This window comes from Sorex fumeus, unplaced genomic scaffold, assembly GCF_029834395.1.
Source record: "Sorex fumeus unplaced genomic scaffold, SorFum_2.1 ptg000069l, whole genome shotgun sequence".
In the NCBI taxonomy this organism is placed as follows: Eukaryota; Metazoa; Chordata; class Mammalia; order Eulipotyphla; family Soricidae; genus Sorex; species Sorex fumeus.
Genome location: NW_026606126.1, coordinates 2,517,756 through 2,586,100, shown reverse-complemented (window position 1 = coordinate 2,586,100; position 68,345 = coordinate 2,517,756).

Here is a 68,345-nt window from a genome sequence, read left to right as displayed (position 1 = left end):
ACGCGGGCAAAGGGCCGTGCCGCGCGCCGGGGCCACCGCGCGCCGGGGCTGCCGCACATCGGGGACGCCGTGCGCCCCGCCCGGCCCTCGGCCCCGCTCTTGGGCGCTGCCAACCCCGCGGCTTAGCTCCACGGCACCCAAGGGCTGGGAGAAGGGGCCAAGCGCCCGGGCCGCCCTGCGCCTTGCCCGGACCTCGGTCCCACTCTGTGCCGCTGCCGACCCCGGGGCTTAGCTTCCCAGCACCCGTCAGCGTAGGGCCGGGACGCGCGTCCGGGCCGGCCGCGCCCGCCACGGCCCTCGGACCCGCTCCGGGCAGCTGCCGACTGCGGGGTTTAACTCCGCGGCACCCACGGGCCAAGGGCTGGTCCATGTTCCCGGGCCTTCCCATGCCCGGCACAGCCCTCGGCCCCGCTCTGGGCCGCTGCCGACCCCGGGTCTTAGCTCCGTGGTACCCGCCGGCGGAGGGCCAGGCCGCGAGCCCGGGCTGCCCCACACCCAGCTCGACCCTCGTCCCCACTCTGGGCCGCTGCCGAACCTGGGGCTTAGCTCTGCGGCACCCGCCGGTGGAGAGCCGCGCCAAGCGTCCTGGCTTACCTCCCGGCACCCCCTGGCGGAGGGCTGGGCCGCGGGCCCGGGCCGGCCCGCTCCCAGCCCGGCCCTCGTCCCTGCTCTGGGACGCTGCTGACCCCAGGGCTTAGCTCTGCGGCACCCGCCGGTGGAGAGTCGCGCCGAGCGCCCTGGCTGCCCCACGCCTGGCCTGGCCCTCGGCCCCGCTCCGGGAGTCTGCCGACCCTGGGGCTTATCTCCGCGGCACACGCCAGCAGAGGGTTTGTCATCGCGCCTGGGCTGGCCGCACCCGTCACAGCCCTCGGCCCCGCTCCGTGTCGCTGCCGACCCCGGGGCTTAGCTTCATGGCACTCGCGGGCCAAGGGTCGGGTCTCGCGCCTGCACCGCCCCGCGCCCGACACGGCCCTAGGCCCCACTCCGGGACGCTACCGACCCCGGGGCTTAGCTCCGCGGCACCCCCCGGCGGAGGGCTGGGCCGCGCGCCCGGGCCGCCCCGCGACCAGCCCGGGCCTCGGACCCGTTCCGGTCCGCTGCTGACCCCGGGGCTTAGCTCCGCGGCACCCGCCGGCGGAGGACCGGGCCGCGCGCCCGGGCTTCCCCGTGCACTGCCCGGCTCTCGGCCCCACTACGGGCCGCTGCCGACCCTGGGGCTTGGCTCCGCAGCACCCGCTGGCGGAGGACCCTGCCGTGCGACTGGGCCACCCCGCCCCCGGCCCGGTCCTCGGCCCCGCTCCGGGCCGCTGCAGACTGTGGGACTTAGCTCCACGGCACCCGCCAGCGGAGGACAGGGCCACATGCCCGACAGCCCCGATCCCGTCCCGACCATCGGCCACGCTCCGGGCTGCTGCTGACCCTGGGGCTTAGCTCCATGGCACCCGTCGGCGGAGGCACAGGCCGTGCGCCAGGGCCGCCCCGCGCCGGCCTGGCCCTCGGCCCCGCTCCAGGACGGTGCCAAACCCGGGGCTTATCCCTGCTTCACCCACCGGCGGAGTACCGGGACGCGCGCCCAGGCCGGCCGCGCCCAGCACGGCCCTCGGCACGGCTCCGGGCAGCTGCCGACCGCCAGGCTTAGATCCGCGGCACCCGCGGGCCGAGGGCCGGGCAGCGCATCGGGGCCGTCCCACACCCGGCACGGCCCTCGGCCCCGCTCCGGGCTGCTGCCGAACCCGAGTCTTATCCCCGCTGCACCCGCTGGCCAAGGGCCGGGCCGCACACCAGGGCCGCACCGCACCCGGGGCTTAGCTCCGCGGCACACTCCGTCAGAGGACCGGGCCACGTGCCCGAGCCGCCCCGCTCCCGTCGGTACCCTCGGCCACGCTCCGGGCAGCTGCCGACCACGGGGCTTAGCTCCGCGGCACCCATGGGCTGAGGCCCGGGCAGCGCGCCCGGGCTGTCCCGTGACGGGCACGTCCCTCGGACCAGCTCTGGGCTGCTGCTGACCCCGGGGCTTAGCTCCGCTGCACCAGCGGGCATAGGGCGGGGCCGCGCGCCCTGGCCGCACCGTGCTCGTACCGACACTCGGCCGCTCTCCAGACCACTGCCAACCCCGGGACTTAGCTCCACGGCACACTCCGGCGGAGGACCGGGACACGTGTCCTGGCCGCCCCGCTCCCGTCCTGACCCTCGGCCGCGCTCCGGGCCGCTGCCGATCCCGGGGCTTAGCTCCGCGGCACACACCGGCGGAGGGCCGGGCCGCGCACCTGAGCCTCCCCACTCCCGTCCCGACCCTCTGCCACTATCTAGGTTGCTGCCGACCCCGGGGCTTAGCTTGGCGGCACCCGTCGGCAGAGGGCCAGGCCTCGCGACTGGGCCACCCCGCGCCCAGCCTGGCCCTTGGCCCGGCTCCGGGCCGCTGCCGAACCCGAGTCTTATCCCCGCTGCACCCGCTGGCCAAGGGCCGGGCCGCGCACCAGGGTGGCACCGCACCCGGCTCGGCCCTCGGCCCTGCTCCGGGTGGCTGCCGACCCCAGGGCTTATCTCTGCGGCATCCTCCGGCGCAGGGCCTGGCCACGCACCCGGGCCGCCCAGCGCCCTGCCCGGCCCTCGGACGCGCTCCGGGCCGCTGACGACCCCAGTACTTAGCTACGCGGCACCCGTGGGCCGAGGGCCAGGCAGCGCCCCCGGGCCGTCCCGCGATGGGCAAGTCCCTCGGCCCCGCTCTGGGCCGCTGCTGACCCCGGGGCTTAGCTCCGCGGCATCTCCCGGCCGAGTGTCGGGCTGCATGCCCGAGCCTCCCCGCTCCCGTCCCGACCCTCAGCTTCTTTTCGGGCCGCTGGTGACCCCGGGGCTAAGCTCCGCGGCACCTGCCAGCGGAGGACCGGGCCACGTGTCCCGGCTGCCCAGCTCCCGTCGGGACCCTCGGCCGTGCTCCGGGCCGCTGCTGACCCTGGGGCTTAGCTCCCCGGCACCCACAGTCCAAGGGCCGGGTCATGAGCCTGGGACGCACTGGGCCCGGCCCGGTCCTCGGCCCCGCTCTGGGTCGCTGCCGACCCTTGGGCTTAGCTCCGCGGCACCCGCGGGCCGAAATCCGGGCCGTGTGCCCGGGCTGCCCCTTGCCCGTACCGACACTCGGCCGCTCTCTAGACCGCTGCCGACCCCGGGGCTTAGATCCGCCGCACCCGCGGGACGAAGGCCGTCCGCGTGCCTGGGCCAACCAGCGCCTGGCCTGGCCCCCGTCCCCGCTCCAGGCAGCTGCTGACCCCCGGGCTTAGCTCCGCGGCACCCGCGTGCCGAAGGCCGGGACGCGTGCCCGGGCCACCCTGCGCCCGTACCGACACTCGGCCGCACTCCAGACTGCTGCCAACCCCAGGGCTTAGCTCCACGGCACACTCCGGCAGAGGACCGGGCCACGTGCCCGGGCCGCCCCGCTCCCCTCGGTACCCTCGGCCGCGCTCCGGGCCGCTTCCAAACCGGGGTCTTAGCTTCGCGGCGCCAACTCTGGGCAGCTGCTGACCGCGGGGCTTATCTCCGCGGCACCCGCGGGCCGAGGGCCGGGCCGCGCGACGCGGCCGCCCCGCGCCTGGCACGGCCCTTGGATCCACTCTGGGCCGCTACCGACCCCGGGGCTTATTTCCGCGGCACGCACCGGCGGAGGTCCAGACCGCGCGCCCTGGCCGCCCCGCGCCCGCCCCAGCCCACGGCCCACTCCAGGCTGCTTCCAACCCCAGGACTTAGCTCCGCGGCACCTGCGGGCCTAGGGCCGGGCCGCACGCACTGGCCGCACCGCGCCTGTACCGACACTCGGCCGCTCTCCATACCACTTCCGACCCCGGGGCTTAGCTCCACGGCACACTCTGGCGGAGGACCGGGCCACGTGCCCGGGCCGTCCCGTTCCCGTCTGTACCCTCGGCCGCGCTCCGGGCAGGTGCCGACCACCGGACTTAGCTCCACAGCACCCGCGGGCCGAGGGCCGGGCAGCGCGCCCGGGTCGTCCCGCGCCCGACACGGCCCTAGGCCCCACTCCGGGACGCTACCGACCCCGGGGCTTAGCTCCGCGGCACCCCCCGGCGGAGGGCTGGGCCGCGCGCCCGGGCCGCCCCGCGACCAGCCCGGGCCTCGGACCCGTTCCGGTCCGCTGCTGACCCCGGGGCTTAGCTCCGCGGCACCCGCCGGCGGAGGACCGGGCCGCGCGCCCGGGCTTCCCCGTGCACTGCCCGGCTCTCGGCCCCACTACGGGCCGCTGCCGACCCTGGGGCTTGGCTCCGCAGCACCCGCTGGCGGAGGACCCTGCCGTGCGACTGGGCCACCCCGCCCCCGGCCCGGTCCTCGGCCCCGCTCCGGGCCGCTGCAGACTGTGGGACTTAGCTCCACGGCACCCGCCAGCGGAGGACAGGGCCACATGCCCGACAGCCCCGATCCCGTCCCGACCATCGGCCACGCTCCGGGCTGCTGCTGACCCTGGGGCTTAGCTCCATGGCACCCGTCGGCGGAGGCACAGGCCGTGCGCCAGGGCCGCCCCGCGCCGGCCTGGCCCTCGGCCCCGCTCCAGGACGGTGCCAAACCCGGGGCTTATCCCTGCTTCACCCACCGGCGGAGTACCGGGACGCGCGCCCAGGCCGGCCGCGCCCAGCACGGCCCTCGGCACGGCTCCGGGCAGCTGCCGACCGCCAGGCTTAGATCCGCGGCACCCGCGGGCCGAGGGCCGGGCAGCGCATCGGGGCCGTCCCACACCCGGCACGGCCCTCGGCCCCGCTCCGGGCTGCTGCCGAACCCGAGTCTTATCCCCGCTGCACCCGCTGGCCAAGGGCCGGGCCGCACACCAGGGCCGCACCGCACCCGGGGCTTAGCTCCGCGGCACACTCCGTCAGAGGACCGGGCCACGTGCCCGAGCCGCCCCGCTCCCGTCGGTACCCTCGGCCACGCTCCGGGCAGCTGCCGACCACGGGGCTTAGCTCCGCGGCACCCATGGGCTGAGGCCCGGGCAGCGCGCCCGGGCTGTCCCGTGACGGGCACGTCCCTCGGACCAGCTCTGGGCTGCTGCTGACCCCGGGGCTTAGCTCCGCTGCACCAGCGGGCATAGGGCGGGGCCGCGCGCCCTGGCCGCACCGTGCTCGTACCGACACTCGGCCGCTCTCCAGACCACTGCCGACCCCGGGACTTAGCTCCACGGCACACTCCGGCGGAGGACCGGGACACGTGTCCTGGCCGCCCCGCTCCCGTCCTGACCCTCGGCCGCGCTCCGGGCCGCTGCCGATCCCGGGGCTTAGCTCCGCGGCACACACCGGCGGAGGGCCGGGCCGCGCACCTGAGCCTCCCCACTCCCGTCCCGACCCTCTGCCGCTATCTAGGTTGCTGCCGACCCCGGGGCTTAGCTTGGCGGCACCCGTCGGCAGAGGGCCAGGCCTCGCGACTGGGCCACCCCGCGCCCAGCCTGGCCCTTGGCCCGGCTCCGGGCCGCTGCCGAACCCGAGTCTTATCCCCGCTGCACCCGCTGGCCAAGGGCCGGGCCGCGCACCAGGGTGGCACCGCACCCGGCTCGGCCCTCGGCCCTGCTCCGGGTGGCTGCCGACCCCAGGGCTTATCTCTGCGGCATCCTCCGGCGCAGGGCCTGGCCACGCACCCGGGCCGCCCAGCGCCCTGCCCGGCCCTCGGACGCGCTCCGGGCCGCTGACGACCCCAGTACTTAGCTACGCGGCACCCGTGGGCCGAGGGCCAGGCAGCGCCCCCGGGCCGTCCCGCGATGGGCAAGTCCCTCGGCCCCGCTCTGGGCCGCTGCTGACCCCGGGGCTTAGCTCCGCGGCATCTCCCGGCCGAGTGTCGGGCTGCATGCCCGAGCCTCCCCGCTCCCGTCCCGACCCTCAGCTTCTTTTCGGGCCGCTGGTGACCCCGGGGCTAAGCTCCGCGGCACCTGCCAGCGGAGGACCGGGCCACGTGTCCCGGCTGCCCAGCTCCCGTCGGGACCCTCGGCCGTGCTCCGGGCCGCTGCTGACCCTGGGGCTTAGCTCCCCGGCACCCACAGTCCAAGGGCCGGGTCATGAGCCTGGGACGCACTGGGCCCGGCCCGGTCCTCGGCCCCGCTCTGGGTCGCTGCCGACCCTTGGGCTTAGCTCCGCGGCACCCGCGGGCCGAAATCCGGGCCGTGTGCCCGGGCTGCCCCTTGCCCGTACCGACACTCGGCCGCTCTCTAGACCGCTGCCGACCCCGGGGCTTAGATCCGCCGCACCCGCGGGACGAAGGCCGTCCGCGTGCCTGGGCCAACCAGCGCCTGGCCTGGCCCCCGTCCCCGCTCCAGGCAGCTGCTGACCCCCGGGCTTAGCTCCGCGGCACCCGCGTGCCGAAGGCCGGGACGCGTGCCCGGGCCACCCTGCGCCCGTACCGACACTCGGCCGCACTCCAGACTGCTGCCAACCCCAGGGCTTAGCTCCACGGCACACTCCGGCAGAGGACCGGGCCACGTGCCCGGGCCGCCCCGCTCCCCTCGGTACCCTCGGCCGCGCTCCGGGCCGCTTCCAAACCGGGGTCTTAGCTTCGCGGCGCCAACTCTGGGCAGCTGCTGACCGCGGGGCTTATCTCCGCGGCACCCGCGGGCCGAGGGCCGGGCCGCGCGACGCGGCCGCCCCGCGCCTGGCACGGCCCTTGGATCCACTCTGGGCCGCTACCGACCCCGGGGCTTATTTCCGCGGCACGCACCGGCGGAGGTCCAGACCGCGCGCCCTGGCCGCCCCGCGCCCGCCCCAGCCCACGGCCCACTCCAGGCTGCTTCCAACCCCAGGACTTAGCTCCGCGGCACCTGCGGGCCTAGGGCCGGGCCGCACGCACTGGCCGCACCGCGCCTGTACCGACACTCGGCCGCTCTCCATACCACTTCCGACCCCGGGGCTTAGCTCCACGGCACACTCTGGCGGAGGACCGGGCCACGTGCCCGGGCCGTCCCGTTCCCGTCTGTACCCTCGGCCGCGCTCCGGGCAGGTGCCGACCACCGGACTTAGCTCCACAGCACCCGCGGGCCGAGGGCCGGGCAGCGCGCCCGGGTCGTCCCGCGCCGGGCACGTCCCTCGGCCCCGCTCCGGGCCGCTGCTGACCCCGGGGCTTAGCTCCGCGGCACCCACGGGAATAGGGCGGGGCCGCTCGCCCTGGCCGCACCGCGTCCGTACCAACACTCGGCCGCTCTCCAGACCACAGCCGACCCCGGGGCTTAGCTCCACAGCACACTCCGGCGGAGGACCGGGACACGTGTCACGGCTGCCCCGCTCCCGTCCCGACCCTCGGCCGCGCTCCGGGCCGCTGCCGACCCCGGGGCTTAGCTCTGCGGCACCCGCGGGACTAGGGCGGGGTTGCGTGCCCGGGCCGCACCGCGCCTGGCCAGGCCCTCGGCCCCGCTCTGGGCCGCTGCCGACCCTGGGGCTAAGCTCCGCGGCACCTGCCAGCGGAGGACCGGGCCACGTGTCCCGGCTGCCCAGCTCCGGGCCGCTGCTGACCCTGGGACTTAGCTCCCCGTCACCCGCGGTCCAAGGGCGGGGCCATGTACCCGGGACGCACTGCGCCCAGCCCGGTCCTCGGCGCCGCTCCAGGCCGCTGCCGACCCCTGGGCTTAGCTCCGCGGCACCCGCGGACCGAAATCCGGGCCGCATGCATGGGCCGCCCCTTGCCCGTACCGACACTCGGCCGCTCTCTAGACCACTGCCGAACCCGGGGCTTAGCTCCGCGGCACCCGCGGGACGAAGGCCGTCCGCGTGCCTGGGCCAACCAGCGCCCGGCCTGGCCCTCGTCCCCGCTCCAGGCCACTGCTGACCCACGGGCTTAGCTCCGCGGCACCCGCGTGCCGAAGGCCTGGACGCGTGCCCGGGCCACCCCGCTCCCGTACCGACACTCGGCCGCACTCCAGACTGCTGCCAACCCCAGGGCTTAGCTCCACGGCACACTCCGGTGGAGGACCGGGCCAAGTGCCCGGGCCACCCCGCTCCCCTCGGTACCCTCGGCCGCGCTCCGGGCCACTTCCAAACCCGGGTCTTAGCTCCGCGGCGCCAGCTCTGGGCAGCTGCTGACCGCGGGGCTTAGCTCCGTGGCACCCGCAGGACGAGGGCCGGGCCGCGCGACGGGGCCGCCCCGCGCCTGGTACGGCCCTTGGATCCACTCTGGGCCGCTACCGACCCCGGGGCTTATTTTCGCGGCACGCGCCAGCGGAGGTCCGGAACGCACACCCGGGGTGCCCCGCGCCCGCCCCGGCCCACGGCCCGCTCCGGGCCGCTGCCAACCCCAGGGCTTAGCTCCGCGGCACCCTAGGGCCGGGCCGCACGCACTGGCCGCACCGCGCCTGTACCGACACTCGGCCGCTCTCTATACCACTTCCGACCCCGGGGCTTAGCTCCACGGCACACTCTGGCGGAGGACCGGGCCACGTGCCCCGGCCGCCCCGCTCCCATCGGTACCCTCAGCCGCGCTCCGGGCAGGTGCCGACCACCGGGCTTAGCTCCCCGGCACCCGCGGGCCGAGGGCCGGGCAGCGCGCCCGGGTCGTCCCGCGCCGGGCACGTCCCTCAGCCCCACTCCGGGCCGCTGCTGACCCCGGGGCTTAGCTCCGCGGCACCCGCGGGCATAGGGCGGGGCCACTCGCCCTGGCCGCACTGCGCCCGTACCGACACTCGGCCGCTCTCCAGACCACTGCCGACCCCGGGGCTTAGCTCCACGGCACATTCCGGCGGAGGACCGGGACACGTGTCACGGCCGCCCCGCTCCCGTCCCGACCCTAGTCCGCGCTCCAGGCCGCTGCCGACACCGGGGCTTAGCTTTGCGGCACCCGTCGGCGGAGGGCCAGGCCTCGCGACTGGGCCACCCCGCGCCCAGCCCGGCCCTTGGCCCCGCTCCGGGCCACTGCTGACCCCGGGGCTTAGCTCCGCGTCACCCTCCGGCGCAGGGCCTGGCCACGCACCCGGGCCGCCCTGCGCCCTGCCTGGCCCTCGGCCCCGCTCCGGGCCGCTGACGACCCCGGGACTTAGCTCCGCGGCACCCGCGGGCCGAGGGCCGGGCAGCGCGCCCGGGTCGTCCCGCGCCGGACACGTACCTCGGCCCTGCTCCGGGCCGCTGCTGACCCGGGGGCTTAGCTCCGCGGCACCCGCGGGCATAGGGCGGGGCCACTCGCCCTGGCCGCACCGCGCCCGTACCGACACTCGGCCGCTCTCCATACCACTGCCGACCCCGGGGCTTAGCTCCACGGCACACTCCGGCGGAGGACCGGGACACGTGTCACGGCCGCCCCGCTCCCGTCCAAACCCTCGGCCGCGCTCCCGGCCGCTGCCGACCCCGGGGCTTAGCTTTGCGGCACCCGTCGGCGGAGGGCCAGGCCTCGTGACTGGACCACCCCGCGCCCAGCCCGGCCCTTGGCCCAGCTCCGGGCCGCTGCTGAACCCGGGGATTATCCCCGCTGCACCTGCTGGCCAAGGGTTGGGCTGCGCGCCTGGGCCGCACCACACTCGGCCCGGCCCTCGGCCCCGCATCGGGTGGCTTCCGACCCCGGGACTTAGCTCCGCGGCACCCTCCGGCGCAGGGCCTGGCCACGCACCCGGGCCGCCCTGCGCCCTGCCTGGCCCTCGGGCCTGCTCCGGGCCGCTGACGACCCCGGGACTTAGCTACGCGGCACCCGCCGGCGGACGACCGGGACGCGCGCCCAGGCCGGCCGCGCCCTGCCCGGCCATCGACCGCTCTCCAGACCGCTGCCAACCCCGGGGCTTATCTCCGCGGCACCAGCTGCCAAAGGCTGGGACACGTGCCCGGACCGCCGAGCTCCCGTACCGACACTCGGCCGCACTCCAGACCGCTGCCAACCGCAGTGCTTAGCTCCACGGCACACACCGGCGGAGGACCGGGCCACGTGCCTTGGCCGCCCCACTCCCGTCGGTACCCTCGGCCGCGCTCCGGGCCGCTTCCAACCCCAGGTCTTAGCTCCGCGGCACCAGCTTCGGTGAGCTGCTGACTGCGGGGCTTAGCTCCGAGGCACCCGCGGGCCGACGGCCGGGCCGCGCGCCGGGGCCGCCCCGCGCCCAACCCAGCCCTGGCCCTGCTCCAGGACGCTGCCGACCCCGGGGCTTAGCTCCGTGGCGCCAGCCGGCGGAGGGCAGGTCCGCGTGCCCGGGCCGGCCGCGCCTGTCTAGGCCTTCGTCCAAGCTCGGGGCAGCTGCCGACCGCGGGGCTTAGCACCGCGGCAACCGAAGGCCAAGGGCCGGGCCGCGTGCCCGAGCCGCCCCGCTCCCGTCCCGACCCTTGGCTTCTTTTCGGGCCACTGCCGACCCCGGGGCTTAGCTCTGTGGCACATGCGAGCTGAGCGCCGAGCCGCAGGCCGGGGCCACACCGCGCCGGGCCCGGCCCTGGCCACGTTGCAGGCCACTGCCGACCCCGGGGCTTAGCTCCGCGGCGCGTGGAGGGCAGGTCCTTGCTCCCGGGCCTTCCGCGCCCGGAACGGCCTTCGGCCCAGCTCCGGGCAGCTGCCAACCTCGGGGCTAAGCACCGCGGCACCCGCGGGACGATGCCCGAGACGCGTGCCCGTGCCGCCCGCGCCCGGGTCGGCCCTTGGACCCGCTCTGGCCCGCTACCGACCTTGGGGCTTAGCTCCGCGGCACGCGACAGCGGAGGGAAGGGCCGCGCGCCCGGGCCGTCCCATGCGCGGAACGTCCCTCGGCCCCGTTCCGGGCCGCTGCCGACCCCGGGGCTTAGCTCCGCGGCACCCCCGGTCAGAGCGTCGGGCCGCGCGCCCGAATGCCCCGCTCCCGTCCCGACCCTCGGCCGCATTCTGGGCCGCTGCAGAACCTGGCGCTTAGCTCTGTGGCACCCTTCGGGGGAGGGCCAGGCCTTGCGACCGGGCCACCCCGTGCCCGGTCCGGCCCTCGGCCCTGCTCCGGGCCGCTGCCGATCCCGGGGCTTTTCCCCGCGGCACCCGCTCTCCGAGGGCCGGGTCGCGCGCCCGGGCCGCACCGCGCCCTACCTGGCCTCGGCCCCACTCCAGGTGGCTGCCAACACCGGGGCTTAGCTCCGTGGAATCCTGCGGCGCATGGCCTGTCCACCCGCCCGGGCGCCCAGCACCCTGCTCGGCCCTCGACCCCGCTCCGTGCCGCTGCCGAACCCAGGGCTTAGCTCCATGGCACACGCGAGCCGAGGGCCGGGCCGCGCGCCGGGGCCGCCCTGCACCTGGCCAGGCCACGCCTCGGGGAAGCCCTGCGCCCGGCCCAGCCCTGGCCCCGCTCCGAGCCGCTGCCGACCCCGGGGCTTAGCTCTGCGGCACACGCGAGCTGAGCGACGAGCCGCGCGCCAGGGCCACCCCGCGCTAGGCCCGTCCGTGGCCACGTTGCAGGCCGCTGCCGACCCTGGGGCTTAGCTCCACGGCGCTAGCCGGTGGAGGGCAGGTCCTTGCTCCCGGGCCTTCCGCGCCCGGCACGACCTTCGGCCCAGCTCCGGGCAGCTGCCGACCGTGGGTCTAAGCACCGCGGCACCCGTGGGACGATGCCTGAGCCGCGTGCCCGGGCCGCCCGCGCCGGGCTCGGCCCTTGGACCCGCTCCAGGCCGCTACCGACCCCGGGGCTTAGCTTCACGGCACGCGACAGCGGAGCGACGGGCCGCGCTCCCGGGCCGTCCCGCGCCCAGAACGTCCCTCGGCCCCACTCCGGGCCGCTGCCGATCCCGTGGCTTAGCTCCGCGGCACCCCCTGGCCGAGCGTCGGGCCGCGCGATCGAAGCGCCCCGCTCCCGTCCCGACCCTCGGCTGCATTCTGGGCCGCTGCAGACCCTGGCGCTTAGCTCTGCGGCACCCGTCGGGGGAGGGCCAGGCCTTGCGACCAGGCCACCCCGTGCCCGGTCCGGCCCTCGGCCCTGCTCCGGGCCGCTGCCGAACCCGGGGCTTTTCCCCGCGGCAACCGCTCTCCGAGGGCCGGGCCGCGCGCCCGGGCCGCACCACGCCCTACCCGGCCTCGGCCCCGCTCCACGTGGCTGCCGACACCGGGGCTTAACTCCACGGAATCCTGCGGTGCACTGCCTGGCCACACGCCCGGGCCGCTCAGAGCCCTGCCCGGCCAGCGACCCCGCTCCGTGCCGCTGCGGAACCCAGGGCTTAGCTCTGCGGCACACAGGAGCCGAGGGACGGGCCGCGCGCTGGGGCCGCCCTGTGCCTGGCCAGGCCACGCGCCGGGGAAGACCCGCACCTGGCCCGGCCCTGGCCCCGCTCCGGGCCGCTGCCGACCCTGGGGCTTAGCTCCTCGGCACACAACGGCGGAGGGCCGGGCCGAGCGCCAGGACCGACCCGTGCCCGGCTCGACCCTTGGTCCCACTCTGGGCCGCTGCTGACCCCGGGGATAAGCTACGCGGCACAAGCCGTTGGAGGGCAGATCCGCGCGCCCGGGCCGGCCGCGCCCGGCACGGCCTTCGGCCCAGCTCCGGGCAGCTGCCGAAAGCGGGTCTCAGTTCCGCGGTACCCGTGGGCTGAGGGCCAAGCCGCGTGCCCAGGCCGCCCGAGCCCGGCACGGCCGACGGCCTGCTCCGGGCCGCTGCCGACCCCAGGGCTTAGCTCCGCGGAACCCGCGGGCCTAGGGCGGGGCCGCAGAGCCTGGAATGCACCGCGCCCGGCCAGGCCCTCGGCCCCGCTCCGGGCCACTGCCGACCCCAGGGCTTTGCTCCGCCGGCACCTGCCGGCGGAGGACCGGGCCACGTGTCCCGGCTGCCCCACTCCCGTTGGGACCCTCGGCCGCGCACTGGGCCGCTGCTGACACTGGGTCTTAGATCCGTGGCACCCGCGGACCGAGGTCGGGGCCAAGCGCCCGGGCCGCACCGGGCCCGGCCCGGCCCTTGGCCCCGCTCCGGGCCACTGCCGACCCGGGGCTTAGCTCCGCAGTACCCGCGGGCCGAAAGCCGGGCCTCGTGCCCGGGCCGCCCCTTGCCCGTACCGAAATTCGGCCGCTCTCTAGACCGCTGCCGACCCCGGGGCTTAGCTCCTCGGCACCCACCGGCCGAGGGCCAGGCCGCGCATCCGGGCTGCCCTGCGCCCGTAACGACACTCGGCCACTCTCCAGACCGCTGCCGACCTCGGAGCTTAGCTCCGCGGCACCCGTGGGACGAAGGCCGGGACGCGTGCCTGGGCCAACCAGCGCGCGGCCCGGCCCTCAGCCCCGCCCCGGGCCGCTGCTGACCCCGGGGCTTAGCTCCGCGGCACCAGCGTGCCGAAGGCCGGGAAGCGTGCGAGGGGCGCCCCGCGCCCATACCGACACTCGGCCGCACTCCAGACCGCTGCCAACCCCAGGGCTTAGCTCCACAGCACACTCCGGCGGAGGACCGGGCCACGTACCCTGGCCGCCCCGCTCCCCTCGGTACCCTCGGCCGCGCTCCAGGCCGCTTCCAACCCCGGATCTTAGCGCCGTGGCACCAGCTCCGGGCAGCTGCTGACCGCGGGGCTTAGCTCCGCGGCACCCGCGGGCCAAGGGCCGGACCGCGCGCCAGGGCCGCCTGCGCGCGGCCCGGCCCTGGCCCCGCTCCAGGATGCTGCCGACACCGGGGCTTAGCTCCGCGGCGCCAGCCGGCGGAGGTCAGGTCCGCGCGCCCGGGCCGGCCACACCTGTGAAGGCCTTCTTCCCAGCTCCGGGCAGCTGACGACCACGGGGCTTAGCAGCGCGGCAACCGAAGGCCAAGGGCCGGGCCGCGCGCCCGGGCTGCCCCGCGCCGGGCACTGCCCTTGGATCCACACCGGGCCGCTACCGACCCCGGGGCTTATCTCCGCGGCACGCGCCGGCGGAGGTCCGCGCCGCGTGCCCGGGCCGCCCCGCGCCCGCCCCGGCCCACGGCCCGCTCCGGGCCGCTGCCAACCCCGGGGCTTAGCTCCGCGGCACACGTGAGCCTAGGGCTGGGCCGCGCGCCGGGGCCACCCTGCGCCTGGCCAGGCCGCGCGCCAGGGTAGCCCAGCGCCTGGCCCGGCCCTGGCCCCGCTCCGGGCCGCTGCTGACTTTGGGGCTTAGCTCCTTGGCACACAACGGCGGAGGGCCGGGCCGAGCGCCAGGACCGACCCGTGCCCGGCTCGGCTCTCGTCCCCACTCTGGGCCGCTGCTGACCCCGGGGATAAGCTACGCGGTGCAAGCCGGCGGAGGGCAGATCCGCGCGCCCGGGCCACCCCGCGCCTGACCCTGCCCTGGCCACGCTCCAGGCCGATGCCGACCCCGGGGCTTAGCTCCGCGGCGCCAACCGGTGGAGGGCAGGTCCGTGCTCCCGGGCCTTCCGCGCCCGGCACGGCATTCGATCCAGCTCCGGGCAGCTGCCGACCGCGGTGCTAAGCTCCGCGGCACCCGCGGGCCGAGGGCCAAGCCGTGTGCCCGGGCCGCCCGCGCCCGGCTCAGCCCTTGGACCCGCTCCGGGCCACTACCGACCCCGGGGCTTAGCTCCGCGGCACCCGCGGGCCTAGGGCGGGGCCGCGCGCCCTGGAGGCACCGCGCCCGTTCCGAAACTCGGCCGCTCTCCAGACCACTGCCGACCCCGGGGCTTAGCTCCATGGCACCCGCCGGCGGAGGACCGGGATGCGCGCCCAGGCCGGCCGCGGCCAGCACGGCCCTCGGCACCGCTCCAGGCCGCTGACGATCCCGGGGCTTATCTCCGCGGCATACGCAGGCCGAGGGCCGGGCCGCGCACCGGAGCGGCCCCGCGCCTGTCCAGGCCTCGCGCCGCGTCCACCCTGCGCCGGGCCCGGCCCTGGCCCCGCTCCTGGCCGCTGGCAACAACGGGGCTTAGCTCCGCGGCACCCGCCGGTGGAGTACCGGGACGCGCGCCCAGGCCGGCCGCGCCCAGCTCGGCCCTCGGCACCGCTCCAGGCAGCTGCCGAACCCCGGGCTTAGATCCGCGTCACCCGCGGGCTGAGGACGGAGCCGCATGCCCGGGCCGCCCTCACCCGGCTTGGCCCTTGGACCCGCTCCGGGCCACTACCGACCCTGGGGCTTAGCTCTGCGGCACCTGCCAGCGGAGGACCGGGCCACGTGTCCTGGCTGCACCGCTCCCGTCGGGACCCTCGGCCGCGCTCCGGGCCGCTGCTGACCCTGGGGCTTAGCTCCGCGGCACCCGCGGTGCAAGGGCGGGGCCACGCGCCCGGGATGCACCGGGCCCTGCCCGGTCCTCAGCCCCGCTCCGTGCCGCTGCCGACCCCGGGGCTTAGCTCTGTGGCACCCGCGTGCCGAAAGCCGGGCCGCATGCCCAGGCCGCCCCTTGCCCGTAACGACACTCAGCCGCTCTCTAGACTGCTGCCGACCCCGGGGCTTAGCTCCGCCGCACCCGCTGGCCGAGGGCCAGGCCGCGCGTCCGGGCCGCTCCGCGCCCGTAACAACACTCGGCCGCTCTCCAGACCGCTGCCGACCCCGGAGCTTAGCTCCAAGGCACCCGCGGGATAAAGGCCGCGCCGCGTGCCTGGGCCAACCAGCGCCCGGCCCGGCCCTCGTCACCGCTCCGGGCCGCTGCTGACCCCGGGGCTTAGCTCCACGGCACCAGCGTGCCGAAGGCCGGAACGCGTGCCCGGGCCGCCCCGCCCCCTTACCGCCACTCGGCCGCACTCCAGGCCGCTGCCAAGCCCAGGGTTTAGCTCGACGGCACACTCCAGCGGAGGAACGGGCCACGTGCCCTGGCCGCCCCGCGGTACCCTCGGCCGTGCTCCGGGCCGCTTCCAACCCCGGCTCTTAGCTCCGAGGCACCAGCTCCGGGCAGCTGCTGACCGCGGGACTTATCTCCGCCGAATGCGCCGGCGGAGGTCCGGGCCGCACACCCGGGAGGCCCCACGCCCTCCCCGGCCCACGGCCCGCTCCGGTCCGCTGCCAACCCCAGGGCTTAGCTCCGTGGCACCCGCGGGCCTAGGGCCGCGCACCCTGGCCGCACCGTGCCCGTACCGACACTTGGCCGTTCTCCATACCACTGCCGACCCCGGGGCTTAGCTCCACGGCACACTCCGGCGGAGGACCGGGCCACGTGCCCGGGCCGCCCCGCTCCCGTCGGTACCCTCGACCGCGCTCCGGGCAGCTGCCGACCACCAGGCTTAGCTCCGCGGCACCCGCGGGACGAGGGCCGGGCAGCGCGCCCAGGCCGTCCCGCGCCGGGCACGTCCCTCGGCCCAGCTTCGGGCAGCTGCCGACCGTGGGGCTAAGCTCCGCGGCACCCGCGGACCGAGGCCCAAGCCCTGTGCCCGGGCCGCCCGCGCCCGGCTCGGCCCTTGGACCCGCTCCGGGCTGCTACCGACCCCGGGGCTTATCTCCGCAAGACGCACTAGCGGAGGGATGAGCCGCGCGCCAGGGCAGTCCCTCACCCGGAACGTCCCTCGGCCCCGCTCCGGGCCGCTGCCGACCCCGGGGCTTAGCTCCGCGGCACCCCCTGGCCGAGCGTCGTGCCTCGCGCCCGAAGCGCCCCGCTCCCTTCCTGACCCTCGGCCACGTTCTGGGCCGCTGCCGACCCCGAGGCTTAGCTCCACGGCACACTCCGGTGGAGGACCGGGCCACGTGTCCCAGCCGCCCCGCTCCCGTCCGGACCCTCGGCCTCTCTCCGGGCCGCTGCCGAACCCGGGACTTCGCTCCGCGGCACCCACCGGCGGAGGACCGGGCCGCGAGCCCGAGCAGCCCCGCTCCCGTCCCGACCCTCGGCCGCGTTCTGGGCCGCTGCCGACCCCGGGGCTTAGCTTTGCGGCAGCCGTCGGCGGAGCGCCAGGCCTCGCGACCGGGCCACCCCGCGCCCGGCCCGGCCCTTGGCCCCGCTCTGGACCGCTGCCAAACCCGGGGCTTATCCCCGCTGCACCCACTGGCCGAGGGCCGGGCGGTGCGCCCGGGCCGAATCGCACCCGGCCCTGCCCTCGGCCCCGCTCCGGGTGGCTGCCGACCCCAGGGCTTGGCTCCACGGCACCCTCCAGCGCAGGGCCTGGCCACGCACCTGGGCCGCCCAGCGCCCAGCCCTCGGGCCTGCTCCGGACCACTGACGACCACAGGGCTTAGCTCTGCGGCACCCGCCGGCGGAGGACCACGACGCGCGCCCAGGCCGGCTGTGCCCTGCCCGGCCCTCGGCCCCACTCCAGGCCGCTGAGGGCCCCGGGGCTTAGCTCCGCGGCATACGCAGGCCGAGGGCCAGGCCGCGCGCCGGAGCGGCCCCGTGCCTTGACAGGCCGCGCGCCGGGGGAACCCTGCGCCCGGCCCGGTCCTGGCCCCGCTCCTGGCTGCTGGCGACAACAGGGCTTAGCTCCGCGGCACCCGCCGGCGGAATACCGGAACGTGTGCCCAGGCCGGGCTCGCCCAGCATGGCCCTCGGCACTGCTCCGAGCAGCTGCCGACCGCCGGGCTTAGATCCGCGGCACCCACGGGCCGAGGGCCAGGCAGCGCTCCCGGGCCGTCCCGCACGCGGCACGTCCCTGGGCCCCGCTCCGGGCCGCAGCTGACCCTGTGTCTCAGCTCCGGGGCATCTCCCGGCCGAGCGTCGGGCCGCATGCCCGGCCGTCCCACTCCCGTCTCGACCCTCGGCCTTGTTCCGGGCCGCTGCCGACCCCGGGGCTTAGCTCTGCGGCACACGCGAGCTGAGCGCCGAGCCACGCACCGGGGCCACCCCGCGCCGGGACCGGCCCTGGCCCCGATCCAGGCCGCTGCCGACCCCGGGGCTTAGCTCCACAGCGCCAGCCGGTGGAGGGCAGGTCTGCGCGCCCGGGCCTTCAGCGCCCGGCACGGCCTTCAGCCCAGCTCCAGGCAGCTGCCGACCACGGGGCTCAGCTCCGCAGCACCCGTAGGCCGAGGGCCGAGCCGTGTGCCCGGGCCTCCCGCGCCCGGCTCGGCCCTTGGACCCATTTCGGGTCGGTACCGACCCTGAGGCTTAGCTCCGCGGCACGCACCGGAGGAGGGCTGGGCTGCGCGCCCTGGCCGTTCTGTGTCCGCCCCGGCCCACGGCCCGCTCCGGGCCACTGCCGACCCTGGGGCTTAGCTCCGCGGCACCTGCCGGCGGAGGACCGGGTCAGGTGTCCCGGCTGCCCCACTCCCGTCGGGACCCTCGGCCGCACTCCTGTCCGCTGCTGACCCTGAGGCTTAGGTCCGCGGCACCCGCGGTCCAAGGGCGGGGCCACGCGCCCGGGACGCACCGGGCCCGGCCCGGTCCTCGGCCCCGCTCCAGGCCGCTGCCGACGCCGGGGCTTAGCTCCGCGGCACCCGCGGGCCAGAAGCCGGGCCGCGTGCCCGGGCCGCCCCTTGCCCGTACCGACACTCGGCCGCTCTCTAGACCGCTGCCGACCCCGGGGCTTAGCTCCGCGGCACCCGCTGGCCGAGGGCCAGGCCGCGCGTCCGGGCCGCCCCGCGCCCGTAACGACAGTCGGCCGCTCTCCCGACCGCTGCCGACCCCGGAGCTTAGCTCTGCGGTACCCACGAACCGAGGGCCGGGCCACATGCCCCAGCTGCCCCGCTCCCGTCGCGACCCTCGGCCGTGCTCCGGGCCGCTGACGAACCTCGGGCTTAGCTCCGCGGCACCCGCCGGCGGAGGGCCAGGTCACGTGCCCGGGCCGCCCCGAGCCCGTCCCGTCCCTTGGCCCCGCTCCGGGCCGCTGCCGTCCCCGGGGCTTTGCTCCGCTGCACCAGCCGGCCAAGGGCCAGGCCGCGCGCCCGGGCTGCCCTGCGCCCGGCCCGGCCCTCGAACGCCTCCGGGCTGCTGCCAACACTGGGGCTTAGCTCCGCGGCACCCGCAGGCGGAGAGCCGGGCCTCGCGCCCGGGCCACCCCACTCCCGGTCCGGCCCTCGGCCCCGCTCTGGGCCGCTGCCGACCCCGGGGCTTAGTTCAGCGGCACCCACGGGCCGAGGGTCGGGCAGCGCGCCCGGGCCACCCGTCTCCCGTCCCGACCCTCGGCCGCCTTTAGGGCCGCTACCAAGACCGGGGATTAGCTCCGCGGCACCCGCCGGCGGAGGGCCGGGCCTCGCGCCCTGGTCGCCCCACACCCGGCCTGGCCCTCGGCCCCGCTCGGGCCGCTACCGACCCCGGGGCTTAGCTCCGCGGCACCTGCCGGCGGAAGGCCGGGCCTCGCGCCTGGGCTGACCCTCGCCCGGCCCGGCCCTCGGCCGCACTCCGGGCCGCTGCCGACCCCGGGGCTTAGGTCCGTGGCACCCGAGGGCCGAGGGTCGAACAGCACACCCGGGCTGCCCCGCTCCTGTCCAGACCCTCGGCCACCTTCCGGGCCGCTGCCAACACCGGGGCTTAGCTCCATGGCACCAGCGGACTGCGGGCCGGTCCGCGCGCCTGGGCCGCCCCACGTCCGGACCGGCCCGCGGCCCCGCTCCAAGCCGCTGCCGATCCCGGGGCATAGCCCCGCGGCAACAGCGGGCTGAGGGCTGGGCCGCGCGCCAGGGCTGCCCCGCGCCCGGCCCAGCCCTCGGCCCCGCTCCGGGCCGCTGCCGACCCCTGAGCTTAGCTCCGCGGCACCCGCAGGCCGAGGGTCGGGCCGCATGCCCGGGCAGCACCGCTTCCGGCCCTTGGCCCCGCTCGGGTCGCTGCTGAACCCGGATCTTAGCTCCGCGGCACCAGCCGGCGGAGAGGGGGGCCCCGCGCCGGAGCCGCCCCAGGCCCGGCACGGCCCTCGTCCCCTCTCCGGGCCGCTGCCGAACCCGGGGCTTAGCTCCGCAGCACCTGCCGCCCGAGGGCCGGGCTGCGCGCCCGGGCCACCACGCGTCCGGCACGGCCCTCGACCCCGCTCCGGGCCGCTGCCGACCCCGGGGCTTAGCTCCGCGTCACCCGCTGGCGGAGGACCGGGCCGCGCGCCCATGCCGCCCCGTGCCCATTACGGCCCTCGTTCCTGCTCCGGGCCGCTGCAGACTACAGGGCTTAGCTCCGCGGCACACGCCAGCGGAGGACCAGGCCGCGCACCCGGGACGCTCCGCGCCTGGCACGGCCCTTGTACCTGCTCCAGGCCGCTGCCGACCCCAGGGCTTAGCTCCGCGGCACCAGCGGAACCGAGGCCAGGGCCGCGCGCCCGGGCCGCCCCAAGCCCGTACCGGCCCATGACCCCGCTCCAGGCCGCTACCGACCCCGGGGATTAGCTTCGCGACACACACTGGCCGAGGTCCGGGACGCTACACCGGGCCGCCCCGCGCCCGTAACGACCCTCGGCTGCGCTCCGTGCCGCTGCCGACCCCGGGGCTTAGCTGCGAGGCACCCTCCTGTGGAGGACCGCGCCGCGTGCCCCGGCGGCCCCGCGCCCGGGACGGACCTCGTACCGGCTCCAAGCCGCTGCCAACCCTGGGGCTTAGCTCTGCGGCACCCACCGGCAGAGGGCCGAGCCGCGTGCCCGGTCTGCCCTGCGCCTGGCCCTGCCCTCGGACCCGCTCCAGGCCGCTGCCAACCCCGGGGCTTAGCTCCGTGGCACCCGTCGTCGGAGGACCGGGCCGCGCGCCCGGGCTGCCCCGCGCCCGGCACAGCCCTCGTACCCGCTCCGGGCCGCTGCCGACCCCAGGGCTTATTTCCGTGGCACCCGCTGGTGGAGGACCAGGCCACGCGCCCGGGCCATCCCGCGCCCGTCACGGCCCACATACCTGCTCCGGGCCAGTACAGACCCCAGGGCTTAGCTCCGCGGCACACACCAGCGGAGGACCAGGCCGCGCGCCCGGGCCGCCCGGCGCCCGGCACGTCCCTCGTACCCGCTCCGGGCCGCTGCCGACCCCAGGGCTTAGCTCCGCGGCACCAGCGGAACCGAGGCCAGGGCCGCGCGCCCGGGCCGCCCCGCGCCCGTACCGGCCCACGAACTCGCTCCAGGCCGCTACCGACCCCGGGGCTTAGCTCCGCGGCACATGAGGGCCGAGGTCCGGGCCGCTACACCGGGCCGCCCCGCGTCCCTAACGACGCTCGGCTGTGCTCCGGGCCGCTGCTGACCCCGGGGCTTAGCTCCGAGGCACCAGCCGGCGGAGGACCGGGCAGCGCGCCCGGGCCGCCCCGCGCCCGTCACAGCCCTCGTACCTGCTCCGGGCCTCTGCTGACCCCAGGGCTTAGATCTGTGGCACACACCAGCGGAGGACGGGCCACGCGCCCAGGCAGCCAGGCGCGCGTCCCTGCACGCGGCCCCACTCCGGGCCGCTGCCGACCCCAGGGCATAGCTCTTGCGGTACCCGCCGACGGAGGGCAGGGCCACGCGCCCAGGCCGCCCCGCTCCTGTCCCGAACCTCGGCCGCTTTCCGGGCCGCTGACGACACCTGGACTTACTTCTGCGGCACACACCAGCGGAGGGCCAGGCCTCGCGCCCGGGCTACCCCGCTCCCGGCACGGACCTTGGCCCCGCTCCGGGCTGCTGCCAACCCCGGGGCTTAGCTCTGCGCCACCAGTGGAGCGAGTGCTGGGCCGTGCGCCCGGGCCGCCCCACGCCCGTACCGGCCCTCGACCCCGCTCCAGGCCGCTGCCGACCCCAGAGCTTAGCTCCGCAGCACCCAAGAACCTAGGGCCGGGCCACGTGCCCTGACACCCTGCTCCTGTCCCGACCCTCGGCCGCCTTTCGGGCCGCTGACGACACCTGCGCTTACTTCTGCGGCACACGCCAGCGGAGGGGCAGGCCTCGCGCCCGGGCTACCCCGCTCCCGGCCTGCCCTTGGCCCCGCTCCGGGCTGCTGCCAACCCCGGGGCTTAGCTCTGCGCCACCAGCGGACCGAGGGCCGGACCACGCGCCCGAGCCTCCCCACGCGCGTACCGGCCCTCGGCCCTGCTCCAGGCCGCTGCCGACCCTGGAGCTTAGCTCCGCGGCACCCGCAGGCCGAGGGTCGGGCCGCGTGCCCGGGCAACACCGCGCCCGGCCCTTGGCCCCGCTCAGACCGCTGCCGACCCCAGGGCTTAGCTACGCGGCACCAGCCGGCGGAGAGGGGGGCCCCGTGCCCGGACCGCCCCGCGTCCAGCACGGCCTTCGACCCTGCTCTGGGCCGCCGCCGACCCCGGGGCTTAGCTCCGTGTCACCCGCCGGCGGAGGACCGGGCCCCGCGCCGGGGCTGCCCCGCGCCCGTCACGGCCCTCGTACCTGCTCCGGGCCGCTGCAGACCCCAGGGCTTAGCTCCACGGCACCAGCGGAACCAAGGCCAGGGCCGCGCGCCCGGGCTGCCCTAAGCCCGTACCGGCCCATGACCCCGCTCCAGGCCGCTACCGACCCCGGGGCTTAGCTTCACGGCACACGCGGGCCGAGGTCCGGGCCGCTACACTGGGCCGCCCCGCGCCCCTAACGACCCTCGGCTGCGCTCCGGGCCGCTGCCGACCCCGGGGCTTAGCTCCGAGGCACCCGCCGGCAGAGGACACCGCCGTGCGCCCCGGCGGCCCCACGCCCGGGACGGACATCGTACCCGCTCCAAGCCGCTGCCAACCCCGGGGCTTAGTTCCGCGGCACCCACGGGCCGATTGTCGGGCAGCGCGCCCGGGCCGCCCGTCTCCCATCCCGACCCTCGGCCACCTCTCGGGCCGCTGCCAAGACCGGGGCTTAGCTCCGTGGCACCCGCCGGCATCGGGCCGAGCCTCGTGCCTGGCCTTCCCGCTCCCGGCCCGGCCCTCGGCCCCACTCGGGCCGCTGTCGACCCCGGCGCTTAGCTCCGTGGCACCTGCCGGCGGAGGGCCTGGCCTCGCACCTGGGCTAACCCTCGCCTGGCCCGGCCCTCGGCCACGCTCCGGGCTGCTGCCGACCCCGGGGCTTAGGTCCGCGGCACCCAAGGGCCGAGGGTCGGGCAGCGCGCCCGGGCCGCCCCGCTCCCGTCCCGACCCTCGGCCGCCTTCCGGGCCGCTGCCAACACCGGGGCTTAGCTCCACGGCACCAGCGAACTGAGGGCGGGGCCGCGCTCCCGGGCCGCCACACGTCCGGACCGGCCCTTGGCCCCGCTCCAGGCCGCTGCCGATCCCGGGGCATAGCCCCACGGCACCAGCGGGCTGAGAGCTGGGCCACACGCCCGGGTTGCCCCGCGCCCGGGCCAGCCCTCGACCCCGCTCTGGGCCACTGCCGACCCCAGAGCTTAGCTCCGTGGCACCCGCAGGCCGAGGGTCGGGCCGCATGCCCGGGAGGTGCCGCGCCTGGCCCTTGGCCCCACTTGGGTCGCTGCCGACCCCGGGGCTTAGCTCCGCGGCACCAGCCGGCGGAGAGGGGGGCCCCACGCCCGGGCCGCCCCAGGCCCGGCAGGGCCCTCGTCCCCTCTCCGGGCTGCTGCCAAACCCGGGGCTTAGCTCCACAGCACCTGCCGGCCGAGGTCCGGGCTACGAGCCCGGGCCACCCCGTGTCCGGCACGGCCCTCGGGCCCGCTCCGGGCCGCTGCCGACCCCGGGGCTTAGCTCCGCGGCACCCAAGAACCGAGGGCCGGGCCACGTGCCCGAGCCGCCCCGCTCCTGTCCCGACCCTCGGCCGCCTTCCGGGCCGCTGACGACACCTGGGCTTACTTCCGCGGCACACGCCAGCGGAGGGCCAGGCCTCGTGCCCGGGCTACCCCGCTCCCTGCCCGGCCCTTGGCCCCGCTCCGAGCTGCTGCCAACCCCGGGGCTTAGCTCTGTGCCACCAGCGGACCGAGGGCCGGGCCGCGCGCCTGGGCCACCCAACGCCCGTACCAGCCCTCGGCCCCGCTCCTGCCGCTGCCGAACCTGGAGCTTAGCTCCGCGGCACCCGCAGGCCGAGGGTCCGGCCGCGTGCCCGGGCAAACCTGCGCCCGACCCTTGGTCCCGCTCGGGCCGCTGCCGACCCCGGGGCTTAGCTCCGAGGCACCAGCCGGCGGAGGACTGGGCCACGCGCCCGGGCCACCCCGCGCCCTGCACAGCCCTCGTACCTGCTCCAGGCCGCTGCAGACCCCAGGGCTTAGCTCCGCGGCACCAGCAGAACCGAGGCCAGGGCCGCGCCCCCGGGCCGCCCCGCGCCCGTACCGGCCCACGACCCCGCTCCAGGCCGCTACCGACCCCGGGGCTTAGCTCGGTGGCACACGCGGGCCGAGGTCCGTGCCGCTACACCGGGCCACCCCGCGCCCCTAACGACCCTCGGCTGCGCTCCAGGCCGCTGCCGACCCTGGGGCTTAGCTCTGCGGCACACGCTGGCCGAGGCCTGGGCTGCGCTCCCGGGCCACCCCGCGTGTGTCCCTGCTCGCGGCCCCACTCCGGGCCGCTGCCGACCCCGGGGCATAGCTCCGCGGTACCCGCCGGCGGAGGGCCGGGCCACGCGCCCATGCCGCCCCGCTCCTGTCCCGAACCACGGCCGCCTTCCGGGCCGCTGACGACACCTGGGCTTACTTCCGCGGCACACGCCAGCGGAGAGCCAGGCCTCGCGCCTGGGCTACCCTGCTCCCGGCCCGGCCCTTGGCTCCGCTCCGGGCTGCTGCCAACCCCGGGGTTTAGCTCCGCAGCACCAGCGGACCGAGTGCCGGGGCCGTGCGCCCGGGCCACCTCGCGCCCTTACCGGCCCTTGGGCCCGCTCCAGGCCGCTGCTGACCCTGGGGCTTAGCTCTGCGGCACACACTGGCTGAGGGCTGGGCCACGCACCCGGGCCGCCCTGCGTGCATCCCTGCCCGCGGCCCCACTCCGGGCCGGTCCCAACCCAGGGGCTTAGCCCCACGGTACCCACTGGCCGAGTGCCGGGCCACGTGCCCTGGCCGCCCTGCTACCGTCGCAACCCTCGGCCGTGCTCCGTGCCGCTGCCGACCCCGGGGCTTAGCTTTGCGGCACCTGCAGGCCGAGGGCCGGGCCACGTGCCCTGGCCGCCCTGCTCCCATCGCAACACTTGGCCGCCCTCCGGGCCGCTGCCAACCCTGGGCTTAGCTATGCGGAACACGCCGGTGGTGGTTTTGGCCTTGCGCCCGGTCCGCCACACTCCCGAAATGGCCCTCGGTTCTGCTCCGGATCACTGCTGACCCCGGGGCTTCGCTCCACGGCACCCGCGGGCCGAGGGATGGTCCTTGAGCCAGGGCCACCCTGCGCCCGACCCGGCCCTCGGCCCTACTCTGGGCCACTGCCGACCCCGGGGCTTAGCTCCGCGGCACCCGCTGGCCGAGGGCCGGGCCACGTGCCCCGGTTGCCCCGCTCCCGTCGCGACCCTCGGCCTTGCTCCAGGCCGTTGACGAACCTGGGGCTAAGCACCGCGGCACCTGCCGGCGGAGGGCCTGGCCGCGCGCCCGGGCCGCCCCACGCCCGTAACGGCCCTCAGGCCCGCTCCAGGCCGCTGCCGACCCCGGAGCTTAGCTCCGTGGCACCCGCAGGCCGAGGGTCAGGCCGCGGGCCCGGGCAACCTCACGCCCGGCCCTTGGCCCCGCTCGGGCCATTGCCGACCCCCGGACTTAGCTCCACGGCACCAGCCCGCGGAGAGGGGGGCCCCGTGCCCGGACCGCCCCGCGTCCAGCACGGCCTTCGACCCTGCTCTGGGCCGCCGCTGACCCCGGGGCTTAGCTCCACGTCACCTGCCGGCGGAGGAGCAGGCCGCGCGCCCGGACCGCCCCACTCCCGTTACGGCCCTCGTACCTGCTCCGGGCAGTTGCAGACCCCAGGCCTTAGATCCACGGCACACGCCAACGGAGGACCGGGCCGCGCGTCCGGGCCGACCGGCGCCCGGCACGGCCCTCGTACCCGGTCTAGGCCGCTGCCGACCCCAGGGCTTAGCTCTGTGTCACCCACCGGCGGAGGACCGGGCCATGTGCCCGGGCCTCCCGGCGCCCGGCACGGCCTTCGTACCCTCTCCAGGCCGCTGCCGACTCCAGGGCTTAGCTCCGCGGCACCAGCGGAACCGAGGCCAGGGCCGCGCGTCCGGGCCGCCCCGCGCCCGTACCTGCCCACAACCCCGCTCCAGGCCCCTACCATCCCCGGGGCTTAGCTCCGCGGCACACGTGGGCCGAGGTCCGGGCCACTACACCAGGCCGCCCCGCGCCCCTAACGACCCTCGGCTGCGCTCCGGGCCACTGCCAACCCCGGGGCTTAGCTCCGAGGCACCCGCCGGCGGAGGACTGGGCAGCGAGCCCGGGCTTCCCCACGCCCGTCACGGCCCTCGTACCTGCTCCGAGCCGCTGCAGACCCCAGGGCTTAGATACGCGGCACACACCAGCGGAGGACCGGGCCACGCGCCCGGGCAACCCGGCGACCGGAACTGCCCTCATACCCGCTCCGGGCCGCTGCCGACCCCAGGGCTTAGCTCCGCAGCACCAGCGGACCGAGGCCGGGGCCGTGCGCCCGGGCCGCCCCGCGCCCTTATTGGCCCTCGTGCCCGCTCCAGGCCGCTGCCGACCCTGGGCTTAGCTCTTCAGCACACGCTGGCCGAGGGCTGGGCCACGCACCCAGGCCGCCCCGCGCGCGTCCCTGTCCGCGGCCCCACTCCGGACCGCTGCCAACCCAGGGGCTTAGCCCCATGGCACCCGCTGGCCGAGTGCCGGGCCACGTGCCCTGGCCGCCCCACTCCCGTCGCAACCCTCGGCCGTGCTCCATGCCGCTGCCGACCCCGGGGCTTAGCTTTGCGGCACCCGCGGGCCGAGGGCCGGGCCACGTGCCCTGGCCGCCCCGCTCCCGTCGCAACACTTGGCCGCCCTCCGGGCCGCTGCCACCCCTGGGCTTAGCTCCGCGGAACCCGCCGGTGGTGGGTTTGGCCTTGCGCCCGGGCCGCCACACGCCCGAAACGGCCCTCGGTTCCGCTCCGGATCACTGCCGACCCCGGGGCTTCGCTCCGCGGCACCCGCGGGCCGAGGGATGGGCCTTGAGCCAGGGCCACCCTGTGCCCAACCCGGCCCTCGGCCCTTCTCTGGGCCACTGCCGAACCCGGGGCTTAGCTCCGCGGCACCCGCCGGCGGAGGACCGGGCCATGCGCCCAGGCTGCCCCGCGCCCGCCACGGCCCTCGTACCTGCTCCGGGCCGCTGCCGACCCCAGGGCTTATCTCCGTGGCACCCGCGGTCCGAGGTTTGGTGCGCGCCACCGGGCCGCCCCACGCCTGTACCAACCCTCGGCCGCGCTTCGGGCCACTGCCGACCCCGGGGCTTAGCTCCGCGGCACCCGCCGGCGGAGGACCGGGCTGCGCGCCCAGGCCGCCCCTCGCCCGGCATGGCCCTCGTACCTGCTCCGGGCCGCTGCCGACCCCAGGGCTTAGCTCCGCAGCACCCACCGGCGGAGGACCGGGCCACGCGCCCAAGCCGCCCCGCGCCCGGCACAGCCCTTCTACCCGATCCGGGCCCCTGCCGACCCCGGGGCGTAGGTCCGCGGCACCCGTGGGCCAAGAGTCGGGCAGCCCGCCCAGGCCGCCCCGCTCCCGTTCCGACCCTCGGCCGCCTTCCAGGCGCTGCAAACACCGGGGCTTAGCTCCGTGGCACCAGACAACCGAGGGCCGGGCTGTGCGCCCGGGCCGCCCCATGCCCAGACCGGCCCTCGGCCCCGCTCCAGGCCGCTGCCGACCCCAGGGCATAGCCCCGCGGCACCCGCGGGCTGAGGGCTGGGCCGCGCGCCCGGGCTGCCCCGCGCCCGGTCCGGCCCTCGGCCCCGCTCCGGGCCGCTGCTGACCCCAGAGCTTAGCTCCACGGCACCCGCCGGCGGAGGACCGAGCCGCGCGCCCGGGCCGCCCCGTTCCTTGCACGGCCCTCGTACCCGCTCCGTGCAGCTGCCGACCCCGGGGCTTAGCTCCACGGCACCAGCGGACTGAGGCTGACGCCGCGCACCCAGGCCTCCCCGCGCCGTAACTAGCCCTCAGACCCGCTCCAGGCCACTGCCGACCCCGGGGCTTAGCTCCGTGGTACCCGTCGGCGGAGGGCCGGGCCACGCGCCCGGGCCGCCCCGCGCCCGACCCAGCCCTTGGCCTCGCTCCGGGCCGCTGCCGACCCCGGCGCTTATCCCTACGGCACCCGCTGGCCGAGTGCCGGGCCACGTGCCCTGGCCGCCCCGCTCCCGTCGCAACCCTCAGCCTCGCTCCGGGCCGCTGCTGACCCCGGGGTTTAGCTCCGCAGCACCCGCCGGCGGAGGACCGGGCCGCACGCCAAGGCCGCCCCGCACCCAGCACGGCCCTCGTCCCTACTCCGGGCCGGCTGCTGACCCCAGGGCTTAGCTCCACGACACGTGCTGAAGGCTGGGCTGCGTGCCCGGGCCGCCCCATGACCGTACCGACACTTGGCCGCTCTCCAGACAATTGCCAACCTTGGGGCTTAGCTCCACGCACACTCCGGAGGAGGACCGGGCCCTGCTCCAGGCCGCTGCCGAACCCGGGGTTTAGCTCTGCGGCGCCAGCCAGTGGAAGGCAGGTCTGCGCGTCCAGGTCGGCCGCGCCCGGCACAGCCTTCGGCCCAGCTCCGGGCAGCGGCCGACCGCGGGGCTCAGCTCCACGGCACCCGCGGGCCGAGGGCCGAGCCGTGCGCCCGGGCCACACGCGCCCGGCTCGGCCCTTGGACCTGCTCAGGGCCGCTACTGACTCCGGGGCTTAGCTCTGTGGCACGCGCCGGCGGAGGGCCGGGCGGCGCGCCCGGGCCGCCCCGCGCCCGCCCCGGCCCACGGCCCGCTCTGGGCCGCTGCCGAACCCGGGGCTTAGCTCCGTGGCACCCGTGGGCCTAGGCGGGGCCGCGCGCTCAGGACGCACCGAGCCTGTACCGACACTCAGTCGCTCTCCAGATCGCTGCCGACCCCAGGGCTTAGCTCCGTGGCACCCGCCGGCCGAGGGCCAGGCCACGCGTCCGGGCCGCCCCGTGCCTGTACCGACACTCGGCCGCTCTCCAGACCGCTGCTGACCCCGGGCTTACCTCCGCGGCACCCACCGGCCGAGGGCCAGGCCGTGCGTCCGGGCCGCCCCGCGCCTGTACCGACACTCGGCCGCTCTCCAGATCGCTGCCGACCCCAAGGCTTAGCTCCGTGGCACCCGCCGGCGCAGGTCGGTGCCGCACGCCCGGTCTGCCCAGCGCCCTGCCCGGACCTCGTCCCTGCTCCGGGCCGCTGCCGACCCCGGGGCTAAACTCCTCGGCACACTCTGGCGGAGGACTGGGCCACGTGCCCGGGCCAAGCCGCTCCAGTAGGTACCCTCGGCCGCGCTCCGGGCCGCTTCCATCCCCGGGTCTTAGCTCCGCGGCGCCAGCCGGCGGAGGGCAGGTCCACGCGCCCGGGCCGGCCGCGCCCGGCACGCCCTTCGGCCCAGCTCCGGGCAGCTGCTGACCACGGGGCTTAGCTCCGCGGCACCCGTGGGCCAAGGGCCGGGCTGCACGCCCGGGCCACCCCGCGCCCGGCACGGCCCTTGGACCCGCTCCGGGCCGCTACTGACCCCGGGGCTTAGCTCCGTGGTACACGCGAGCCTAAGGCCGAGCCGCGCCCCGGGGCCGCCCCACGCCCGGCCCGGCTGTGGCCCCGCTCCAGGCCCCTGCCGACCCCTTGGCTTAGCTCCGCGGCGCCAGCCGGCGGAGGGCAGTTCCGCGAGCACGGGCCGCCCCGCGCCCGGCACAGCCCTCGGCCCGGCTCCGGGTTCGCTGCCGACCCCGGGGCTTAGCTCCGTGGCAACCCACGGCCGAGCGTCGGTCCACACAGCCGAGCCTCCCCGCTCCCGTCCCGACCCTCGGCCTCGTTCCGGGCTGATTCCGACCCCGGCGCTTAGCTCTGCGGCACCAGCTGCAGAGGACCGGGCCGTGCATCTGGGCTGCCCCGCGCCCGGCCCGGCCCTAGGCCCCTTTCCGGGCCGCTGCCGACCCCGAGGAATAGCTCCGTGGTCCCATAGGACCGAGGGTCGGGGCGCGCGCCCGGGCCGCCCCACTCCCGGCCCGGTCCTCGGCCCCGGTCCGGGCCGCTGACGACCCCGGGGCTTAGCTGCGCGACACCAGCGGGCTGAGGGCTGGGCCGCGCGCCTGTGCCAACCCGCGGCCGGCTAGGCCCTCGGCCCTGCTCTGGGCCGCTGCTGACCCCCGGGTTTAGCTCTGCGGCAGCCGCGCGCCGAGGGCGGTACGCGCTCCAGGGCCGCACCGCGCCCGGCCCGGCCCTCGGACCACCTCCAGGCCGCTGCCGAACCCGGGTGTTAGCCCCGCAGCACTCGCCGGCGGAGGGCAAGGACTCGCGCCCGGAACACTCCAGGCCCGTCCCCGCCCTCGGCCCCGCCCCGGACCTCTGCTGACCCCGGGGCTTAGCTCCGCGGCACCCGCCTGCCGAGGCCGGGCCGCGTGCCTGGGCCGCCCCGCGCTCGTACCGACACTCGGCCGCTCTCCAGACCGCTGCCGACCCCGGGGCTTAGCTCCGCGGCACCCGCCGGCGCATGATGGTGCCACGTGCCCGGTCTGCCCCGCGCCCTGCCCGGCCCTTGTCCCTGCTCCGGGCCGCTGCCAACCCCCGGTCTTAGCTCTGCTGCACCTGCCGGCAGAGCACCGGGCCACGTGTCCCGGCCGCCCTGCTCCCGTCGGGACCCTCCGCCGCGCTCCGGGCCTCTGCTGACCCTGGGGCTTAGCTCCGTGGCACCCACCGGCAGAGGACCGGGTCGTGCACCCGAGCCGCCCCGCTCCCCTCCTGACCCTCGATCGCGTTCTGGGCCACTGCCGACCCTGGGGCTTAGCTCTGCAGCACACATCAGCGGAGGGCCAGGCCTCGCGACCGGGCCACCCCACGCCCGGCCCGGGCCTTGGTCCCGCTCCGGGCCACTGCCGACCCCGGGGTTTAGCTCCTCGGCACAGAACAGCGGAGGGCAGGGCCGAGTGCCAGAGCCGACCTGTGCCCGGCTCAGCCCTCGGCCCTGCTCTGGGCTGCTGCTGACCCCGGGGCTTAGCTCCGTGGCATCCACCGGCGCAGGACCGTGCCGCATGCCCGGTCTGCCCCGCGCCCTGCCCTGCCCTCGTCCCTGCTCTGGGCCGCTGCCAATCCCGGGGCTTAGCTCCGCGGCACCTGCCGGCGGAGGACTGGGCCACGTGTCCCGGCTGTCCCGCTTCCGTTGGAGCACTCGGCCGCGATCTGGACCACTGCCGACTCTGGGGCTTAGCTCCACGGCACCCGCGGACCGAGGGCGGGGCCGCGCGCCTGGGCCGCCCTGCGCCCTGCCCGGCCCACGGCCCGCTCCGGGCAGCTGAAGACACCGGGGCTTAGCTCCGCGGCACCCACAGGCGCAGGACGGTGCCGCGCGCCCGGTCTGCCCCGCGCCCTGCTCGTCCCTCGTCCCAGCTCCGGGCTGCTGCCGACCCCGGGGCTTAGCTCCGCGACACCCGCCTCAGGAGGACCGGGCCGTGCGCCAGAGCCGCCCCGCTCCCGTCCCGACCGTCGGCCGCGTTCTGGGCCGCTGCTGACCCCGGGGCTTAGCTCTGCGGCAGCCACGGGCCGAGGTCAAGGCCGCGCTCCTGGGCCGCACCGCGCCCGGCCCGGCTCTGGGCCCACCTCCAGGCCGCAGCCGACCCCGGGGCTTAGCCACGCGGCATCCGCCGGCTGAGGGCTGGGCCTCGTGACCGGGCCACCTCGCGCCCTGCCCGGCCCTCGGCCCCGCTCCTGTCTGCTGCCAAACCCGGGTCTTTGCTCCGCGACACACGCGAGCCGAGGTCCGAGCTGCGCGCCGGGGACATTTACCGCGCCCAGCCCGGCCCTGGCCCTGCTCCAGGCCGCTGCCGACCCTGGGTCTTAGCTCCGCGGAACCCGCGGGCCTAGGGTGGGGCCGCAGAGCCCGGACCGCACCGCGCACGGCCAGGCCCTTGGCCCCGCTCCGGGCCGCTGCCGACCCCTTGGCTTAGCTCTGCCGGCACCTGCCGGCGGAGTACCAGGCCACGTGTCCCGGCTGCCCCACTCCCGTCGGGACCCTCGGCCACGCTCCGTGCTGCTGCCAACCCTGGGTCTTAGCTCCTTGGCACCCGCGGACCGAGGGCGGGGCCACGCGCCCAGGCCGCACCGGTCCCGGCCCTGCCCTCGGCCCCACTCCGGGCCGCTGCCGACCCTGGGGCTTTGCTCCGCAGCACCCGCGGGCCGAAAGCCGGGCCCAGTGCCCGGGCCGCCCCTTACCTGTACCGACACTCGGCCGCTCTCTGGACTGCTGCTGACCCCGGGGTTTAGCTCCGCGGCACCCACCGGCCGAGGGCCAGGCCGCGCGTCCGGGCTGCCCCGCACCCGTAACGACACTCGGGCACTCTCCAGACCGCTGCCGACCCCGGAGCTTAGCACCGCGGCACCCGCGGGACGAAGGCAGGGCCGCGTGCCTGGGCCAACCAGTGCCCGGCCCGGCCCTCGGCCCCGCTCCGGGTCGCTGCCGACCCCAGGGCTTAGCTCTGTGGCACCAGAGTGCCGAAGGCCATGACGCGTGCCCGGGCCGCCCCGCACCCGTACCGACACTCGGCCGCACTCCAGACCGCTGCGATCCCCAGGGCTTAGCTCCACGGCACACTCAGGCGGAGGACCGGGCCATGTGCCCTGGCCACCCCGCTCCCCTCGGTACCCTCGGCCGTGCTCCGGGCTGCTTTCTACCCCGGGTCTTAGCTCCACGGCGCCAGCTCTGGGCAGCTGCTGACCGCAGGGCTTAGCCACGCGGCACCCGCCGGCGGAGGGCCAGGCCACGCTCCCGGGCCACCCCGTGCCGGCCCGTCCTTCGGACCCGCACCGGGCCGCTGCTAACCCCGGGGATTAGTTCCGCGGCACCTGCCGGTTGAGGGCAGGGAGGCGCCTGGGCCACACCGCGCCCAGCCCAGCCCTCGGCCCCGCCCCAGGCCGCTGCCGACTCCGGGGCTTAGCTCTGTGGCACCCGTGGGACGAAGGCCGGGCTGCGTGCCTGGGCTAACCCGCGCCCGGCCCGGCCCTCGGCCCCGCTCCAGGCCGCTGCCGACCCCGGGGCTTAGCTCCGTGGCACCAGCGTGCCGAAGGCCGGGCCGCGTGCCCGGGCCGCCCCGCGCCCGGCCCAGGCCCTCGGCCCCGCTCCGGGCCGCTGCCGACCCCGGGGCTTAGCTCCGCGGAACCTGCCGGCCGAGGGCCGGGCCGCGCGCCCGGGCCGCCCCGCGCCCGGCACGTCCCTCGGCCCCGCTTTGGGCCACATCTGACCCCGGGGTTTAACTCCTTGACACCCCCTGGCCGAGCGTTGGGCCGCACGCCCGAGCCGCCCCGCTCCCGTCCCGACCCTCGGCCTCGTTCCGGGCCGCTGCAGACCCCGGGGCTTAGCTCTGCGGGACACGCCGCGGAGGGCCGAGCCGAGCGTCCGGGCTACCCCACGCCCGGCCCGGTCCTTGACCCTGGTCCGGGCCGCTGACGACCCCGGGACTTAGCTCCATGACACCAGCGGGCCAAGGGCCGCGCAGCGCGCCTGGGCCGCCCGGCGCCCCCGCCCGGCCCTCGGCCACGCTCCGGGCCGCTGCCGACCCTGGGGCTTAGCTCCTCGGCACACAAAGTCGGAGGGCCGGGCCGAGCGCCAGGCCGACCCGTGCCCGGCTTGGCCCTCGGCCCCGCTCTGGGCCGCTGCTGACCCTGGGCCTTAGCTCCGCAGCAGCCGCGGGCCGAGGTCCGGGCCGCGCTGCCGGGCTGCACCGCGCCTGGCCTGGCCCTGGGCCCACCTCCGGACCGCAGCCGACCCCGGGGCTTAGCCATGCGGCACCCGCCGGCGGAGTGCGGGGCCGCACGCCCGGGCCGCCCCGCGCCCTACCCGTCCTTCGGCCCCGCTTCGGGTCGTTGCAGACACCGGGGCTCAGCTCCGCGGCACCCGCGGGCCGAGGGTCGGGCGGCACGCCCGGGCCGCCCCGCGCTCGGCCCGGTCTTCGGCCCCGCTCCGTGCTGCTGCTGACCCCGGGGCTTAGCTCCATGACACCCGCGGGCCGAGAGTCGGTCCGTGTGCCCGGGCCACACCACTCCCGTCCCGACCCTCGGCCGCCTTCCGAGCCGCTGCCGACTCCGGGGCTTAGCTCCGCGGCACCCGCCGTCAGAGGGCCGGTCCGCGCACCCTGGCCGGTCGCACACGGCCCGGCCCTCGGCCACGCTCCGGGCCGCTGCCAACCCCGGGGCTTAGCTCTGCGGCACCCGCGGGCCGAGGGCAGGGTCGCGCGCATGGGCCGCCCCGCGCCCGTACCCACACTCGGCCGCGCTAAGGGCCGATGCGGACCCCGGGGATTAGCTCCACGGAACCCGCCGGCGGAGGACCAGGCCACGCGCCCGGGATGTCCTGCGCCCGGCCCGGCACTCGGGCCCGCTCTGCGATGCTGCCGACCCTGGGGCTTAGCTCCGCGGCACCCGAGGCCCGAGGGCCGGGCCACGTACCCGGGCCGCCCCGCTTCTGTCGCGACCCTCAGCCGAGCTCCGGGCCGCTGCTGAGCCCAGGAGATAGCTACGTGGCAACCATCGGCGGAGGGCCTGGCCGCCCACCTGGGCCACCCCGCGCCCAGCACGGCACTCGGCCTCGCTCCTGGCTGCTGCCGACCCCGGGGCTTAGCTCCGTGGCACCTGCCGGCCGAGGGCGGGGCCACGTGCCCGGGCCACCCCGCGCCCGGCTTGGCCCTCGGCCCCGCTCAGGGCCGCTGCCAACCCCGGGGCTTAGCTCCGCGGCACCCGCCGGCGGAGGGCCAGGCTGGGCGCCCGAGCCGCCCCGCTTCCATCCCGACCCTCGGCCGCATTCTGGGTGGCTGCCAACCCCAGGACTTAGCTCTGCGGCACCCGCCGGCGGAGGGCGGGGCCGCTCACCCGGGCTGCCCCACGCCCGACCCGGACCTCGGACTCGCTCCGGGCCCCTGCCGACCCCGGGGCTTATCTCCGCAGCACACGCCAGCGGAGGGCCTAGCCACGCGCCCGGGCCGCCTAGCGCCTGGCGCGGCCCTCGGCCCCGCTCCTGGTGGCTGCCGACGCTGGGGCTTAGCTCCGCGGCACCTGTGGGCCGAGGGCGGGGCCGTGCCCGGGCCGCTCTGCGCCCAGCCCAGCCCTCGGCCCCACTCCAGGTCGCTGCCGACCCCGGGGCTTAACACTGCGGCACACACCGGCGGAGATCCGTGCCACGTGCCCGGGCTGCCCCGCAGCCGGCCCAGCCCTCTTCCCCGCTACTGGCCGCTGCTTACCCCGGTGCTTAGTTCCGCAGCACCCACAGGCGGAGGGCCTGTCCACGCGTTCGGGCCGTCCAGCGCCCAGCCCGGCCCTTGGCCCCGCTCCGGGCCACTGCCAACCCCAGGGCTTAGCCCTGCAGCACACACGGGCCGAGGGCTGTGCCGCGCGCCCGGGCCACCCCTTGCCCGGCCATTCCCTGGCCCCGCTCCCGGCCACTGCCGACGCGAGGGCTTAGCCCCGTGGCACCCGTCGGCGGAGGGCCGGGACGCACGCCCGGGCCGGCCGCGCCCACCATATCCCTCGGACCCGCTCCGGGCAGCTGTCGACCGCAGGGCTTAGCTCCACGGAAACCGCGGGCCGAGCGCCGGGCCGCGAGGCATGGCCGACCCTCCCCCTCCACGGACCTCGGCCCCGCTCCGGGCCGCTGTCGACCGCAGGGCTTAGCTCCACGGAAACCGCGGGCCGAGCGCCGGGCAACGAGGCATGGCCGACCCTCCCCCTCCACGGACCTCGGCCCCGCTCCGGGTCGCTGCCTACCCCGGGGCTTAGCTACGTGGCACCTGCCGGCGGAGGGCCGGGCCGCGTGCCTGGGCTGCCTCGCGCCCAGCTCGGCCCTCCTCCCCGCTCTGCGCCGCTGCCGACCCCGGGACTTAGCTTTGCGGCACCCGCCGGTGGAGGACCGGGCCGAGCGCCCGGACTGCACCGCGCCCGTCACGGCCCTCGGCCCCACTCCAGGCCAGTGCCATCCTCGGGGCTTAGCTCCGCGGCACCCGCGGGCCAAAGGTTGGGCCGCACGCATGGGCCGCCCCACTCCCGTCCTGACACTCGGCCGCGCTTCGGTCCCCTGCTGACCCCGGGGCTTAGCTCCACGGCACCCACCGGCGGAAGGCCGGGCCGTGCGCCCGAGCCGCCCTGCTCATGTCCCAACCCTCGGACGCATTCTGGGCCACTTCCGACCCCGGGGCTTAGCTCCGCGAGACACGCCGGCGGAGGACCGTGCCACATACCGGGGCCGCCCCTCGCCCGTCCCAGCACTGGCCCCGCTCTGGGCCGCTGCCAACCCCGAGGCTTAACTCCGCGGCACCCGCCGGCGGAGGGCCTGTCTACTCGCCCGGGCCGCCAAGCACCCGGCCCGGCCCTCAGCCCCGCTCCTGGCCGCTACTGACCCTGGGGCTTAGCTCCGCGGCACCCGCCAGCCGATGGCCGGGTCGTGCACCCGGGACGCCCCGCGGCCCCACTCCGCGCCACTGTGCCGGGCCGCCCCGCACCCGTGCCGACCCTCGGGCCCACTCTGGGCCGCTGACGACCCCGGGGCTTGGCTCCACGGACTCCGCCGGCGGAGAACCGGGCCGTGTGACCGGGCCACCCAGCCCCCAACCCGGTCCTCGGCCCTGCTCCTGTCCGCTGCAGCCCGTGGGACTTAGCTCCGCGGCACCCGCGGTCCGAGGGCTGGGCCACGCGCCCAATCCACCCCGTGCCCGGCACGGCCCTGGCCCCGTTACGGGCCGCTGCCAACCCAGGGGCTTAGCTCTGCGGCACCCGCCGGCAGAGGCCCGTGCCGCGCGCCAGGGCTGCCCCGCGCCTGACCCGGCCTCGTCCCCCCTCCAGGCCGCTGCCGACCCCGGGGCTTAGCTCGGCGGCACCCGCCGGCGGAGGACCGGTACACTTGCCCAACTGCCCCGATCCCATCCCGACCATCGGCCGCGCTCCGGGCCGCTGCCGAACCCGGGGCTTAGCTCCGCGGCACCCACGTGCCGAGGTCCAGGCTGCGTGCCCAGACCGCACCGCACCCGGCATGGCCCTCGGACCCGCTCCGGGCCGCTGCCGACCCAGGGGCTTAGCTCTGCGGCACCCGCCAGTGGAGGGCCGGGCCGAGAGCCTGGGCTGCCCCGCGCCCGGCCTGGCTCACCTCTCCGCTCCTGGCCGTTGCCGACCCCGGGGATTAGCTCCGTGGCACACGCTAGCGTAGGGCCTGGCCACGCTCATGGGCCAACCAGCGCCTGGCCTGGCCCTCGGCCTCTCTCCGGGCCGCTACGGACCTCCAGGCTTAGCTCCGCGGCACCCACAGGCCTTGGGCAGGGCCGCGTGCCAGGGCCGCTGCGTGCCCCACCCGGCTCTGGCCCCGCTCCGTGCCGCTGCCAACCCCGGGGCTTAGCTCCACGGCACCCCCAGGCGGAGGGCTAGGCCACGCGCCTGGGACTCCCCGCGACCGGCCCGGCCCTAGGATCCGCTCTGGGCCGCTGCCTACCCCGAGGCGTAGCTCCGCGGCACATGCCAGCAGAGGGCCTGGCCACGCACCTGGGCCGCCCAGCACCCAGCCTGGCCCTTGGCCTCGCTCCGGGCCGCTGCCGACCCCGGGGCTTAGCTAAGCGGCCCATGCGGGCTGAGGGACAGGCCGCGCGCTGGGGCCGCCCCGCGCCCGGCCTGGCCCTGGCCCCGCTCCGGGCCGCAGCCGACCCCGGGGCTTAGCTCCATGGCACCCTCCGGCGGTGGGGTCGGGCCGCCCGACTGGGCCGGCCGCGCCCGCCATGGCTCTCGGCCCCACTCAGGGCCGCTGCTGACCCCTGGGCTTAAGCTCCGCGGCACCCGCGGGACAAGGGCCGGCTGTGCGCACCGGCCGCTCTGCTCACGTCCCGACACTCGGCCGCGCACCGGGCCGCTGCCGACCCCGGGGCTTACCTCCGCGGCCCACGCGGGCCGACAGACGAGCCACGCGCCGGGGCGCTGCCAACTCCAGGGCTTAGCTCCATGGCACACGCGGGCCGAAGGCTGTGCCGCGGGCCAGCGCCACCCCGCACCCGGCCCTGCCCTGGCCCTGCTCTGGGACGCTGCCTACCCTGGGGCTTAGCTCTGCGACACCCGCTTGCCGAGGGCCAGGCCGCGTGCCCGGGCCGCACCGCGCCCGGCCCGGCCTTCGGCCCCGCTCCGGGCTTCTGCCGACCCCAGGGCTTAGCTCCGCGGCACCCGCGGTCCGAGGGTCGGGCCGCGCGCCCTAGCCACCCCGCTACCGTCCTGACCCTCAGCCGCGTTCTGGGCCGCTGGCGAACCAGGGGCTTAGCTCTGCGGCACCCGCCGGCGGAAGGCTGGGCCACACGCCCGGGCAGCCCCGCGCCCGGCCCAGCCTTCGGCCCTGCTCTGGGCCGCTGCAGAACCCGGGGCTTAGCTCTGCGGCACCCGCGTGCCGAGGGCCAGGCTGTGTGCCCGGGCCGCATCGCGCCAGGCCCGGCCTTCGGCCCCGCTCCGGGCCACTGCCAAACCCGAGGCTTAGCTCCGCGGCACATGCGGGCAAAGGGCCGTGCCAGGCGCCGGGTCCGCCTTACGCCCCACCCGGCCCTGGCCCAGCTCCGGGCCGCTGCCGACCCGGGGCTTAGCTTCGCGGCACCCACCGGCGGAGTGCCGGTACTCGCACCCGGGACGGCCGCGCCCGTCATGGCCTTCGGCCATGCTCCGGGCTGCTGCCGACCCCGGGGCTTAGCTCCGCGGCACCCGCGGGCCGAGGGTCGGGCCGCGCGCCTGCGCCGCCCCGCGCCCGACCCGGCCCTCGCCCCAGCTCCGGGCCACTGCCGACCCCGGGGCTTAGCTCCGAGGCACCCGCCACGGCCCTCGGCCCCGCTCCAGGCCGCTGCCGACCCCTGGGCTTAAGCTCCACGGCACCCGCGGGAAAAGGGCCGGCCTCTCACCGGGGTGTTGCCAACTCCAGGGCTTAGCTCCGTGGCACATGCGGGCCGAGGGCTGTGCCGCGGGCCGGCGCCGCCCCGCACCCGGCCCAGCCCTGGCCCTGCTACAGGCCGCTGACGACCCTGGGGCTTAACTCCGCGGCACCCGCGGGCAAAGGGCGGTGCCGCGCGCAGGGCCTGGCCCCGCTCTGAGCCGCTTCCGATCCGGGGCTTAGCTCTGTGGAACCACCCGGCGGACAGCTCGGCAGCGTGCCCGTGGCGCCCCGCGCCCGGCCCGGCCTTCGGCTGCTGCCGTCCCCGGGGCTTAGCTCTGCGGCACCCGCGGTCCAAGGATCGGTGGAGGGCCGGGCCGAGAGCTTGGGCGCCCCGCACCCGGCCCGGCCCACGTCCCCGCTTCAGGGTGCTGCCGACCCCGGGGCTTAGCTCCGCGGTACCCGCCGACAGAAGGACGGGCCGCGCAATTGTGCCGCCATGCACCCGTCCGGCCCCTGGCCCTGCTCCGTTCCGCTGCCGACCCCGGGGCTTAGCTCCGCGGCACCCCCAGGCGGAGGGCTAGGCCACGCGCCCGGGAGTCCCCGCGCCGGTCCCGAAACTCGGCTGCACTCCTGGCCGCTGCCGACCCTGGGGCTTAGCTCTGCGGCACCCGCTGTCGGAGTGCCGGGCCGGCGCCCGGCCCGCCCCGCACCCGGCCCGGCCCTTGGCACAGCTCCGGGCCGCAGCTGACCCCGGGCCTTAGCTCCGCGGCACCCGCAGGCCGAGGGCCGGGCCATGCGCCTGGCCGCCCCGCGCTGGTCCTGACACTCGGCCGTGCTCCGGGCCGCCGCCGTCCCCGGGGCTTAGCTGCACGGCACAAGCCGGAGGAGGGCCGGCCAACCCTGGGGCATAGCTCCGCTGCACCCTCCGGCGGAGAGCCAGGTCTTGCGCCCTGGCCGCCCAGCGCCCGGCCCCGCCCTCGAACCCGCTCCTGGCCGCTGCCAATCCCAGGGCTTAGCTCCGCGGCACCCGCCGGCCGAGGGCCGGGCCACGCGCCCGGGCGACCCCATGCCTGGCCCGGCCTTCAGCCCTGTTCCGGGCCACTGCCGACCCCGGGGCTTAGCTCCGCAGCACCCGCCGGTGGAGGGACGGGTCGCGCGCATGGACCTCCCCGCGCCCGGCCCGCCCCTCGGCCCCGCTGCGGGCCACTGCCGACCCCGGGGCATAGCTCCGAGGCACCCGCGGGCCGAGGGCCATGCCACGCGCCCGGCCGCCCCGCGCCGGTCCCCACCCTTGGCCGCGCTCCGGGCCGCTGCTGACCCCGGGGCTTAGCTCCACGGCACAGGCCGGTGGAGGGCCGGGCCGCCACGTGCCCGGCCCGGTCCTAGGCCCCGCTCCGGGCCACTGCCGACCCCGGGGCTTAGCTCCGCGGCACCCACGGGCCGAGGGCCCGGCCACGCTCCTGGGCCGCCATGAGCGCGGTCCGGCGCTCAGCCCCTCTCTGGTCCGCTGCCGAACCCGGGGCATAGCTCTCGCTGCACCCGCGGGCGGAGAGCCGGGCCTCGTGCCCTGGCCGCCCAGCGCCCGGCCCCGCCCTTGGCCCTGCTCCGCGCCGCTGCCGATCCCGGGGCTTAGCTCCGCGGCACCCGCCGGCAGAGAGCCGGGCCGCAGGCCCGGGCCGCCCCACGCCCTGACCGGCCCACGGCCCCACTCCGGCCATCTGCCGACCCCGGGGCTTAGCTCCGCGGCAACCGCCGGCTGGGGCCCGGAACACTTGCCCGAGCCGCCACACACCTTGCCCAGCCCTCGGCCCGCTCCGGGCCGCTGCGTACCCCCTGGCTTAGCTCCGCAACACCCGCCGACGGAGGGCAGTGCCGCGCGCCCGGGCCGCCCTGCGCCCGGCGCGGCCCTTGTCCCCGCTCTGGGCCGCTGCCAAGCCCGGGACTTAGCTCCGCGGCTCCCGCCGGTAGAGGGCCGGGCTGTGTGCCCGGGCTGCCCAATGCCCGGCCCGGCCCTTGGCCCCGCTCCGGGCCGCTGCCGACCCGGGGCTTAGCTCCGCGGCACCCGCGGGCCGAGGGCCGGGCCTCAAGCCCGGGACACCCCACGCCTGGCACGGCCCTCGGCCCCGCTACGGACAGCTGCTGACCCCGGAGCTTAGCTCCGCGGCACCCGCCGGTGGAGGGCCGGGCCCCGCGCCCGGCACGCCTCTCGGCCCCGCTCCCGGCTGCAGCTGACCCCGGGGCTTAGCTTCGCTGCACATGCGTGCCGAGGGCCGGGCCACGCGCCCTGGCCGCTCTGCAAACGGCCAGGCCCTCGGCCGCGCTCCGGGCCGCTACCGAACACGGGGCTTAGCTCCGCGGCACCAGCCGGCCGAGGGCTGGGCCACGCACCTGGGCCGCCCCGCGGCCCCGCTCCGTGCCGCTGCCGATCCCGAGGCTTAGCTCCGCAGTGTCCGCCGGCCGAGGCCCGGGCCGCATGCCCGCGCCGCCCCTCGCCCTGCTCGGCCCTTGGTCCCGCTACGGGCCGCTGACGACCCCGGGGCTTATCTCCGGGGCACCCACCGCTGGAGGGCTGGGCCGTACACCCCGGCCGCCCCGCGCCTGGCCCGGCATTCGGCCCCACTCCGGGCCGCTGCTGACCCCGGGGCTTAGCTCCATGGCACAGGCCGGTGGAGGGCCGGGCCCGCCCGCGCCCGGCCCGGTCCTCGGCCCCGCTCTGGGCCGCTGCCGACCCCGGGGCTTAGCTCAGCGGCACCCATGGGCCGAGGGCCCGGCCGCGCTCCCGGGCCGCCCTGCGCGCGGCCCGTCCCTCAGCCCCTCTCTGGGCCGCTGCCGACACCGGGGCAAAGCTCCGCTGCACCTGCCGGCGGAGAGCCGGGCCTCGCGCCCTGGCCGCCCAGCGCAAGGCCCCGCACTCGGCCCCGCTCCGGGCCACTGCTGACCCCGGGGCTTAGCCCCGCGGCACCCGTGATTCGAGGGCTGGCCACGCGCACCGGCTGCGTCGCTCCCCTCCTGACCCTCTGCCGCGCTCCGGGCTGCTGCCGAACCCGGGCCTTAGGTCCGCAGAACCTTCCTGCGTAGGGGTGGGCCGCGCGCCCGGGACGCCCTCAACCGGGCACGGCTCTCGGCCCCGCTCCGGGCAGCTGCTGACCCTGGGGCTTAGCTCCGCGGCACCTGCCGGCAGAGGGCCGGGCCGCGGGCCCAAGCCGCCCCATGCCCTGACCGGCCCTGGCCCCGCTCCAGGACGCTGCCGATCCAGGATGGCACCCGCCATCGGATTGCCGGGCCACGCGCCCGGGCCGCCCCGCTCCCCCGCTCTGGGCCGCTGCCGACCCCGGGTTTAGCTCCGCGGAACCCGCCAGCCGAAGGCCAGGCCGCACGCATGGGTGACCCAGTGCCCGGCCAGGCCCTCGGGCGCGCTCGGGGAAGCAGCCGACGCCATGGCATAGCTCCGCGACACCCGCCGGCGGAGGGCCTGGCCATGCGCCCAGGCCGCCCCGCACCCATCCCAGCTTTCGGCCCCTCTCCGGGCCACTGCCGACCCCGGGGCTTAGATCCTTGGCACCCGCCGGCCGAAGGCCAGGCCGCACGCCTGGGTGACCCAGTGCCCAGCCCGGCCCTCGGCCCCGCTCCGGGCCGCTACCGATCACTGGGCTTAGCTCCGCGGTGAACGCCGGCGGAGGGCCAGGCCACGCGCCCGGGCCGCCCCGCGCCCTGCCCGCCAATCGGCCCCGATCCGGGCCGCAGCCGACCCTGGGGCTTAGCTTCACAGCACATGTGGCCGAGTCCCGGGCCGCGCGCCCTGGCCGCCCCGCGCCCGACCCCGTGCTCGGCCAGGCTCCGGGCCGCTGCCAACCCAGGGGCTTAGCTCCGTGGCACCCGCAAATGGAGGGCCGGGCCGCGCGCCCGGGTCACCCCTTCTCCGGCCCGGCCCTGGGCCCCACTCCTGGCCGGTGCCGACCCCGGGACTTAGCTCCGCGGCAGCCGCGGCCGAGGGCCAGGTGCGCACCGGGTCGCCCCGCGCCGGTCCCGAAACTCGGCTGTGCTCCGGGCCGCTGCCGACCTTGGGGCTTAGCACCGCGGCACCCACCGTCGGAGTGCCGGGCCGCGAGCCCGGGCCGGGCCGCGAGCCCGGGCCGCCCCACACCCGGCCCGGCCCTTGGCACCGCTCCGGGCCACAGCTGATCCCGGGCCTTAGCTCTGCGGCACCTGCAGGCCGAGGGCCTGGCCACACGCCTGGCCGCCCCGAGCCGGTCCCGACCCTCGGCAATGCTCCGGGCCGCTGCCGTCCCCGGGGCTTAGCTCCACGGCACAAGCCAGCGGAGGGCCGGGCCGCCCCGCACCCGGCCCGGACCTTGGCCCCACCTCGGGCCGCTGCCGACCCCGGGGCATAGCTTCGCTGCACCCTCCGGCGAAGAGCCGGGCCTCGCGTCCTGGCCGCCCAGCGCCCGGCCCCGCCCTCGGCCCCGCTCCTGGCCGCTGCCAATCCCGGGGCTTAGCTCCGCAGCACCCGCCGGCGAAGGGACGGGTCGCGCGCCCGTGCCTCCCCGCGCCCGGCCCACCCCTCGGCCCCACTCCGGGCCGCAGGCGACCCCGGGGCTTAGCTACATGCACATGCGGGTCGAGGGCCGGGCCGCATGCCCTGGCCGCTCCGCGCCTGGCCAGGCCCTCGGCCATGCTCAGGGCCGCTGCAGATCCCAGGGCTTAGCTCCGAGGCACCTGCCGGCCGGGGTCTGGGCCGCGCACCTGGGCCACCCCGAGCCCGGCCCGGCCCTCGGCCCCACTCCGAGCTGCTGCTGACCCCGGAGCTTAGTTTGTGGCAGCCGCTGCTGACCCCGGAGCTTAGTTTGTGGCAGCCGTCGGCGGAGGGCTGGGCCACGCGCCCAGGCCGGCCCTCGGACTCGCTCAGGGCCGCTGCCGACCCCGGGGCTTAGCTCCGTAGCACCCGCCGGCGGATGGCAGGGTCGCACGCCCGGGCCGCCCCGCCCCCGGCCTCGAATTCGGCCCCGCTCCGAGCCGTTGCTGTCCCCGGGGCTTAGCTCCGCTGCACCAGCCGGCCGAGGGCCGGGCCACGCGCCCAGGACACCCCGCTCCCCCGCTCAGGGCCGCTGCCGAACCCGGGGCTTAGCTCCGCGGCACCCGCCAGCCGAAGGCCAGGCCGCACGCCTGGGTGACCCAGTGCCCGGCCCGGCCCTCGGCCCCGCTCCGGGCCGCTGCCAATCACTGGGCTTAGCTCCACGGCACATGCCGGCAGAGGGCCAGGCCGCGCGCCCGGGCCGCCCTGCGCCCGCTCGCCCCTCGGCCCCGCTCTGGGCCGCAGCCGCCCCCGGGCCTTAGCTCCACAGCTCATGCGGGCCGAGGGCCAGGCTTCGCGCACGGAGCTCTCTGCAACCCCTCTCCGGGCTGGTGCCGATCCCGGGGCTTAGCTCCGTGGCACCAGCCGTCGGAGCGCCGGGCCGCGCGCCCGGGCCGCCCCGCACCCGGCCCGGCCACTGGCACCGCTCTGGGCCGCAGCTGACCCCGGGCCTTAGCTCCACGGCACCCGCAGGCCGAGGGCGGAGCCATGAGCCTGGCCGCCCCGCGCCGGTCCCGACCCTCGGCCGTGCTCCGGGCCGCTGCCGTCCCCGGGGCTTAGCTCCACAGCACAAGCCGGCAGAGGGCCGGGCTGCCCAGCACCCAGCCCGGTCCTTGGCCCCACCTCAGGCCGCTGCCGACCCCGGGCCATAGCTCCGCTGCACCCCACGGCGGAGAGCCGGGCCTCGCGCCCTGCCCGCCCAGCGCCTGGCCCCGGCCTCGGCCCCGCTCCTGGCCGCTGCCAATCCCGGGGCTTAGCTCCGCGGCACCTGCCGGCCGAGGGCCGGGCCACGCGCCCGGGCGACCCCGTGCCTGGACCGGCCCTCAGCCCCGTTCCGGCCACTGCTGACTCCAGGGCTTAGCCCCGCAGCACCCGCCCAGCGGAGGGACGGGTCGCGCGCCCTGGCCGCTCCGCGTCCGGCCAGGCCCTCGGCCGCGCTCGGGGAAGCTGCCGACGCCGGGGCGTAGCTCCATGGCACCCGTTGGCAGAGGGCTGGACCACGCGCCCGGGCCGGCCCTCGGCCCTACTCTGGGCCACTGCTGACCCCTGGGCTTAGCTCCTTGGCGTACCCCGGCCGAGGGCCGGGCCGCACGCCTGGGCCGCCCCGCGCCGGGCCTCGAACTCGGCCCCGCTCTAGGCCGTTGCAGTCCCTGGGGCTTAGCTCCGCTACACCAGCCGGCCGAGGGCCGGGCCACGCGCCCGGGCCACCCCGCTCCCCTGCTACGGGCCGCTGCCGAACCCGGGGCATAGTTCCGCGGCACCAGCCGGCTGAGGGCTGGGCCAGGTACCCGGGCCGCCCCGCTCCCCCGCTACGGGCCGTAGCCGCCCCGGGGCTTAGCTCCACAGCACATGCGGGCCGAGGGCCAGGCTTTGCGCACGGAGCTCTCCGCGGCCCCGCTCCGGGCCGGTGCCGATCCCGGGGCTTGGCTCCGCGGCACCCGCTGTCAGAGAGCCGGGCCGCGCGCCCGGGCCGCCTCGCACCCGGCCCGGCCCTTGGCACCGCTCCGGGCCGCAGCTGACCCCGGGCCTTATCTCCGCGACACCCGCAGGCTGAGGCCGTGGCCACGCGGCTGGCGGCCCCGCACCTGTCCCGACCCTCGGCCGTGCTCTGGGCCGCTGCCGACCCCTGGGCTTAGCTCGGCGGCGTACCCCGGCCGAGGGCCGGGCCACGCGCCCGGGCCGCCCCGCGCCTGGCCTCGAACTCGGCGCCGCTCCGGGCCGCTGTAGTCCTGGGGGCTTAGCTCCGTGGCACCAGCCGGCCGAGGGCCGGGCCATGCGCCCGGGCTGCCCCGCTCCCCCGCTACGGGCCGCTGCCGACCCCGGGGCTTATCTCCGCAGCATCTTCGATCTGAGGTTCGGGCCGGGCGCTTGCGCCACCCCGCGCCCGACCCATTCCTCGGCCACACTCCGGGCCGCTGCTGACCCCGGGGCTTAGCTCCCTGGCACCCGTGGTCCGAGGGTCTGGCCGATCGCCCGAGCCGCCCCACTACCGTCCCGACCCTCGGTCCCGTTCCAGGCCGCTTCCGACCCCGGGGCTTAGCTTCGCGGCACCCGCCGGCTGAATGCTGGCCACGCGACCTGGACACCCCGCGCCAGTCCCGGTCCTCGGCCCCGCTCCGGGCCGCTGCCGACCCCAGGGCTTAGCCCCGCGGCACCCGCCGGCGGAGGACTGAGCCACGCCCCCGGGCAGCCCTGCACCCGGCCCGGCCCTCATCCTCCCTCCGGGCCGCTGCTGACCCCGGGGCTTAGCTCCACGGCACCCGCCAGCGAAGGGCCGAGCCGCGCGCCCTGGCTGCTTCGCGCCCGGTTCGGTCCTCGTCCCCACTCCGGGCCGCTGCTGATGCCGGGTCTTAGCACAGCGGCACCCACCGTTGCAGGGCTGGGCCGAGCGCCTGGCCGCCCCGCCCCGGCCCGGCCCTCGGCCCCGCTCTGAGCCGCTGAAGACCCCGGGGCTTAGTTCCGTGGACCACGCGGTCCGAGGGACGGGCCGCGTGCCGGGGCTGCCCCGCGCCCAGCTCGGCCCTGGCCCTGCTCCTGGCCGCTGCCAACCCCGGGGCTTAGCTCCGTGGCACCCACCGGCGGAGGGCCGGTCCTCGCCCCCGGGTCGGCCGCACCTGCCACGGCCATCGGCCCCGCTCCGGGCCGCTGCCTACCCCGGGGCTTAGCTCCGCAGCTCCCGTCGGTGGAGGGCCGGGACGCGCAACTGGGTCGGCCGCACCTGTCACGGCCCTCCTCCCCGCTCTGGGCCGCTGTAGACCCCTGTCTTAGGTCTGCGGCACCCACCGGTGGAGGGCCAGGCTGCGCGCCCGGGCAGCACCGCGCCCGGCCCGGCCCACGGTTCCGCTCCGGGCCGCTGCCAACCCCGGGACTTAGCTCTACGGCACACACGGTCCGAGGTCTGTGCCACGTGCCGGGGCCACCCCGTGCACGGCCCGGCCCTGGCCCCGCTCCGAGCCACTGACGACCCCGGGGCTTAGCTCCGCAGACCACGTGGTCCGAGGGACGGGCCGCGTGCCAGGGCCGCCCCGCGCCTGGCTCGGCCCTGGCCCTTCTCCTGGACGCTGCCGACCCCGGGGCTTAGCTCCACGGCAACCAACGGCGGAGGGCCAGTCCTCGTGCCTGGGTCGGCCGTGCCCGCCACGGCCATCGGCCCCGCTCCGGGCTGCGGCCTACCCCGGGGCTTAGCTCCGCAGCACCCGTCGGTGGAGGACCGGGACGCGCTTGGGTCGAACGCGCCCAACACGGCCCTCCTTTCCGCTCTGGGCCGTTGCTGACCCCGGCGCTTAGCTCTGCGGCATTAGCGGGCCGATGCCTGGGACGCGCGCCTGGGCCACCACACGCCCGGCCTGGCCCTCGGCCAGGCTCCTGGCGGCTGCCGAGCCCGGGGCATAGCTACGCGGCACCCGCGGGCCGAGAGATGGGGCCGCGTGCCCGGGCCGCCCATTGCCTTGCCCGGCCCTCGGCCCTGCTCCGGGTCTCTGCCGACCCCGGTGCTTAGCTTCGCAGCACTCGCCGGTGGAGGACCAGGCCGTGCACCCGGGCTGCCCCGAGCAGTGCCCGGCCCTCGGCCCTGCTCCGGGCCGCTGCCGACCCCGGAGCTTAGCTCCGTATCACCCGCCGACGGAGGACCGGGCCACGTGCCCGGGCCGCCCCGCTCCCGTCGGGACCCTCGGCTGCGCTGCGGGCCGCTGCCGACCCCCGGGCTTAGCTCCGCAGCACCCGTCGGCGGAGGGCAGGTCCTCGCGACCGGGCCGGCCGCGCCCGTCACGGTAATCAGGCCCGCTCCGGGCCGCTGCCGACCCCCGGGCTTAACTCCGCGGCACCTGCGATCTGAGGGTCGGGGCGCGTGCCTGCGCCGCCCCGCACCCGACCCGTCCCTCTGCCCCGCTCCGGACCGCTGCCGACCCCGGGGCTTAGCTCCGCGACACCCGCGGGCGGAGGACCGGGCCGCGCGTCCGGGTTGCCCCGTGCACTGCCCGGCCGTCGGCCCTGCTCCGGGATGCTGCCGACCCCGGGGCTCAGCTCTGCGGCACCCGCTGGCGGAGGACCGGGCTGCGTGCCCGGTCTGCCCCGCTCCCGTCGGGACCCTTGGCCACGCTGCGGGCCGCTGCCGACCCTGGGGCTTAGCTCCGCGGCACCCGCGGGCCGAGAGATGGGGCCGTGCGCCCGTGTTGCCCCTCCTGGCCGCTCCGGACCCCGACGCTTACCACCGCGGCACACGCCGGCAGAGGATGGGGCCGCGCGCCTGGGCCGTCCCGCGTCCGGCCCGGCACTCGTCCCTGATCCGGGCCGCTGCCGATCCCGGGGCTTAGCTTCGCGTCACCTGCTGGCTGAGGACCCGGCCGTGCGCTCGGAATGCCCCGCGCCTGGCACGGTCCTCAGCCCCACTCCAGGCCACTGCCGACCCTGGGGCTTAGCTCTGCGGCACCCGCCGGTGGAGTGCCAGGCCGAGCGCCCGGGCTGCCCCACGCCCGGCCCGGCCATCGGCCCCGCTCCGGGCCGCTGCCCAACCCGGGGCTTAGCTCTGCGGCACACACCAGCGGAGGGCCTTGCCACGCTCCTGGGCGCCAAGCAGCCGGTCCGGCCCTCGGCCTCGCTCTGGGCCGCTGCTGACCCTGGGCTTAGCTCCGCGGCACCCACCGGTGGAGGGCCAGTCCTCGGGCCCGGGCCGGTCACGCCCGTCATGGCCCTCGGCCCCACACTGAGCCGCTGCCGACCCTGGGGCTTAGCTCCGCGGCACCCGCAGTCCGAGGGTCGGGCCGATCGCCCGAGCCGTCCCACTAACATCCCGACCCTCGGTCCCGTTCTGGGCCGCTGCCGACCCCGGGGCTTAGCTTGATGGCACTCACCGGCTGAATGCCGGGCCGCGCGACCTGGCGACCCCGCGCCCGACCAGGTCCTCGGCCCCGCTCCGGGCCGCTGCCGGCCCCGGGGCTTAGCTCCGCGGCACCCGCCGTCGGAGGACCGGGCCACGTGTCCGACTGCCCTGATCCCGTCCAAACCATCGCCTTGCTCCGGGCCGCTGCCGACCCCGGGGCTTAGCACCGCGGCACCCATCGGCGGAGGGCCAGGCCGCGCGCCAGGGCCGCCCCGCGCACGGCCCGGCCCTCGGCCCCGCTCCTGGCCGCTGCCGACTCCGTGGCTTAGCCCTGCGGCACCCGCCGGCGTAGGGCCGGGCCGCGTGCCCGGGATGCCCCGCGCCCGGCCTGGCCCTCGGCCCCGCCCTGGGCCGCTGCTGATCCCGGGGCTCAGCTCCGCGGTACCCGTGGTCCGAGTGTTGGGCCGAGTGCTCGAGCAGCCCCGCTACCGTCCCGACTCTCTGTCCACGTTCTGGGCCGCTGCCGACCCCTGGGCCTGGATCCCCGGCATACACGGGCCGAGGGATGGGCCGAGCGCGGCCGGCGACGCCCGCAACGGCCCTCGGCCATGGTCCGGGCAGCTTCTGACCGCAGGGCTTAGCTCCGCGGAACCCGATGGGCGAGTGCCAGGCCGCACGCCCTGGCTGCCCCGTGCCCGGCACGTCCCTCATCTCCGCTCCGGGCTGCTGCCTACGCCGGGGCTTAGCTCTGCGGTACCCGCTGGTGGAGGGCTGGGTCGAGGGCCCGGGCTGCCCCGCGCCCAGCACGGCCCACGGCCCCGCTCCGGGCCGCTGCCGACCCTGGGGCTTAGCTCCGCGCCACACGTCAGCGGAGGGCCTGGCTACGCGCCTGGGCAACCGAGAGCCCGGCCCTTCCCTCGGCCTCGCTCTGGGCCACTGCCGACCCCGGGGCTTAACTCCGCGGCACACGCCAGCGGAGGGCCTGGCCACGCGCCTGGGCCGCCCCGCTCCCGGCCTGGCCCTGGCTCCGCTCCGGGCCGCTGCCGACCCCGGGGCTTAGCTCTGCGGCACCCGCCGGCGGTGGGCCGGCCTGCTCGCCAGGGCTGCCCGGCGCCCGGGTCGGCCCTCCTCCCCGTTCCGGGTCGCTGCCAACCCCAGGGCTTAGCTCCGCTGCCCACGTGGGCTGAGGGATGGGCCGCGCGCCCGGGCCGCACCGCACCCAGCACGGCCTTCGGCCTCGCTCCGGGCCGCTGCCGACCCCGGGTCTTAGCTCTGTGGTTCCCGCCACAGAGGGCCGTGCTGCAAGCCCGGGCTGCCCCACGCCCAGCACGATCCTCGTCCCCACTCTGGGCAGCTGCCGAACCTGGGGCTTAGCTCTGAGGCACCTGTCGGTGGAGAGCTGCGCCGAGCGCCCTGGCTGTCCCACGCCCGGCCCGGCCCTCGGCCCCGCTCCGGGAGTCTGCCGAACCCGGGGCTTAGCTCTGCAGCACACGCCAGCGGAGGGCCGGTCATCGCGCCTGGGCTGGCCGCGCCCGTCACAGCCCTCGGCCCTGCTCCGGGCCGCTGCCGACCCCGGGGCTTAACTTCGTGGCACCCGCGGGCCGAGGGTCGGGCCTCGCGCCTGCACCGCCCCGTGCCCGACACGGCCCTCGGCAGCACTCTGGGACGCTACCGACCCTGGGGCTTAGCTCCGTGGCACCCCCCGGCGGAAGGCTGGGCCGGGCGCCCGGGCCGGCACAATTGGGCCCTGCCCTGGTCCCCGCTTTGGGACGCTGCCGACCCCGGGGGTTAGCTCTGCGGCACCCGCCAGTGGAGGGCTGGGCCGCGCGCCCGGGCTGCCCCGTGCCCGGCCTGGCCCTCAGCTCCGCTCCGGGCCGCTGCCGGCCCCGGGGCTTAGCTCCGCGGAACACGACAGGGGAGGGCCTGGCCACGCAACTGGGCCACCCAGCGCCCGGCCTGGCCCTCGGCCTCACTCCAGGCTGCTGCCGACCACGGGGCTTAGCTCTGCGGCACCCACGGGCCGAGGGCCGGGCCGCACGCCCGGGTCGCACCGCGCCCTGCCCGGCCTTCGGTCCCGCTCCTGGCTGCTGCCTACCCCGGGGCATAGATCCGCGGCACACGCGGGCAAAGGGCTGTGCCGCGCGCCGGGGCCGCGCACCCCGCCTGGACTTGGCCCCGCTCTGGGCCGTTGCCCACCCCGGGGCTTAGCTCGGTGGCATCCGTGGGCCGAGGTTCGGGCCGCGCGCCTGCGCCGCCCTGCGCGCGACCCGGCCTTCGGCCACACTATGGGCAGCTGAAGACCCCGGGGCTTAGCTCCGCGGCAACCCCGGCAGAAGGCTGGGCCGCGCGCCTGGGCCGAACCGCGCCCTGCCCGGCCTTCGGTCCCGCTCCTGGCCGCTGCCGACCCCGGGGCTTAGCTCCGCGGCACCCGCCGGCGGAGGATAGGGCCACGAGCCCGACATCCCCGATCCCGTCCCAACCATCGGCCGCGCTCCCGGCCGCTGCTGACACCAGGGCTTAGCTCCGCGGCACTAGCGGGCCCAGGGCCGGGCCGCACACCCGAGCCCCACTGCGCTCGGGCCTGCTCTCGGCCCCGCTCCGGGCCGCTGCTGACCCCGGGGCTTAGCTCCGCGGCACTAGCGGGCCGAGGGCTGTGCCGCGCGCCAGCGCCGCCCCGTATCCGGCCCGGCCCTGGCCCCGCTCCGGGCCGCTGCTGACCCCGGGGCTTAGCTCCGCAGCACCCGCTTGCCGAGGGCCAGGACACGTGCCAAGGCCGCACCGCCCCTGGCTCGGCCTTCGGCCCCGCTCCGGTCCGCTGCCGAACCCGGGCTTAGTTCTGCGGCACACGCGGGCAAAGGGCTGTGCCACGTGTCGGGGCTGCTGCACGCCCCGCCTGGCCCTGGCCCCGCTCCCGGCCGCTGCCGACAACGGGGCTTAGCAACGCGGCACACGCGGGCAAAGGGCCGTGCAGCAAGCCGAGGCCACCGTGCTCCACACCCGGCCCTGGCCCCGCTCCGGGCCGCTGCCGACCCGGGGCTTAGCTCCGCGGCACCCACCAGCGTAGAGCCGGTCCTCGCGCCTGTGCCACCCCGCGCCCGGCCCGGTCCTCGGTCCCGCTCCGGGCCGATGCCTACCCCAAGGCTTAGCTCCGTGGCATCCGCGGGACAAGGGCCAGGCCGCGCGCACGTGCCGCTCCGCTCCCATCCCGACACTTGGCCGCACTCCGGGCCGCTGCCGATGCCGGGGCTTAGCTCCGCGGCACACGCCATCGGAGGGCCTGGCTAGGCACCTGGTCTGCCCCGCCCCTGGCCCGGCTCTCGTCCCCACTCCGGGCCATTGCCGACACCGGGGCTTAGCTCCGCGGCACCCTCCGGCAGAGGACCGTGCCTCGCACGGTCTGCCCCACACCTGACCTGGCCCTCGTCCCTCCTCCGGGCCGCTACTGACCCCGGGGCTTAGCTCCTCGGAACCGCCAGGGGAGGAACAGGCCACGTGCCTGACTGCCCCGATCCCCTCCCGACCATCGGCCGCGCTCCGGGCCGCTGCCGACCCCTGGGCTTATCTCCGGGGCACCCGCTGTCCGAGGGTCGGGCCGATCACCCGAACCGCCCCGCTACCGTCCTGACCCTCGCTCCCGTTCTGGGCTGCTGCCGACCCCGGGGCTTAGCTTCGCGGCACCCAAGAGCTGAATGCCGGGCCGCGCGACCTGGCCACCCCGCGCCCGGCCCGGTCCTCGGCCCCGCTCCGGGCCGCTGCCGACCACGGGGCTTAGCTCCGCGGGACCCGCCGGCGGAGGACCGTGCCGTGCCCCCGGGCTGCCCCGCACCTGGCCCGGCCCTCATCCCCCCTCCGGGCCGCTGCCAACCCTGGGGCTTAGCTCCATGGCACACAACGGCAGAGGACCGGGCCGCACCACTGTGCCGCCCAGCACCTGGCCGGGCCCCGTGGCACCGCTCCGGGCCGCTGCCTAACATGGGGCTTAGCTCCGCAGCACCTGTCGGTGGAGGGCCGGGACGCGCTTGGGTCGACCGCACCCGCCACGACCCTCCTCCCCGCTCTGGGCCGCTGCCGACCCCGGGGCTTAGGTCTGCGGCATCCGACGGTGGAGGGCCAGGCCAAGAGCCAGGGCTGCCCCGCGCCCCACCCGGCCCACGGCCCCGCTCCGGGCCACTGCCGATCCGGGGGTTTAGCTTCGCGGCACCCGCGGGCCGAGGATTTGTCGCGCGCCCGGGCCACACCGCGCCCATCCCGGAACTTGGCCCTGCTCCGAGCCGCTGCCGACTCCGGGGCTTAGATCCACGGCACCCGCGGGCCGAGGGTGGGGCTGCGCGCCCGGGCCGCACCGCTCACAGCCCGGCCCTCGGCCCCGCTCCGGGCCGCTGCCGACCCCGGGGCTTAGCTCCGCGGCACATGCGGGCAAAGGGCCGTGTCGCGCGCTGGGTCCGCCGCGCGCCCCGCCTGGCCCTGGCCCCGCTCCGGGCCGCTGCCGACCCCAGGGCTTTTCTCCGCGGCACCCGCTGGCCGAGGTCCGGGCCACGAGCCCGGGCCGCCCGTGGCCCCGCTCCGTGCCACTGCCGACCCCGTGGATTAGCTCTGCGGCACCCGCCGGCCGAGGTCAGGGTCGTGCGCCAGGTCCGCTCCGCGGCCTGCTCCGGACTGCTACTAACCCCGGGGCTTAGCTCTGTGGCACCCGCCAGCCGAGGGCCGGGCCGCGCGGCGGGGCCCCTCGCGGCCCTGCTGCGGGCCGCTGACAACCCTGGGGCTTAGTGACGCGGCACCGGCCAGATGAGGGCCGGGCCGCGCGCCCGGGCTGCCCCGCACCCGTCCCGGCCCTCGGCCACGCTCTGGGCCGCTGCCGACCCCAGGTCTTTTCTCCGCGGCACCCGTCGGCCGAGGCCAGGGCCGCGCGTACGGGCCCCCCTGCGCCCGGCACCGAACCCGTCCCCGCTCCGGACTGCTGCTGACCCCGGGGCTTAGCTCCGCGGCACCCGCGTGCGAGGGCAGTGCCGTGCGCCCGGGCTGCCCCAGGCCTGGTCCGTGCCTCGGCGCCGCTCCGGGCCGCTGCCTACCCTGGGGTTTAGCTCCGCGGCACACGCCGACGGAGGACTGGACCACGTGCCCTGGCTGCCCCTATCCCATCCCGACCATCGGCCGCGCTCCGGGCCGCTGCCGACCCCGGGGCTTAGCCACGCGGCACCTGACGGCGGAGGGCCGGACCACGCGCCTGGGCCGCTCCGCGCACTGCCCGACCCTTGGCCCCGTTCCGGGCCGCTGCCGACCCCGGGGCTTAGCTTTGCGGCACCCGCGGGCCGAGGGTCGGGCCGCGCGCCCTGGCCGTCCCGCGCCCGGCCCGGCCCTCGGCCCCGTTCCGGGCCGCTGCCAACCCTGGGGCTTATCTCTGCGGCACACAACGGCGGAGGGCTGGGCCTGGAGTCCAGGCCGACCCGCGCCCGGCCCTGCCATCGGGCCTGCTACGGGCCACTGCCGACCCCGGGGCTTAGTTCTGCGGCACCCGCGGGTGGAGGGCCTGGCGGCGCGCCCGGGCCGCCCCGCGCCCGGCACAACCCTCGGCCCCCTCCGGAGCGCTGCCGACCCTGGGAATTAGCTCCGCGGCATCCGCCGGCGGAGAGCCGGTCCACGCGCCCGGGTAGCCCCTCGCCTGGAACGGCCCTCGGCCCTGCTCCGGGCCGCTACCGACCCCGGGGCTTAACTCCACGGCACCGGCCAGTCGAGCGCCGGGCCACGCGGCATGGCCGCCCTGGGCCCTGCCCGGCCGTCGGCCCCCTCCAGACCGCTGGCGACCCTGGGGCTTAGCTTCACAGCACCCGCGGTCGAGGGACGTTCCGCGCGCCCGGGCCGCCCCGCGCCTGGCCTGTCCCTCGGCGCCGCTCCGGGCCTCTGCCGACCATGGAGCTTAGCTCCGCGGCACCCGCCGGCGGAGGACCGGGCCACGGCGGAGGACCGGGCTGCCCTGGTCCCGTCGGGAACCTCAGCCGCGCTCCGTGGTTCTGCCGACCCTTGGGCTTAGCTCCACGGCACCCGTGGTCCGAGGGTCGGGCCGAGCACCCAAGCCACCCTGCTCCCATTCCTACCCCCGTCCGCGTTCTGGGCCGCTGCCGATCCCGGGGCTTAGCTTTCTGGCACCCGCCGGGGGAGGGCTGGGCCATACGCCTGGGTTGCCCCGCGCCCGGTACAGCCCTCGGCCCCGCTCCTGGCCACTGCCGACCCCGGTGCTTAGCTCCGCGGCACCCGCGGGCCGACGGTCGGGCTGCGCGCCCTGGCCGCCCCGCGCACGGGCCGGGCCTCGGCCAAGCTCCGGGCCGCTGCCGACCCCGGGGCTTAGCTCCGCGGCACCCGCGGGTGGAGGGCCGGGCGGTGTGCCCGGGCCGCCCTGCGACCGGGCCGCCCCTCGGCTTGCTCCGGGCCACTGCTGACTCCGGGGCTTAGCTCCGTGGCACTTGGGGTCCGAGGGTCAGGCCGTGCGCCCAAACCGCCCTGCTCCCATCCCGACCCTCGGCCACGTTCCCGGCCGCTGCCAACTCCAGGGCTTAGCTCTGCAGCACCCGCCGGCGGAGGGCTGGGCCATGCCCTGCCCTTGGCCCCGCTCCGGGCCGCTGCCAACCCTGGGGATTAGCTCCGCGGCACCTGCCAGCCGAGGGCCGGGCCGCGCGACTGTGCCGCCCTGCGCTCGGCCCGGCCCCCGGCCACACTCCGGGCCGCTGCTGACCTTGGGGCTTATCTCCGCAGCACACAACTGCGGTGGGCCGGGCCGCCTGCCCGGGCTGAACTACGCCCGGCCTAGCCCTCGGCCCAGCTCTGGACCGCTGCCGACCCCGGGGCTTAACTCCGGGGCACCCGCGGGTCGAGGGCCGGGCCTTTCCCCGGGGCCGCACCGCGCCCTGCCTGGCCGTGCGCTGGTGCTGCCCCACAGCCGGCCAGGCCCTGGCCCTGCTCCGGGCCGCTGCTGACCCTGGTACTTATCTCCGCAGCACCCGCCGGCGGAGGGCCAGGCCTCACGCCAGGGCCGCCCTCGCCCGGCCCGGACCTCGGCCCCGCTCCGGGCCACTGTCTACCCTGGGCTTAGATCCTTGGCACCCGCGGGCGTGGTCAGTGCGGCGCGCCCCGGCCTCCCCACGCCAGGCCCGTCCCTCGGGCCCGCTCCGGGCCCCTGCCGACCCCGGGGCTTAATTCCGCGGCACCTGCCAGCCGAGGGCCGGGCCGCGCGGCCTGGCCGCCCCACACCCTGCCCGGCCGTCGGCCCCCTCCGGACCACTGCCGACCCAGGGGCTTAGCTCCGCGACACCCGCGGGTGAGGGCCGTTCCGCGCGCCCGGGCCGTCCCGCTCCCGGCCCGTCCCTCGGCGCCGCTCCGGGCCGCTGCCGACCCCGGGGTTTAGCTCCGAGGCACACGCCGGCGGAGGGCCTTGCCGCGTGCCCAGGCCGCCCCGCGACCGGCCCAGCCCTCGGCGCCGCTCCGGGCCGCTACCGACCCTGGGGCTTAGCTCCGCGGCACCGGCGGGCCGAGTGCCAGGCCTCACACTGGTGATGCCCCACGCCCTGCCCGGCCATGCGCCAGTCCGCCCCGCGCCGTGCCAGGCCCTTGCCCAGCTCCGGGCCGTGGGCGAACCCTGGGCTTAGCTCCGCGGCACCCGTGGGCGAGGTCAGTGCGGCGCACCCGGGCCGCCCTGTGCCCATCCCGGCCCTCGGTTCCAGTCCGGGCCGCTGCCGAACCCGGGGCCTAGCTCTGCAGCACCCGCCAGAGAGGGCTGGGTCGCACGCCCTGGCCACCCCACGCCCGGCCTCGCCCTCGGCCCCGCTCCAGGCCGCGGCCGGCCCCAGGGCTTATGTCCGTGGCACCCGTCGGCGGTGGGTCGGGCCGCGCGCCTGGCCGACCTGCGCTTGGCACGACCCTCGGCCCCCTCCAGACCGCTGCCGACCCCGGGAATTAGCTCTGCGGCATCCACCAGCGGAGAGCCGGTCCACGCGCCCGGGTAGCCCCTTGCCCGGAATGGCCCTCGGCCCTGCTCCGGGCCGCTGCCGAACCCGGGGCTTAACTCTGCGGCACCTGCCAGCCGAGCGCCGGGCCGCGCGGCCTGGCTGCCCCGCGCCCTGCCCGGCCATCGGCCCCTTCCGGACCGCTGCTGACCCAGGGGCTTAGCTTCGCGGCACCACCGGTCGAGGGACGTTCCGCACACCCGGGCCGCCCCGCGCCCGGCCCGTACCTCGACGCCGCTCTGGGCCTCTGCCGACCACGGATCTTAGCTCCGTGGCACACGACAGCGGAGGGCCTGGCCGTGCGCCCGGGGCCGCCCCGCACCCGGCCCAGCATTCGGCTCCGCTCTGGGCTGATGCCGAACCCTGGGCTTAGCTTCGCGCCACGTGCGGGCGAGGGCCTGGCCATGAGCCTTGGCTGCCCTGCGCCCGATCCGGCCCTCGGCCCCGCTCCGGGCTGCAGCCGACCCCAGGGCTTAGCTCCGCAACACGCCCCGGCGGAGGGCCGGGCCGCGTACCCGGGCCGCCCGCGCCCGGCCTGGCCCTCAGACCCGCTCTGCGCCACTGCCAACCCCGGGGCTTAGCTCCACGGCACACCCCGGTGGAGGGCTGGACACGTGCCCTGGCTGCCCCGCACCCGGCCCGGCCCTTGGCCCCGCTCTGGGCCGCTGCCGACCCCGGGGCTTAGCTTGGCGCCACCCGCCGGCAGAGGGCCGAGCCGCGCACTGGGGCCGACACGCGCCCTCCCTGACCCTCCGCCCCGCTCCGGGCCGCTGTCGACACAGGGGCTTAGCTCCGTGGCACCGGCTGGCAGAGGGCCGTGCCACGCGCCCAGGCCGGCCGTGCCTGGCCCGGCCCTTGGCCCTGCTTGGGGCCGCTGTCGACCCCGCGGCTCAGCTCCCTGGCGTCCGCGGTGCGAGGGCTGGGCCACACACCCGGGCCCGCCCCGCGCCCTGCCCGGCCCTTGGCCCCGCTCTGGGCCGCTGCCGACCCCGGGGCTTAGCTTGGCGCCACCCGCCGGCGGAGGGCCGAGCCGCGCACTGGGGCTGACATGCACCCTGCCAGACCCTCCGCCCCGCTCCGAGCCGCTGTCGACACAGGGGCTTAGCTCTGTGGCACCCGAGAGCTAAGGGCCGGGCCGCGCGCCCTGGCCGCCCTGCGCCCGTCCCGACCCTCGGCCACGCTCCGGGCCGCAGCCGACCCCGAGCTTTAGCTCCGCGGCACCCACCGGCGGAGGGCCTGGCCGCGTGCCCGGGCCACCCCACGCACTGCCCGGCCCTCAGCTCTGCTCCTGGCCGCCGCCGACCTCGGGGCTTAGCTCCGCGGCACCCGCCGGCGGAGGGAATGTTCCGCACGCCCGGGCCTGATGTGTCCGTCCCGGCCCTCGGCCCCGTTCCGGGCCGCTGCCGACCTCTGGGCTTAGCTACGCGGCAACAGCGGTGGTGTGCCGGGCCGTGTGCCCATGGCGCCGCACGCCCGGCACGGCCCTCGGACCCGCTCCGGGCTGCTGCCGTCCCCGGGGCTGACCTCAGCGGCAAGCGCCGGCGGAGGGCCAGAAAGTGCGCCCAGGACGCCCCGTGCCCTTCCCGGGCCACAGCCTGGCTCCGGACCTCTGCCGATCCCGGGGCATAGCTCCGCGGCACCCGCCGGCCGACGGCCGGGCCACGTTCCCGGGCCGCCCCGTGACCGGCCCGGCACTCGGCTCCGCTTCGGGCCGCTGCCGACACCGGGACTTAGCTCCACGGAACCCGCAGGCCGAGGGCCGGGGCGCCCGCCCGACCCACCCCGCGCCGGTCCCGGACGCGCGCCTGGGCCACCCCACGCCTGGCCAGGCCTAGGCCCCGCTCCGGGCCACTGCCGACCCCAGGGCTTAATTCCGCGTCACCCAATGACGGAGGGCCTGACCGCGTGCCCGGACCGCCCTGCGCCCTGCCCGCTCCGGGCTGCTGCCGAACCCTGGGCTGACCTCAGCGGCACGTGCCGGCGGAGGGCCGGGCCGCGCACCCTGGCCGCCCAGCACCCGGCCCGGCCCTCGACCCCGCTCCGGGTCGCTGCTGACCCCGGGGCTTAGCTCCACGGCTGCCGCCGGCCGAGGTCCGGGCCGCGCACCCGGGCCGCCCCATACTCGGCCCGGCCCTCGGCCCCGCTCCTGGCCGCTGCCGACCCCGGTGCTTAGCTCCGCGGTGCCCGTGGGCCTAGGGCCGGGCCGCGCGCCCGGGCGGCCCCGCGCCCGTCCAGGCCGTGTGCCTGGGCCGACCCGCGCCCGGCCAGGCCCTGGCCCCACACCGGGCCGCTGCCGACCCGGGGCTTAGCTCCGTGGCACCCGCTGGCGGAGGGCCGTGCCGCACGCCCCGCGCCGGCCGCGCCCGGCCCGGCCCTTGGCCCCGCTCCAGGCCGCTGTCAACCCTGGGGCTCAGCTCCGCGTCGTCCACAGTGCGAGGGCTGGGCCACGCACCCGGGCCGCCCCGCGCCCTGCCCGGCCCTTGGCCCCGCTCTGGAATGCTGCCGACCCAGGGGCTTAGCTCGGCGCCACCCGTCGGCTGAGGACCGAGCCGCGCGCCGGGGCCGACACGCGCCCGGCCCGACACTCCGTCCCGCTCCGGACCGCTGTCGACACCGGGGCTTAGCTCTGTGGCACCCGCGGACCAAGGGCTGGGCCGCGCGCCTGGGCTGCCCTGCGCCCTGCCTGGCCCTCGGCCCCACTCCGGGCCGCTGCCGACCCCGGGGCTTAGTTCGGCGGCACCCGAAGGTGGAGGGGCGGGCCGCGCCCCCGTTCCGCCCCGTGTACTTCTCGGCCCTCAGTCCCACTCCAGGGCGCTGCCGACCCCGGGATTAGCTCCGCGGTATCCGCCGGCGGAGGGCAGGGCCGCACGCCCGGGTAGCCCCGCGCCCTGCCCGGCCCTCAGCCCCGCTCCGGGCCATTGCTGACCCCGGGGCTTAGCTCCGCGGCACCCGCGGTCCGAGGGCCGTGTCTTGCACCGGGGCTGCCCCGCGCCCTTCCCGGCCGCACGCCGGGGCCACCCTGCGCCCGGCCAGGAGCTGGCCCCTCTCCGGGCCACTGCTGACCCCGGGACTTAGCTCCGCGGCACCCGCCTGCGGAGGGCCGGACCGTGCGCCCAGGCCGCCCCACGGCCGGCCCGACCCTCGGCCCCGCTCCTGGCTGCTACCGAACGTGGGGCTTAGTTCTACGGCACCCGCGGGCCGAGGGCCAGGCCTCACACCGGGGTCGCCCCACGCCCTGCTCGGCCGCGCGCCGGAGCCGCCCCATGCCTGGCTCGGCCCTCACCCCGCTCCGGGCTGCGGCTGACCCCGGGGCTTAGTTCCGCGGCACCCGCGGTCCAAGGGTCAGGCCTCACACCGGGGTCAACTCACGCCCTGCCTTGCCACGCGCGCGGGGGCGCCCCACTCCTGGCCCGACCCTCGCCCCGCTCCAGGCCGTGGTCGACCCCGGGGCTTAGCTTCGCGGCACCCGCCGGCTGAATGCCAGGCCGCGCGACCTGGCCACTCCGTGCCCGGCCCGGTACTCGGCCCCGCTCCGGGCCGCTGACGACCCCGGGGCTTAGCTCCGCAGCACCCGCCGGCGGAGGACCGTGCCGCGCCCCCGGCAGCCCCGCACTCGGCCCGGCCCTCATCCCCACTCCGGGCCGCTGCCGACCCCCGGGCTTAGCTCCGCGGCACCCGCCGGCGGAGGACCGGGCCACGTGCTCGAATGCCCTGATCCTGTCCTGACCATTGGCCGCGCTACGGGCCGCTGCCGACCCCGGGGCTTAGCTCCGCAGCACCCGTCGGCGGAGGGCCAGGCCGCGCGCCAGGGCCGCGCCCGCAACGGCCATCGATCCCGCTCCGGGCAGCTTCCGGCTGCAGTTTAGCTCCGGGCACCCGCGGGCCGAGGTTCGGGCCACGAGCCCGGGCCGCCCCACGCCCGGCATGTCCCTCGGCCTCGCTCTGGGCCGCTGCTGACCCCGGGGCTTAGCTCCGCGGCACGCGCAGGCCAAGGGAAGGGCCGTGCGCGGGGTCGCCCCGTGCTTGGTCCGGCCCAGGCCTCACACCGGGCCGCGGCCGACCTGGGGATTAGCTTCGCGGCACCCAGCGTATTAGAGCCGGTCCTCACGCCTGGGCCGCCCCGCGCCCGGCCCGGCCCTCGGACCCGCTCCGGGCTGCTGCCTACCCTGAGGCTTAGCTCCGTGGCAGCCGCGTGACAAGTGCCGGGCCACGCGCACGTGCCTCTCCGCTCCCGTCCCGACACTCGGCCGCGCTCCGGGCCGCTGCCGACGCTGGGGCTTAGCTCCGCGGCACACGCCATCGGTGGGCCTGGCCACGCACCTGGTCTGCCCCGCGCCTAGCCGGGCCCTCATCCCCCCTCCGGGCCGCTGCCGACCACGGGGCTTAGCTCCGCGGCACGCGAGGGCCAAGAATGGGGCGGCGCACCCGGGCAACCCCACGACTTGCCCGGCCCTCGGTCCCGCTCCAGGACGCTGTTGACCCCGGGGCTTAGCTCTGCGGCACCCGCCGGCGGAGGGCTGGGCTGTGCGCCCGGGCTGCCCCGCTCCCGTCTCGGCCCACGGCCCCGCTCCGGGCTGCTGCCGACACCGGGGCTTAGCTCCGCGACACCCGCCAGCGGAGGGCCTAGCCACGCACCCGGGCCGCCCAGCTCCCGGCCCGGCCCTCGGACCTGCCACGGGCCGCTGCTGACCCCGGGGCCTAGCTCCGCAGCCCACGCGGGCCTAGGGACGGGCCGCGCGCCGCGGCCGCCCTGCGCCCGACCCGGCACTGGCCCCGCTCAGGGCCGCTGCCGACCCGGGGCTTAGCTAAGCTGCACCCACCGGCAGAGGGCCGGTCATTGAGCCAGGGCTGGCCGCGCCCTTCACGGCCCTCGGGCCCTCTCCGTGCCGCTGCCGACCCCGGGGCTTAGCTCCGCGACACCCGCCAGCGGAGGGCCTAGCCACGCACCCGGGCCGCCCAGCTCCCGGCCCGGCCCTCGGACCTGCCACGGGCCGCTGCTGACCCCGGGGCTTAGCTCCGCAGCTCACGCGGGCCTAGGGACGGGCCGCGCGCCGCGGCCGCCCTGCGCCCGGCCCGGCACTGGCCCCGCTCAGGGCCGCTGCCGACCCGGGGCTTAGCTAAGCTGCACCCACCGGCAGAGGGCCGGTCATTGAGCCAGGGCTGGCCGCGCCCTTCACGGCCCTCGGGCCCTCTCCGTGCCGCTGCCGACCCCGGGGCTTAGCTCCGCGACACCCGCCAGCGGAGGGCCTAGCCACGCACCCGGGCCGCCCAGCTCCCGGCCCGGCCCTCGGACCTGCCCCGGGCCGCTGCTGACCCCGGGGCTTAGCTCCGCAGCTCACGCGGGCCTAGGGACGGGCCGCGCGCCGCGGCCGCCCTGCGCCCGGCCCGGCACTGGCCCCGCTCAGGGCCGCTGCCGACCCGGGGCTTAGCTAAGCTGCACCCACCGGCAGAGGGCCGGTCATTGAGCCAGGGCTGGCTGCGCCCTTCACGGCCCTCGGGCCCTCTCCGTGCCGCTGCCGACCCCGGGGCTTAGCTCCGCGGCACCCTCCGTCGGAGGGCCAGGCCGCGTGCCAGGGCGGCCCTGCGAACGTCCTGGCCCTCGGCCCATTTCCGGGCTGCTGCCGACCCCGGGGCTTAGCCACGTGGCACCCGCCGGCGGAGGGCCAGGCCACGCGCCCGGGCAGCCCAACGCCCGTCCCGGCCCTCGGCCCCGCCCTGGGCCGTTGCTGACCCTGGGGCTTAGCTCTGCGGCACCTGCGGTCCGAGTGTTGGGCCGAGCGCCCGAGCCGCACCGCTACCGTCCCGACCCTCTGTCCGTGTTCTGGGCTGCTGCCGACCCTGGGGCTTAGCTCTGCGGCACCCGCGGCCGAGGGCGGGGTCGCATGCCCGTGCCGCACCGCGCCCGGCCATGCCCTCCGCCCCGCTCTGGGCCGCTGCCGACCCCGGGGGTTAGCTCCGCGGCATCCGCCGGCGGAGAACCGTGTCCCGCGCTAGGGCTGCCCCGCGCCCAGCCTGGCCCTCGTCCCTGCCCCGTGCCGCTGCTGACCCCGGGGCTTAGCTCCGCGGCACCCACCGGCGGAGGACCGGGCCACATGCCCGGGCTGCCCCGCTCCCGTCGGGACCCTCGGCCACGCTCCGGGCCACTGCCGACCCTTGGGCTTAGCTCCACGGCACCCGTCGACGGCGGGCCGGGCCGCGGGTCGGGGGGGCCCCGCACCCGACCCGACCTTGGCCCTGCTCCGGGCCGCTGCTGAACCCGGGGCTTAGCTCTGCGGTACCCGCCATCGGAGGGTCAGTCCGCGTGCCAGGGCCGGCGGCGACCGGCCCGGCCCCCGGCCCCACTCCGGGGCGCTGCTGACCCCGTGGCTTAGTTCCACGGCACCCGCGGGCCGAGAATGGGGCCACACGCCCGGGCCGCCCCACGCATTACCCAGCCCTCGGCCCCGCTGCCGGGCGCTCCCACCCCAGGACTTACCTCCGCGGCACCTGCCAGCGGAGGATGGGGCGGAGCGCCCGAGCCGTCCCGCGCACGCCCCGGCCCTCGGCCCCGCTCCAGGCCACTGCCGACCCCGTGGCTTACCTCTGCGGCACCCGCCGGTGGAGGGCCGGGCCGAGCGCCCGGGCTGTCCCGTGCCCGGCCCGGGCCTCGACCCCGCTCCGGGCCGCTGCCCACCCGGGTCTTAGATCCGCGGCACTAGAGGGCCGAAGGCACCCGCGGGCCAAGAGATGGGGCCGCGCGCCCTGGCCGCCCCGCGACTTGTCCGGCCCTCAGCCCCATTCCCGGCTGCTCCCGACCCCGGGGCTTACCTCCGCGGAACCCGCCGGCGGAGGATGGGGCCGTGCGCCTGGGCCGTCCCGCGCACGGCCCGGCCCTCGGCCCCGCTCCGGGCCGCTGCCGACCTCGGGGCTTAGCTCCGCGGCACACAATGGCGGAGGACCGTGCCGCGCCCCCGGGCAGCCCGGCGCCCGGCCCGGCACTCATCCCCCCTCCGGGCCGCTGCCGACCCCGGGAATTAGCTTCGCGGCAACCGCTGGCTGAATGCCGGGCCACACAACCTGGCCACCCCACGCCCGGCCCGGTCCTCGGCCCCGCTCCGGGCCACTGCCGACCCCGGGACTTAGCTCCGCGGCACCCACCGGCGGAGGACCGGGCCACGTGCTCGAATGCCCTGATCCCGTCCTGTCCATCGGCCGCGCTCCGGGCCACTGCCGACCCCGGGGCTTAGCTCCGCGGCACCCGTCGGCGGAGGGCCAGGCCGCGCGCACGTGCCGCTCCGCCGTCTGAATGCCGGGCCACACGACCTGGCCACCCCATGCGCGGCCCGGTCCTCGGCACCGCTCCGGGCCACTGCCGACCCCGGGGCTTAGCTCTGCGGCACCACCCGGTGGAGGGCCCGGCCGAGAGCCCGGGCTGCCCTGCGCCCAGCACGGCCCACGTCCCCGCTCCGGGCCGCTGTCGACCCCGGGGATTAGCTCCGCGGCACCCACTGGCGTAGAGCCGGTCCTAGCGCCTGGGCCGCCCCGCACGCGAAGTGGCCCTCAAACCTGCTCCGGGCCGCTGCCTACGCTGAGGCTTAGCTCCGTGGCAGCCGCAGGACAAGGGCCGGGCCACGCGCACGTGCCGCTCCGCTCCCGTCCCGACACTTGGCCGCGATCCGGGCTGCTGCCAACGCCGGGGCTTAGCTCTGTGGCACACGACATTGGAGGGCCTGGCCATGCGCCTGGTCTGCCCTGCGCCTGACCCGGCCCTCGTTCCCCCTCCGGGCCGCTGCCGACCGCGGGGCTTAGCTCCGCGGCACCCGCCAGCGGAGTACCGTGCCTCGCCCGGGCTGCCCCGCACCTGGACTGGCCCTCGTCCCTCCTCCGGGCCGCTACCGACCTTGGGGCTTAGCTCCTCGGCACCCGCTGGCGGAGGACGGGGACACGTGCCTGACTGCCCCGATCACCTCCCGACCTTCGTTCCCGCTCCGGGCCGCTGCCATGTCGGGTCTTAGCACTGTGGCACCCGCCGGTGGAGGGACGGGCCGAGCGCCCGGGCCGCCCCGCCCCGGCCCAGCCCTCAGCCCTGCTCTGAGCCACTGAAGACCCCGGGGCTTAGCTCCACGGAGCACGCGGTCCGAGGGACGGGCCGTGTGCCGGGGCCGCCCCGCGCCCGGCTCGGCCCCAGCCCCGCTCCTGGACGCTGCCGACCCTGGGGCTTAGCTCCGCGGCAACCAACGGCGGAGGGCCGGTCCTCGTGCCTGGGTCAGCCGTGCCTGCCACGGCCATCGGCCCCACTCCGGGCTGCTGCCTACTCCGGGGCTTAGCTCCACAGCACCCGTCGGTGGAGGACCGGGACGCGCTTGGGTCGACTGCGCCCGCGACGGCCCTCCTCCCCGCTCTGGGACACTGCCGACCCCGGGGCTTAGGTTCGTGGCTCCAGCGGTCCGAGGGCCGGGTCGCGCGCCCGGGCCGCACCACGCCCAGCCTGGCCCTTGGCCCTGCTCCGGGCTGCTGCTGACTCCGGGGCTTAGATCCGCGGCACCCGCGGGCCGAGGACCGGGCTGCGAGCCCGGGCCGCACCTCTCCCAGCCCGGCCCTTGGCCCCGCTAAGGGCCGCTGCCTTCCCGGGGCTTATCTCCGCGGCACCCACCGGCGTAGAGCCGGTCCTCGTGCCTGGGCCACCCCGCGCGCAAACCGGCCCTCAAACCTGCTCCGGGCCGCTGCCTACCCTGAAGCTTAGCTCCGTGGCAGCCGCAGGACATGGGCCGGGCCACGCGCACGTGCCGCTCCACTCCCGTCCCGACACTTTTCCGCGCTCTGGGCCGCTGCCAATGCTGGGGCTTAGCTCCGTGACACACACCATCGGAGGGCCTGGCCATGCGCCTGGTCTCCCCTGCGCCTGGCCCGGTCCTCGTCCCCCCTCCGGGCCGCTGCCGAACGTGGGGCTTAGCTCCACGGCACCGCCGGCGGAGTACCGTGCCTCGCCCGGGCTGCCCCGCACCTGGACTGGCCCTCGTCCCTCCTCTGGGCCGCTACCGACCTTGGGGCTTAGCTCCTCGGCACCCGCCGGCGGAGGACCGGGCCACGTGCCTGACTGCCCCGATCTCCTCCCGACCATCGGCCGCGCTCCGGGCCGCTGCCGACCCTGGGGCTTAATACCGCGGCACCCGTGGTCCGAGGATCGGGCCGCGCGCCTGAGCCGCCCTGCTCCCGTCCCGACCCTTGGCTGCATTCTGGGCCGCTGGCGAACCCAGGGCTTAGCTCCGCGGCACCCACTGGCGGAGGGCCATTCCTCGCGCCCGGACCGGCTGCGCCCGTCACCGCCCTCGGCCCCACTCCGGGCCACTGCCGACCCCGGGGCTTAGCTCCGCGGCACCCTCGTTTCGAGGTTCGGGCCGCGCGCCTGCGCCACCCCGCGCCCGACACGTTCCTCGGCCACGCTCCGGGCCGCTGCTGACCCCGGGGCTTAGCACCGCGGCACCCGCGGTCCAAGGGTCGGGCCGATCGCCCGAGCCACCCTGCTACCGTCCCGACCCTCGGTCCCGTTCCGGGCCGCTGCCGACCCCGGAGCTTAGCTCTGCGGCACCCGCGTGCCGAGGGCCAGGCCACGTGCCAAGGCCGCACCACGCCCGGCCCGGCTTTCGGCCCCGCTCCGGGCCGCTTCCGAACCCGGGGCTTAGCTCCACGGCACACGCGGGCAAAGGGCTGTGCCGCGTGCAGTGGCCGCCGCACGCCCCGCCCGGCCCTGGCCCCGCTCCGGGCCGCTTTCGACCCGGGGCTTAGCTCCACTGAACCCCCGGCAGATGGCTGGGCAGCGTGCCCGGGCCGCCCCGCACCCGGCCCAGCTCTCGGACCCACTCCGGGCCGCTGCCGACCCCGGGGCTTAGCTCTGCGGCACCCGCCGGTGGAGGGCCGGGCCGAGAGCCTGGGCTGCCCCACGCCCGGCACGGCACTCGGCCTCGCTCCTGGCTGCTGCCGATCCCGGGGCATAGCTCAGCGGCACACGCCAGGGGAGGGCCTGGCCACGCGCCTGGGCTCCCCAACGCCCGGCCCAGCCCTCGGCCTCGCTCCGGGCCACTGCCGACCCCGGGGCTTAGCTCTGCGGCACCCGCGGTCGATGGCGGGGCCGCGTGCCTGTGCTGCACCGTGCCCGGTCCTGTCCTCCGCCCCGGTCCGGGCTGCTGCTGACCTCGGGGGATAGCTCCACGGCACCCGCCGGCAGAGGACCATGCCGTGTGCTAGGGCTGCCCCGCGCCCTGCCCGGCCCTTGTCCCTGCTCCGTGCCACTGCTGACCCCAGGGCTTAGCTCCGCGGCACTCGCCGGTCGACGACCGGGCCACATGCTCGGGCTGCCCCGCTCCCGTCCGGACCGTCGGCCGCGCTCCGGGCCGCTGCCGACCCTTGGGCTTAGCTCCGCGGAACCCGTAGACGGAGGGCAGGGCTGCGCACCGGGGGGGCCCCGCGCCCGTCCCGAACATGGCCCCGCTCCGGGCCGCTGCCGAACCCGGGGCTTAGCTCTGCGGTACCTGCCGTCGGAGGTTCAGTCCACGTGCCAGGGCCGGCGGCGACCGGCCCGGCCCCCGGCACCGCTCCGGGGTGCTGCCGACCCCGCGGCTTAGCTCCACGGCACCCGCGGGCCGAGAATGGGGCCGTGCGCCCGGGACACCCCAGGCCTTGCCTGGCCCTCGGTCCTGCTCCCGGCCGCTCCCGATCCCAGGGCTTACCTCCGCGGCATCCGCCAGCGGAGGATGGGGCGGCGCGCCCGGGCCGTCCCGCGCACGGCCCGGCCCTCGGCCCCGCTCCAGGCCGCTGCCGACCCCGGGGCTTAGCTCTGCGGCACCCGCCGGTGGAGGGCCGCGACGAGCGCCCGGGCTGCCCCTCGCCTGGCCCGGCCCTCCATCCCGCTAAGGGCCGCTGCCGACCCCTGGGCTGAGCTCCGCAGCAGTAGCGGGCCGATGGCACCGGCAGGACGAGAGATGGGGCCGCGCGCCCTGGCCGCCCCGCGGCTTGCCTGGCCCTCAGCCCCGCTCCCGGCTTCTCCCGACCCCGGGGCTTAGCTCCGCTGCACAAGCAGGCTGAGGCAGGGCTGCGCGCCTGAGCAGACCCACGCCGGGCCAGGCCCTCGGCCACGATCCGGGCCGCTGCCGACCCAGGGCCTTAGCTCCACGGCACACAACGGTGGAGGACCGGGCCCTCGAATCCGCTCCGGGCCGCTGCCGACCCCAGGGCTTAGCTCCGTGGAACCCACGGGACAAGGGCCGGGCCGCGCGCATGGGCCGGCCCGCTCCCGTCCCGACACTTGGCCGTGCTCCAGGCCGGTGCCGAACCCGGGGCTTAGCACCGCGGCACCTGCGGGCCGATATCCGGGCCACGGGCCCGGTCTGCCCCGCGTCCGGAACGGCCCTCGGCCCTGCTCTGGGCCGCTGCCCACCCCAGGGATTAGCTCCACGGCACCCGCGGGCGGAGGACCGGACCACGCGCCCGGGCTGCCCCGCGCACTGCTCGGCCCTCTGCCCTGCTCCGGGCCGCTGCCGACCCCGGGGCTTAGCTCCACAGCCTACGCGGGCCGAGGGACGGGCCGCGGGCCGGGACCGCCCCGCGCCCGACCAGGCCCTCGGCCCCGCTGCGGCCCGCTGCCGACCCCGGGTCTTAGCTCCGCGGCACCCACCGGCTTAGGGCTAGGCCACGCGCCCGGGCCGCCCCGCGCCGAGGCCGGCCCTCGGACCCGCTCCGGGCCGCTGCCGACCCCAGAGCTTAGCTCCGTGGCACCAGCGGGACAAGGGCCGGACCGCGGGCATGGGCCGGCCCGCTCCCGTCCCAACAATCGGCCGCGCACCGGGCCACTGCCGACCCCGGGGCTTAGCACCACGGCACCAGCGGGCCAAGCTTCGTGCCGCGTGCCCGGCCCGCCCCGCGCCCGGTCCGGCCCTCGGCCCTGCTC